Raw genomic sequence first — 72,089 nt, 5'->3', positions numbered from 1 at the left:
TGGTTGCAGTTCCTATGGCTTCCACTAGATGTCAACAGTCTTTAGATATTGGTTGATGCTTATCCTTTGAGAAATGAAGAAGTACGGCTATTCAGAATGCTTATTTCCCTCATTAAAATGCAAATCAATTTATAACATTTTTGACATGCGTTTTTCTGGATCTTTTTGTTGTTAGTCTGTCTCTCACTATTCAAATAAACCTACCATTAAATGATAGACTGATCATTTCTTTGTCAGTGGGCAATCATACAAAATCAGCAGGGGATCAAATACTTTTCTCCCTCACTGTAGGCACGCAGGTCAATGTCATCCATCCTTTTCCAGTTGTATTTATGGAAACACTCGAAATTTGTCATCTCCCGGATGATTTTTTCAATGGCTGGTGTGATGAACATGTAAAATATGGAGGTGATGTCCTGGGCATGGGCAACTGCATGTCTTGTGGGCCCGGGGGTCATCCTTATGACATTTTGTGCTGTCATCCTGTCCTGGTTGTCATATGGTGACAAGGACCATGTTATTTTGCTATTCTTTGACAAAAATGTCTCTCTTTCAGCGTGGGGGATTTCTTCTTCATCTAAAGATGATGCATCGTGCTCTGGGTTGTATTCTTCCCCATCTTCTTCTTCAGATACCTCCTCGTCTTCTAAATAATTCTTCTCTTGTTCCTCCTGGACATCTGAAAAAATCTGATCTACAACCTGTTGGGCACTGAAACGTGCACTCATGGCTTCAGCAAAGAGAGAACTGGGATGACTGTCATCTGCAGCACCTTTATAGCCTCTGACTGCGTTCCCCATTAGTAAGCAATGCTTTCAAGAAATGTTTATTTTGAGTCATATGTGGGGTCATGGAGGGGAGATGCTGCACATGCACAAGAGAGTTTTAGTTTTGTCTTGAGTTCAATCAGTAGCACACACAATATCAATTTCTCATGTGTGTGTGTGTGTGTGTGTGTGTGTGTGTGTGTGTGTGTGTGTGTGTGTGTGTGTGTGTGTGTGTGTGTCTTTGGGGTTTTTGTGGTGTGTAAATGATTTTATAACTGCCGGGTCAAAAATGACCCTTAGACAATCTTTGTACCCTGGTGGTGTACAGCTTTCATGGAAATATGAACAAAAGCAATGTTTCACTTTTTCAAATGTTGAGGTCACTCTAGGAAAAGTAATCAAATTTCAAGTTGAAAAAATATATTTTACATTTACATTTAAGTCATTTAGCAGACGCTCTTATCCAGAGCGACTTACAAATTGGTGCATTCACCTTATGATATCCAGTGGAACAACCACTTTACAATTGTGCATCTAAATCTTTTAGGGGGGGTTAGAAGGATTACTTTATCCTATCCTAGGTATTCCTTAAAGAGGTGGGGTTTCAGGTGTCTCCGGAAGGTGGTGATTGACTCCGCTGTCCTGGCGTCGTGAGGGAGCTTGTTCCACCATAGGGGTGCCAGAGCAGCGAACAGTTTTGACTGGGCTACGCGGGAACTGTGCTTCCTCAGAGGTAGGGGGGTCAGCAGGCCCGAGGTGGATGAGCGCAGTGCCCTCGTTTGGGTGTAGGGACTGATCAGAGCCTGAAGGTACGGAGGTGCCGTTCCCCTCACAGCTCCGTAGGCAAGCACCATGGTCTTGTAGCGGATGCGAGCTTCAACTGGAAGCCAGTGGAGAGAGCGGAGGAGCGGGGTGACGTGAGAGAACTTGGGAAGGTTGAACACCAGACGGGCTGCGGCGTTCTGGATGAGTTGTAGGGGTTTAATGGCATAGGCAGGGAGCCCAGCCAACAGCGAGTTGCAGTAATCCAGACGGGAGATGACAAGTGCCTGGATTAGGACCTGCGCCGATAGTCCCCGGTTTGAATCCAGGCTGCATCACATCAGGCCGTGACTAGGAGTCAGTCCCATAGGGCGGCGCAAAATTGGCCCAGCGTCGTCCGGGTTTGGCCGTCATTGTAAATAAAAATGTTATTTTATTTATTTAACCTTTATTTAACTAAGTCAGCCTGTTGTTAACTGACTTGCTACACCGCTCGTTGCAAAATACATTTATACTTACATTTTAGTCATTTAGCAGACACTCTTATCCAGAGCGACTTACAGTAGTGAATGCATCGATTTCATTTCATGCATTTTTTTCATTTATTTATTTATTTTTTGTACTGGCCCCCCGTGGGAAACGAACCCACAACCCTGGCGTTGCACACACCATGCTGGTCCTGCAAACACCATGCTCTACCAACTGAGCCACAGGGAAGCTATCTGGAAATCTATATTATTTAATTATCGTACCCACACTGCTCGCGCGCTCCAACAAGCATCTGCGCTGACTACACCGCTCATGTCGCAAAATAAATTTACAAATCTATATTATTCAATTATTGCGCCCACACTGCTCGTGCGCGTCTTCGTTGCCAAGGGCTAAAATAGAAGTCAGTTCTATTTCTGACGCAGATCACGCTGCAAGTCCTGCCTCTCCCATCTCCTCATTGGTTATAACCACGTGGGTGACTGAAAGACGAACGAGGTCAGTAATGCACCTAATTTATGAAAGTTGCCAATCGCAATATAAAGTCAAGAGAAGAAAAAGCCTGGAAGGAGGAGTGATGACTAGAAACGATTCGGTTGACAATTTTATGTGTGGATTAATTGGCGGAGTAGAGGACCTAGTGCATTTCAGGTAAAATAACAACCCAATGTTTATATCCCAGGACTAATTAGCTAGCAAATTAGCTAGGTGGTTTTCTCCGCTGTTTAACATAGTGGCTGGTCATTTTTTACCCTTAAGACAACACAAGGGTGAAGTATCAAAAGTACATGTAATTGCTAAAATATACTTAAGTATAGTAAAAGTATAAATAGTAAAAGTATAAAAAAATGTCAAATTCCTTATATTAACCTGTTTAGGATAGGGGGCAGTATTTTCACGGCCGGATAAAAAAACGTACCCGATTTAATCTGGTTATTACTCCTGCCCAGAAACTAGAATATGCATATAATTATTTTATTTGGATAGAAAACACCCTAAAGTTTCTAAAACTGTTTGAATTGTGTCTGTGAGTACAACAGAACTCATATGGCCGGCCAAAACCTGAGAAGATTCCATACAGGAAGTGCCCTGTCTGACCATTTCTTGTCCTTCTATAGCCTCTTTATCGAAAATAGAGGATCTCTGCTGTAACGTGACATTTTCTAAGGCTCCCATAGGCTCTCAGAAGGCGCCAGAACGGGGAATGATGACTCTGCAGTCCCTGGGCGAAAAATAGTAGGGCTTTTGGAAAGTGGTCGTTCTGAGAACAATGACACGGGTGCGTGCGTGCATGTGAAGACTCCATTTTCTATTTTCAGTGTTTGAACGAAAACAAGGTCTCCCGGTCGGAATATTATCACTATTTTACGAGAAAATCGCATAAAAATTGATTTTAAACAGCGTTTGACATGCTTCGAAGTACGGTAATGGAATAGTTTAAATTTTTTTGGTCACGATATGCACCGGCGCGTCACCCTTCGGATAGTGTCTTGAACGCAAGAACAAAACGCAGCTATTTGGATATAACTATGGATTATTTGGAACCAAAACAACATTGGGTGTTGAAGTAGAAGTCCTGGGAGTGTATTCTGACGAAGAACAGCAAAGGTAATCCAATTTTTCTTATAGTAAATCTGAGTTTGGTGAGTGCCAAACTTGGTGGGTGTCAAAATAGCTAGCCATGATGGCCGGGCTATCTACTCAGAATATTGCAAAATGTGCTTTCACCGAAAAGCTATTTTAAAATCGGACACCGCGATTGCATAAAGGAGTTCTGTATCTATAATTCTTAAAATAATTGTTATGTTTTTTGTGAACGTTTATCGTGAGTAATTTAGTAAATTCACCGGAAGTTTTCGGTGGGTATGCTAGTTCTGAACGTCACATGCTAATGTAAAAAGCTGTTTTTTGATATAAATATGAACTTGATTGAACAAAACACGCATGTATTGTATAACATAATGTCCTAGGAGTGTCATCTGATGAAGATAATAAAATGTTAGTGCTGCATTTAGCTGTGGTTTTGGTTTTTGTGACATTATATGCTAGCTTGAAAAATGGGTGTGTGATTATTTCTGGCTGGGTACTCTCCTGACATAATCTAATGTTTTGCTTTCGTTGTAAAGCCTTTTTTGAAATCGGACAATGTGGTTAGATAAAGGAGAGTCTTGTCTTTAAAATGGTGTAAAATAGTCATATGTTTGAAAAATGGAAGTTTTGGGAATTTTGAGGAGTTTGTAATTCGCGCCACGCTCTATCATTGGATATTGGCGAGGCGTTCCGCTAGCGGCACATCTAGATGTAAGATTAAGCAAACCAGATGGCACCATTTTATTTAAAAAAATGTATTTACGGATGCTGTAACCCTCAGACATAATTTACAAACGAAGCATGTATTTAGTGCGTCATCAGATCAGAGGAAGTTGGGATGACCAGTGATGTTCTCTTGATAATTGTGTGAAATAGACTATTTTCCTGTCCTGCTAAGCATTCAAAATGTAGAGTACTTTTGGGTGTCAGGGAAAATATATGGAGTAAAAAGTACAGAATTTTCTTTAGGAATGTAGTGAAGTCAAAGTCTGAAGTTGTCAACAATATAAATAGTAAAGTACAGATACCCCCCAAAAACTACTTAAGTCATACTTTCAAGTATTTTTACTTACATACTTTACATCACTGCTGAATTCTTATGTAAATGTGATATTTACGTTTTTAATTTTTTATATATTTGCTAACATTTCTAAACCTGTTTTTGCTTTGTCATTATGGGATATTGTGTGTAGATTGATGAGGGAAAAAAACGATGTAATACATTTTAGAATAAGGCTGTAACGCATTCTCTTCCCGAGTGATAAGAGAGTTATCTAATAAGGGTAAATGAATCAATAATCCATCATTAATTAGTAGTTATGTAGCATGGATAATTAATAATTAATGCACTGAACGTTAGTCTCATAAAGGTCTAGTAGAGGCTGGAAAGGGAGAGAAATGTGTGTGTGTATTTAGAGATACCGGGAGTAGCCTTCAAGGTTCTCCTAATCTATGGGGAAAGGAACAGGCAGTGCTGGAACAGTGGTAGCAGGTCAAGGAAGAGATACTGTTCACCTACTGTCTGTGCGTATGTGTGTGCATAGGTTATCTACTTTTGGGTGTGGATGTGTGTGCGTAAGCGGAGATAGGATAAAATGAACATCTTTGTCATTTGGACCTCGGAACTTCTCTGAATAAACTGAACAGACCTTTTGCAGAAAGCTGAGTCCTTGCCTAATTATGATCCCAGTGTCTTACAAACCCTGGGGATTAGTCAAGGCTTATTGATTGTTAATAATTCATTAGGATAGAAAATTCCTTTGACACCGAGACCCTGAACCCATGGAGGTATGGGCCACACACCTCTCCGCGGCAGAGCAGCATCGCCAGAGACAGCTGGGTCTCTGTCCCTGTTGCGGCCAGGAGGGGCACCAGCTTCAGGGGTGTCTGGTGTGTTCCAACCCAGAGTTCACTAGGGCAGAGGGGATTGCCTCGTTATCTTCCGTCTCCCAGGGTAGGCGTGAGTATTCCATCATAATCGTTTTCCACCAAACCCTTTCTGGTTCCCATTTTACTGGTTGGCTGTCCCTCAGGTGTTGTCTCTACAGCTCTAATGGACTCCAGGGCCGCAGGGAACTTTATTGACCAGGCCCTCGCTTCCTCCCTGATCATAACTTCGCACCCGCTCTCCTTTCCTTTCCCACCATCTCCTGGTCGAGGATGAAAATCACTGCCTGGGTACCAGGATGCCGGACAACCTTCTTTCCCGTAACATGTGGTTCCACACTGGTTGAGAGGCCTGAAAGTGCCCTCCAGCCCATCCGGTCTTCCCGTATCATTGGCCCTGTGTTTTGGGACGTTGATGTGGACATCTGCCAGGCGCTGGAGAGGGAACCCGCTCCTGCTACCTGCACTCCGGAACGCATCTAGGTCCCCATGGGGGTAAGAGATCGGTTGTTGACCTGGGCACACTCATTCCTCACCGCTGGACACCAAGGTATAACCAGTGCTTTCCAATCCCTCTCTGATAAGTACTGGTGGCCCACCTTGGCTCAGGACATCACCTGCTATGTCAACTCCTGCTCCATATGTGCCCAAATCACGCCAGCATGCTCCAGCAGGGAAACTACTTCCCCTTCCTGTGCCTCAGTTGCCTTTGTCCCATCTGTCCGTAGACTTCATTACTGATGTCCCACGTCTGATGGTTTCACAACTGTTATGGTTGTTGTGAACAGATTCTCCAAATCCTGCTGTTTTATCCCTCTCTCTGGTCTCCCTACCGCTCTCCAGGTCGCTGAGGCACTGTTCCAGCAGGTCTTCTGGCACTATGGCTTTTCGGAGGACATCATCTCCGACCGTGATCCCCAGTTCAGATAGCAGGTATGGAAAGCCTTCATGGAGAAGCTGGAGCCACGGCCAATCTCACATCCGGGTACGGGCCTCAGTCCAATGGGCAGGTGGAAAGGACCAACCAGGAGCTGGGGAGGTTCCTAGGGAGTCACTGCCAGGACCGACAGGGGAAGTTGGCCCGGTTCTTTCCCTAGGTTGAGTACAGCCAGAACTCACTTCGTCACTCCTACACCGGGCTGACTCCCTTCCAGTGCATCCTGGGAAATCAGTTGACCCTGGCTCCGTGGACTCCGAGGCAGACCGAGGCCCATGCAGCATACGTGTGGTTCCGGCACGCAGTCCGACGTCAGAAGAATCAGGCAGAACGCCACCCCAGTGTGGCTCCTGTGTTCCAACCTGGTGATCACATCTGGCTCTCCAAAAGGAACTTGCCGGAAGCTGAGCCCCCAGTTTGTGGAGCCCTTCACGGTCCTCCGGAGGGTCAATGTGGTAACTTAGCATTTTCAACTCCCCACCAACTACCAGATCTCACCCTTTTGTCATGTTTCCCTCCTCAGGTCGGTGGTTCCTGGTTCGAAGAGCCGACATCCTGGACCTCAACATTGTCCAGGATTTCCATCTCCACCGTCCGGACCGGCCCGCTCTTCATCCTGGGGCCGTCCTCCTGGCCGGCATCATTGGGAGGGGGTACTGTCACACCTACTCCCGCTCCCTCTCTCCAACGCTCAAATTTGCCGGTTTACTAACCACTGGCCCTGGCAACCATTATTACGCACACCTGCTCCCCATCATTACACACACCTGCTCCCCATCATTACGCACACCTGGACTTCATCATCACCTTTATTACCTTCCCTTTATTTAGCCCTCAGTAGCCTCAGTCATTAGGCAGTATTGATTTGTTTTCATGTTCAGTATGCATCCCCTATTTTGTTCATTTGCCTTGCAACGTTGTTATTAAACTCTCCTTCTGCACCTGCTTCCTGACTCCCTGCATATACATGACCGTATGTAAATGTTATGTTTACAGTTTACCGGAACTATTCGTTTGCCATAGCTAATATCTAGGTTTATTGTTAGTTAAAAAATTATAACGATGCTTCAAATGGGGGAAAGGGTCTTAGAACATAGAAAGCCCTTGAAGTGTGTGCTCTGCTCTCTGTTGCTTTGACCAACTCTTAGATTGAGCCCAACTTTATAACCTAATGTTTTCATTATAAGTGCAAACAAAGTTTTGGAGACAATGAGACGAAGCCCCTTCAGACTTTTGGGAGTGACAGTCTTACTGTATGCTTAAACCGGTGTTGCAAAAGGCCTGTGACATACCTAGCATTCCTTTTCTTTGTGATAAGTGACATCACTTTTTGACTAAATGATGTGTCATGCTTAGTTTGTTGTTGTTGTTTTAAACCAAAGCATATAGGCCTAGCTATAAATCCTTACCCTGACAGTAGACCTAGTCTATGGGTCAGGAGAGATTCCATGGTTCAGATCAGGAGAATTGACATTTTGAGTCATTTTCATAGCATCAAAAAAGGACAAATGTTCCTGTAATTGCTTTCATCTCAACTGTTGCTAGTCAGCAGCAACCCTAATGAACTGTTGTTAGCCAGCAGCAATCCTTATGAACTGTTAGTCAGCAGCAACCCTTATGAACTGTTGTTAGTCAGCTGCAACACTTATGAACTGTTAGTCAGCAGCAACCCTTATGAACTGTTGTTAGTCAGCTGCAACCCTTATGAACTGTTGCTAGTCAGCAGCAACCCTTATGAACTGTTAGTCAGCAGCAACCCTTATGAACTGTTGCTAGTCAGCAGCAACCCTTATGAACTGTTGCTAGTCAGCTGCAACCCTCACTCATTCAAAGTGACCTTGTTTAAGCAGAAGGGCCAACTTCAGGAGTAAACGTTATTCATAATAAGGCTTACACACATAGAGAAAATCGGACATCTCTGAAATGAAAATGGATGTCACTACCTTCAGCAATTTATTTTTTACCTAAACCTTCCCTGAACTCTTGAGAAAAAACAAGTGACACTCCCATATACCCCCCAAAAATTATTAAAACAAAGTGTATACAGAGAACATCCTTACAGTTTACCCTCACCTCTTGGAGACACCAGAGCCTTAGATATGTCGTTTTAGAAACTGTTCTTCATCCTGTCAGCATTACATGGCAACGCATAAATTATGATAGCGTACAGGGCTGCGGGCCAGAAGTTTGTGTGTTCACAGACCCCCATGGACAAGAGTAAGGGTGGAAAGATCTCATTTATAGTAAAGGCATTGCATGAATCTATCAACATATTTGCAGGCCCGAGAAAAATGTGCCTCTATAAACATTTCATGCAAATATTTTTTAATACTACACAAATTGCTCAAATTACAGGCTAAGAATGGACATAGAGATAGGCCTATGTGTTCATCCTATCCAATGACGACCTGTCATTCAGGGCAGCTTTGTTAATCATGTTTAGCATTTATTTGAGCCTCACCTGTTTTGCATGCTATTTTGGCATTAATACGTGTCACATATCAGTTTGCAAACAATGTACAAAAAAATTACTAAATGAGTTAATAAAGACGCATACAACATGGTCTCTTTTTTGCTTTCTTGAGTAAGACAGCTCCAAAATGCAGGTGTTTCAGCTTAGTTCAGTGGTTTCTGTGGTGGTGGTGGGGCAGCCAGAAAATACAGAGCGTAGGGGTTGGTAATGTTCTCTACTTGCGCCATGATTGGCTCAGTGTTCTGTCACTCATGGGGACACTACGTCACAGCAAAACGTCATACTTTCAAAATAGTTAGCAAGCTAGCAGTCATCATCATGAATCAAGATGACAATCTACTGGCAAATCCTTTTTAATCCTTGTCATATGAAGGAAATTGTGAAAAAAATTATAGATAAAACGTATCGGTGCTCATCGGCCATTGGACAAAAACATTACATACCAAATTGGTAATCAGTGGCTAACTGCAAGCATTGCAAAGCAATCACTAGCCTACTATTCAGTGGAGTTGGTGTGTGGTCCAAGTCGGGGTTTAAGGGTCTCTTTTCCAAGCTTAAAAGGATACACATTCAACATTGGTCATGCCATTGGCCGAGTTCAAAACAACTGGAAACATGGAACTGGGAAAACTCAAACTTCAGTGAGTTCAAGACAACTGGGAACTCAGAAAAAACTTGCTCTGACTGGGAAAATACGTTTTGAATGGATATACATCTCGGAATTACAAGTTGGGAACTCAGGCTTCTTTCTAGGGCTCCTACCTGAAGATCACTGACTTCATGATTTAACCTTGTTTTTATTGTAGTTCCCAGTTTTCTTGAAAGCACCATAAATCCAGAGAATGCCAGACTTTGATGACAAAGTTTGATGACAAAATGTGCCCATGAAGGACTGCCGCGCCACCTTCCTGTTCATGTGAGCACAGCACAAACAGGTGAGTTCAGAAAGGCCTTGTATGCTGCTGCATGAATTATGTAATACGCCAGGGTGATATACATACTGTAGCTAAGAAAGTAATACCAAGTGTATGTTGTGTAGGAAGCTGTTAGTAGCCCATGCCCTTTACCCTAATAATTGGGTCCTTTTCCCCCTCATAACTTAGCCTACTGTTCTGAGCTTTCATTGTCAGCTTATATGCCCCCTTTATTTATCCTATGGTTCTAACTTGGTGCACAGGGAGAATATTGAACAAATAGTTATATCGACTATGTTCGTCCTACCTCGCACATTGTCTTAATCAAAATTACGGATTGCCTCTTATCCGCTCGAAGTCCCCTTATGCCATAATTTGTACTTCTCAATTGTCAGTAGAAACCACATTTGTTTAAGCAAGTCAGCCATATCAGCAATGTGTTATTTTAAAGGCAGCAATTCAGGCTGAATGAACTGTATCACTTCCAGGTGTAGCAGTTGTAAGGTGTTGGGACTGCTGTTGGAACAGCTTTATGTAGATGGCTACTCTTCTTTAACAACAGAAGGTCACAAGGGTTTCCCAAAAAGCTGTATGGGTTTAACATATTTTGTACAGAAAGTGAATAGCTTAATTTTTTTATTTATTTTTTTATTTCACCTTTATTTAACCAGGTAGGCAAGTTGAGAACAAGTTCTCATTTACCTGGCCAAGATAAAGCAAAGCAGTTCGACAACATACAAAAACACAGAGTTACACATGGAGTAAAACAACATACAATCAGTGATACAGTAGAAAGAAATAAGACTATATACAATGTGAGCAAATGATGTGAGATAAGGGAGGTAAAGGCAAAAAAGGCCATGGTGGCAGAGTAAATAAAGTATAGCAAGTAAAACACTGGAATGGTAGATTTGTTATGAAGAAAGTTCAAAGTTAAAATATAAATAATATGGTGCAAAGGAGCAAAATAAATTAAATAAATAAATAAAGTAGGGGAAGAGGTAGTAGTTTGGGCTAAATTATAGATGGGCTATGTACAGGTGCAGTGATCTGGGAGCTGCTCTGATAGCTGGTGCTTAAAGCTAGTGAGGGAGATAAGTGTTTCCAGTTTCAGAGATTTTTGTAGTTCGTTCCAGTCATTGGCAGCAGAGAACTGGAAGGAGAGACGACCAAAGGAGGAGTTGGCTTTAGGGGTGACCAGAGAGATATACCTGCTGGAGCGCGTGCTACAGGTGGGTGCTGCTATGGTGACCAGTGAGCGGAGATAAGGGGGGACTTTACGTAGCAGGGTCTTGTAGATGACCTGGAGCCAATGTATTTGGCGACGATTATGAAGCGAAGGCCAGCCAACGAGAGCGTACAGGTCGCAGTGGTGGGTAGTATATGGGGCTTTGTTGACAAAACGGATGGCACTGTGATAGAATGCATCCAGCTTGTTGAGTAGGGTATTGGAGGCTATTTTGTAAATGACATCGCCGAAGTCGAGGATTGGTAGGATGGTCAGTTTTACGAGGGTTAGTTTGGCAGCATGAGTGAAGGATGCTTTGTTGCGAAATAGGAAGCCAATTCTAGATTTAACTTTGGATTGGAGATGATTGATGTGAGTCTGGAAGGAGAGTTTACAGTCTAACCAGACACCTAGGTATTTGTAGTTGTCCACAAATTCTAAGTCAGAACCGTCCAGAGAAGTGATGCTGGACAGGCGGGCAGGTGCAGGCAGCGATCGGTTGAAGAGCATGCATTTAGTTTTACTTGTATTTAGGAGCAGTTGGAGACTACGGAAGGAGAGTTGTATGGCATTGAAGCTCATCTGGAGGGTTGTTAACACAGTGTCCAAAGAAGGGCCAGAAGTATACAGAATGGTGTCATCTGCGTAGAGGTGGATCAGAGATTCACCAGCAGCAAGAGCGACATCATTGATGTATACAGAGAAAAGAGTTGGCCCAAGAATTGAACCCTGTGGTACCCCCATAGAGACTGCCAGAGGTCCGGACAGCAGGCCCTCCGATTTGACACACTGAACTCCATCAGAGAAGTAGTTGGTGAACCAGGCGACGCAATCGTTTGAGAAACCAAGGCTACTGAGTCTGCCGATGAGGATGTGGTGATTAACAGAGTCAAAAGCTTTGGCCAGGTCAATGAATACGGCAGCACAGTATTGTTTCTTATCGATGGCGGTTACGATGTCGTTTAGGACCTTGAGCGTGGCTGAGGTGCACCCATGACCAGCTCTGAAACCAGATTGCGTAGCAGAGAGGGTGCGGTGGGATTCGAAATGGCCGGTAATCTGTTTGTTGACTTGGCTTTCGAAGACCTTAGAAAGGCAGGGTGGATGGATATAGGTCTGTAGCAATTTGGGTCAAGAGTGTCACCTCCTTTGAAGAGGGGGATGACAGCAGCTGCTTTCCATTCTATGGGAATCTCAGACGACACGAAAGAGAGGTTGAACAGGCTAGTAATAGGGATTGCAATAATTTCGGCAGATAATTTTAGAAAGAAAGGGTCCAGATTGTCAAGCCCAGCTGATTTGTAGTGGTCCAGATTTTGCAGCTCTTTCAGAACATCAGCTGAATGGATTTGGGAGAAGGAGAAATGGGGGAGGCTTGGGCGAGTAGCTGTGGGTGGTGCAGTGCTGTTGAATGCAGTAGGGGTAGTTAGGTGGAAAGCATGGCCAGCCGTAGAAAAATGCTTATTGAAATTCTCAATTATAGTGGGCTTATCGGTGGTGACAGAGTTTCCTATCCTCAGTGCAGTGAGCAGCTGGGAGGAGGTGATCTTATTCTCCATGGACTTTACAATGTCCCAGAACTTTTTAGAGTTTGAGTTGCAGGAAGCAAATTTCTGTTTGAAAAAGCTAGCCTTGGCGTTTCTAACTGCCTGTGTGTATTGGTTTCTAACTTCCCTGAAAAGTTGCATATCGCGGGGGCAGTTCGATGCTAATGCAGAACGCCACAGGATATTTTTGTGTTGGTTAAGGGCAGTCAGGTCTGGGGAGAACCAAGGGCTATATCTGTTCCTGGTTCTAAATTTCTTGAAAGGGTCATGCTTATTTAAGATGGTGAGGAAGGCATTTAAAAAATATATATACATAATAATAATAATTATAATCAATTGAAAGTGACAGAATTAGATTACTTCCCAAGCAAATTCCATGTTTTGCCTCCTCCGCTATAGAAGATTGTAGCTCAGACTCTGAACGTCAAAGAAACTAAACAATGCCATTCCCATATGCATCGAAGTCTTGTCTTTCCAGGGTATTTTCAGATTGTTTCTAGCATAAAGCATAATGAATCAAAGTGCTGTTATCACTTAATTTAATCAGATCTGTTTTATTTTATTCCAAATCTTAAGATAACAATGTGTTGTCCTGTGCTTTTTGCCATTTTCTTAAATAAAAGGTAGGCCTATGGCATAACCTCTCATACCCCCTCAATTCCATTGCTGGCTTTAACTTAACAGCCCTTCAATGACATGGAGGGAGGCTATTTAAAGAGTGCATGGTGAGTGGAGGAATTGAATGACAAATCTATGGATATAGCAGCCTATAGCCTAATTCTGTCTGTCAAACAGGAAGAGCCACCTCTTGTTTCTTAAATAGGAAGAAATAGGCTCCAACACAAAGCCCTCTTGGTGTTAGTAAAGTCTAATTAAAATGAAGACGGTTTAAATTAATTATTCCTACTCCTATTTTCAGCACCATCAGCTGTCCATTTCCAATTGATTGTGCCGTGACTGCTGCTTCAAGTTTCAGCACCACAATGTAAGTAACTAAAATCTGGCTTATTGTGAGGTCAATAACTTGGATAAATACATCATGGGCAAGAAACATATTGTTTTTCTTAAAATCAATTATAGTACTAGCAAGATATCAAAGTTGACCTCTGGTCCTCAAATGCTCTCCTTCTAAAACTGAACAGAACATAGGCTATAGGCTATAGGCTAGTCTACGTGCAAGATACTGCATTTTTTGGACTCTCCTGAACTGCCACTGTAGGCCTACACAGCACAGGATTGGTTAGCCTGCACATAAAACGGTTTTGATCAGCAAGGGCAGAGCAGGCCTCAGGGTTGGAATATCCATTGCGGTGTGTAATGCAGTCTAGTTTTATTTACACAATCCCAGCAGCTATCTTAGAAATATAACTTTACTCTGTGCTTCTCTGAGCATGCACTTCGTAGCCTATAGCCTACAGGCTATGAATCATTTGATTGAGACCAAGCTAAATAGCCTATAGGCACACTTCATATTGCATTTCCAGCAGAGAACAGGGTGGAATCGGGCATACATCGATATATAGCCTAATAAGCAACAAATTCTAAAACACTGAGAAATATTGACATTTCTTTCATTACAAACTACATGACCCTCCCCTGGACTAGATTTTAAAAATACTAAACCCTCCCCTTGACTGAAATTGAAAAGTCATGACCCTCCCCCATTTTGCTCCAGGTACCCACCCTGTACATTTTTATCCATCTCTTAGCATTACAATTTTATGGTAAAAACTAAGAATGTTCTTAAGTTAAAGTTATAAACAGAAGTGATAGTAACACTGTAAATGATTAACCATTACAGAACTCTTTCGTTTGAAGGTCTGAAGGGTGACACAGCGTTTTTAGTCTGTACTCTTTCCCCCTCCCCCCTCTATTCTTATTTCCCTCTCTCCTTCCCAGTCCTCCTGTCATAACCTCCTGTTGGTTCTACTACAGTATGTAATGACGCAGACTATGCCCTGGCTGTATTTCTGCCTTGTCATTGTGACTCAGCATTCTGGAGTCTCAAGCAGAGACGGAAGAGGAAGCGAGATGTTCCACTCCCTCAGAGGTTCTGTTTCAATGGCAGTCAAGGACTAAGCAGACAGCTATCGCATTGGTGTCTATGGAGAACACACCCCCCCCCCTTCAGCAGACAGTGGTAAATGGCCTGAGTGAACTACCTTCATTTATCCACCATCTTTGGCCTGAAGGCCATTCTTTTCCGCTATCACCGTGACAATGGTGGAAGGAGACTGGGTCTCATGACTGTGGAAACAGAGTTGAGCGGTGGTGAGTGGGTGAAAACGTGCTGAGACTAGGGGAAAAAAGGGAAGAAGGAGAGAACAGCAGTAACACATACTATGTAACTTACTAAGGCATTTTTAAACAAATAACTGTAATATGGTTGTTTCTGATGAATGTTGGAGTGAAAATACACCAACAACTTTCCTGATCATTTGGCCAATATACCCCAATCACAACTCAAATAACAATATTTTTCAATATTACTTTAAACTGTTGGTCTAACTAACAGTTTAGAAAATCATCACCAAACCCCTTGGTTTTTCACACTCAATAGTTTTCCGTGTGTATCAAGAATGGTCCACCTCCCATAGGGACATCCAGCCAATTTAACACAACTGTGGGAAGCATTGGAGTCAACATGGGCCAGCATCCCTGTAGAAGGCTGTTCTGAGGGAAAAAGGGGCGTTTGCAATTCAATATTAGGAAATTGTTATTAATGTTTTATACACTCAGTGTATATATACAGTGCCGTAAAAAAGTATTTCCCCCTTTCTCATTTTCTCTATTTTTGTTATCAGATCTTCAACCAAAAACGAATATTGGATAAAGGGAACATAGGTTTACAAATAACAAAAAAATTATAGTTATTTTATTTATTTAATTAACCAAGTTACACAACACCTAATTCCACTGTGTGAAAAGTATTTTCCCCCTTACGCTCAATAACTGGTATTGCCACCTTTAGCTGCAAGGACTACAACCAGATGCCAAATACCATATCGGTCCAAATTATCAGGCAGGTGTGTAATTTAGCAATAAGCATGATAACCTGTATTATGGGGTTGCATGGGGTTGCCCATCTACATTTACCCCAGTGTGCTAATCATTAGCTAGATCACTGGTTCTCAATCCTGGTCCTGGGGACCCAAAGGGGTGCACATTTTTGTTTTTTCCCAAGCATTACACAGCTGATACAAATCATCAAAGCCTTTTCATGAGTTGATCATTTGAATCAGCTGTGTACTGCTAGGGCAAAAAACAAAAATGTGCACCCCTTTGCGTCCCCAGGACCAGGTTTGAGAACCAGTGAGCTAGATCATAAACTCAAAACATTATCTTGTTGCTAGCAACATAGACTATTGCTGACTTGACTGTCCCAAACTTCCACTGGTACTCAGCCAAGGATGTATAAACACTGAATAATGTAGGCCTATCTGTTACAACGGACTCCTGTTACTGCCTACCATGCTATGTTGTTGTCTTAGGTCTCTCTTTTTGAAGTGTTGTGTTGTCTCTCGTCATGAAAGGCCTTTTGCCTTTTGGTAGGCCGTCATTGTAAATAAGAATTTGTTGTTAACTGACTTGCCTAGTTAAATAAAGATTAAAAATAAATGAAGCACTTCTCTGCAGCTTTTAAAATTATTGATCATAATCTGCTGCTGGCAAAAGCGTAAGTGTTATGGCTTTACATCCCCTGCTATATTGTAGATCTAGAGTTACCTGTCTAACAGAACACAGAGGGTGTTCTTTAATGGAATCCTCTCCAACATAATCTCGGAAGATTCAGGCATTCCCCAGAGCAGCTGTCTAGGCCCCTTACTTTTTCTATCTTTACTAATGACTTGCCACTGGTGCTGAGTGAAGCCTGTGTGTCTATGTATGCTGATGACTCAACACTATACACATCAGCTACCACAGCAGGTGAAATCACTGCAACACTTAAGAGCTGCAGTCAGTTTCAGAATGAGTGGCAAGAAATAAGTTAGTCCTAAATACATGAATTTGAAAAACTAAAGGAATTGTATTTGGGACATAAAATTAAAACACTAAACCTCAACTAAATCTTGTAATGGATAATGTGGAAATGTAACAAGTTGAGAATAAACTTCTGTCATGGTAAAAACATATTGATACAACAGTAGCTAAGATGGGGATAGATCTGTCCATAATAAAGCTCTGCTCTGCCTTAACAACACTATCAACAAGGTAGATTCTACAGGCCCTTGTTTTGTCGCACCTGGACTAATGTGCAGTCGTGTGGTCAGGTGCCACAAAAAAGGACTTATGAAAATTACGATTGGTCCAGAACTGGGCAGCACGGCTCACCCTTAAATGTACACAAAAGGCTAACATTAATATTATGAATGTCAATCTCTCATGGCTCAGAGTAGAGGAGAGATTGACTACATCACTTCTTGTATTTCTGAGAAGTATTGACATGTTGAACGCACCGAGCTGTCAGTTTAAACTACTAGCACACAACTCAGATACCAATGCATACCCCACAAGACATGCCACCAGGTCTCTTCACAGTCCCCAAGTCCAGAACAGACTATGGGAGGTGCACAGCACTACAGAGAGCCATGACATGGCTACTATTCTACATCAAGTAACTCATGCAAGCAGTAAAATCAGATTTAAAAACATAAAAACACAACACACACACATGGATTTTGTGTTGTAGATATGGGGTAGTAGAGTAGTGGCCTGAGAGAAAACCCTTAATGTGTTGTGAAATCTGTTTAGTAATGTAATGTTAGTTTTATTGTATAGAACTGCCTTTAATTTGCTGGACCCCATGAAGAGTAACTGGTGCCTTGACAGCAGCTAATAGGGATCCATAACAAATACAAATTTTGGTAAATTATGGAATTTGCAATTTAATCAGATGCCATCTAGTGGCCTTTTTGGGTACATCAGATTACAAATCTCTGGCCCTCTGTAAAAAATATTTTCCAAAAAAATGACAAAGCTGCGAAACTTTATCCTACATTTAAAGCAACTTAGTGAATACCATACAAATGTACCTCATTATTTTACCATGTCAATACTTTTGGTTGTAAATGTTGGTGGCAGTTGTGAAAAGAAAATAGTTGCAGAGTACTTGAAAATGCCATTGCTGATTAGACAGTTCTCATTAGGCTATTATCCCCTTTAACCAAGTGGTCTCTCCACTAGAAACTCATGTACTATATGGACACATTGAAATTGTCAATATTTATTTAAAGTATTAAGTTTGCCTTTTAATTACCAAAATTAAAGTCTTCAGTAAATTACCAGTAGCTTTGCAACCATATGACAGCTCCAATAAGCCCCTTATGGTGAACTAGAGGCTTGTAGAATCACTACTATTTTGAGAATTCAGTTCATAATATGCTTTAGGGGAACTTCTGGGCATTCCCAAATGAAATAAACATTAGTCAAATTTTGTCAGTAAGAGCCGTACTTCATCACTAGAGAAATGAGCCATAACACCTGGCTAACGGTTTTGATTGACCTCTATACCAACCTCTATGGGCTAGGTGGGACGCTAGCGTGCCACCCGTGGTGCACTCCATCAACAGCAGGTGCATTTCAAGAGCGGCAAATTTGAATCCAAATAAATGTCAAAATTCAAATTTTTCAAACATACAACTATTTTACACCCTTTGAAAGATAAACATCTCCTTAATCTAACCACGTTTTACGATTTCAAAAAGGTTTTACGGCGAAAGCATAAATTTAGAGTATGTTAGGACAGTACATTTACAAGAGTTGTGTGTAATGTTTTGTCAATTCAAAGACAGGGTCACCAAAACCATAAAACCAGCTAAAATGATGCACTAACCTTTTACAATCTCCATCAGATGACACTCCTAGGACATTATGTTAGACAATGCATGCATTTTTAGTTCTATCAAGTTCATATTTATATCCAAAAACAGCGTTTTACTATGGCATTGATGTTGAGGAAATCGTTTCCCTCCAATAACCGGCAGTCAAGTCAGCGTCACAAATTAAATAATTAAAATTAGAAAACATTGGTAAAATATTATATTGTCATTTAAAGAATTATAGATTTACATCTCTTGAACGCAATCAACTTGCCAGATTTAAAAATAACCTTACTGGGAAATCACACTTTGCAATAATCTGAGCACTGCGCCCAGAAAAATACGCGTTGCGATACAGACTAGACGTCATGTTGGGGAGATCTAAAATCGAAAATACTATGTAAATAATCCATTACCTTTGATTCTCTTCATCAGATGTCACTTCCAGGTATCACAGGTCCATAACGAATGTAGTTTTGTTCAAAAAAGCTCATCATTTATGTCCAAAAATCTCCGTCTTGTTAGCACATGATCTAAGCCAGCCGGACTTCTCGTCATGAACGAGGGGAAAAAAATATATTTACGTTCGTTCAAACATGTCAAACGTTGTATAGCATAAATCATTAGGGCCTTTTTTAACCAGAACATGAATAATATTCAAGGTGGACGAATGCATACTCTTTTATAACGTATTGGAACGAGGGTACCCAACATGAACTCGCGCGCCAGGTGTCAAATGGGACATCATCGTTCCATGGCTCTTGTTCGGTCAGATCTCCCTCCAGAAGACTCAAAACACTTTGTAAAGGCTGGTGACATCTAGTGGAAGCAATAGGAAGTGCCAAAATAATCCTCAGCCCCTGTGTTTTTCAATGGGATAGGTTTAAAGGCAATACAACACATCAGGTATCCACTTCCTGTCAGAAAATGTCTCAGGGTTTTGCCTGCCAAATGAGTTCTGTTATACTCACAGACACCATTCAAACAGTTTTAGAAAATGTAGGGTGTTTTCTATCCATATGTAATAAGTATATGCATATTCTAGTTACTGGGTAGGAGTGGTAACCAGATTAAATCGGGTATGTTTTTTTATCCAGCCGTGTCAATACTGCCCCCTAGCTTAAGATACTTGTGATGGGCAGAGTAAAGGTCTACATAATATGTAGTTAGCAATTTTACTCCTATGGAGCGAGTTGACAGTTTGTCCCTTAATTACATCTGGACGTTCCGCTAGCGGAACACCTGCTCCAATATCCAATGATAGGCGTGGCGCGAATTACAAATACCTCAAAAATCCCAAAACTTCAATTTTTCAAACATATGACTATTTTACACCATTTTAAAGACAAGACTCTCCTTTATCTAACCACATTGTCCGATTTCAAAAAGGCTTTACAACGAAAGCAAAACATTAGATTATGTCAGGAGAGTACCCAGCCAGAAATAATCACACACCCATTTTTCAAGCTAGCATATGTCACAAAAACCAAAACCACAGCTAAATGCAGCACTAACATTTGATGATCTTCATCAGATGACACTCCTAGGACATTATGTTATACAATGCATGCGTGTTTTGTTCAATCAAGTTCATATTTATATCAAAAAACAGCTTTTTACATTAGCATGTGACGTTCAGAACTAGCATACCCACCGAAACCTTCCGGTGAAGTTACTAAATTACTCACGATAAACGTTCACAAAAACATAACAATTATTTTAAGAATTATAGATAGAGAACTCCTTTATGCAATCGCGGTGTCCGATTTTAAAATAGCTTTTCGGTGAAAGCACATTTTGCAATATTCTGAGTAGATAGCCCGGCCATCATGGCTAGCTATTTTGACACCCACCAAGTTTGGCACTCACCAAACTCAGATTTACTATAAGAAAAATTGGATTACCTTTGCTGTTCTTCGTCAGAATGCACTCCCAGGACTTCTACTTCAACACCCAATGTTGTTTCGGTTCCAAATAATCCAATTATATCCAAATAGCTGCGTTTTGTTCTTGCATTCAAGACACTATCCGAAGGGTGACGAAGGGTTACGCGCCCGACGCGTTTCGTGACAAAAAAATTCTAAATATTCCATTACCGTACTTCGAAGCATGTCAACCACTGTTTAAAATCAATTTTTATGCAATTTCTCGTAAAAAAGCGATAATATTCCGACCGGGAGTCGTTGTTTTCATTCAAAAACGAAAGAATAAAAACATGGAGTCGCCTCGTGCACGCGCCTCCAGTCTCTGATCGACCACTAAATGCGCTAGTGTTTTTCAGCCAGGGCCTGCAAAGCCACCATTCAGCTTTTTGCCGCCTTCTGAGAGCCTATGGGAGCCGTAGGAAGTGTCACGTTACAGCAGAGATCCCCTGTTTTGGATAGAGATGATCAAGAAGGCCAAGAAATGGTCAGACAGGGTACTTCCTGTACAGAATCTTCTCAGGTTTTGGCCTGCCAAATGAGTTCTGTTATACTGACAGACACCATTCAAACAGTTTTACAAACTTGAGTGTTTTCTACCCGAAGCTAATAATTATATGCATATTCTAGTTTCTGGGCAGGAGTAATAATCAGATTAAATCGGGTACGTTTTTTATCCGGCCGTGAAAATACTGCCCCCTAGCCATAACAGGTTAATTGACATGGCACTACTACAAGATACAGTAAAGGACACTATTGTCAGAGGTAATTTCCTTTATAAACCGCATGTTAAACTTACCCTATTGTTATGACCCTCAGTCACTAGTAGGTCTACAATTGTCAGTATTTATCACTAGGAAATTGAGATGCTCAGTAAGACTGATCAAAGAACCTGAATAGACTGTTACAACATCCATTACTACAGGTCAACACTTAGGAAAGAAAAACGGGTGATGTTTTTTTATTGTTTTACAAGATGCCTTGCCTCCAATACAAAAATGTTGTCAACAAAAACACCTCAATGTTACAGCTGTGTTGCACTGCACCAGTTTAACACGCTCCTCCCTATAAAACGCAAAGCCAGTAGGATCTATCAGAGAAGCCAGGAGTCCTGGTCTGAGGCTGGATGCCGTAGCCTGGGGATGGAAGTGGTTTAGCTCTGGCCTCCCAGGGTGTGCTTGTCAAACAGGTACTCTGCCATCTTGTTTTTGACAGCATCCATCTTGGTGAGGTTGGTGATGTGGTCACCCAGCTTCTTAATGGCCTCCACCTGCTCATTCAGGTAATGGGTCTCCAGGAAGTCACACAGCTAAAGAGGGAAAACACAGGTCAGACAAGAGAATAACTACAGAATATTGTAGATACAGTAATATACAAGAGCCTGGTGGTAATTGCATAAGTGCAGATAATGTGTTTACAGCTTTTTAACTAGGCAAGTCAGTTATGAACAAATTCTTATTTACAATGAGATCCTAACGTGGAACAGTGGGTTAACTGCCTTGTTCAGGGGCAGAACATATGTTTACCTTGTCAGCTAGGAGATTCAATCCAGCAACCTTTGTTACTGGACCAACGCTCTAACCACTAGACAACCTGCCGCCCTTTATGCAAACTTAAGCATTAGCTGCATTGTGTGTCTAGTGTGCATCAGTGGACCATTGTGTGCGTGTGAAGCAGGTCACACAATCTTGTGTCATTAGTTAGAGCTACAACCACCTGCTCATCTCCTGGGACAGAACCTGTATGCTATGTGATATACATGTGATGTGCAGATCCAGTTTAACTTACATGGGGGTCAACCTTGTCAGAGGCAATCTTGTGCAGGTCCAGCAGGGCCTGGTTCACATTCTTCTCCAGCTGCAGAGCACACTGCATGGCCTCCAGCCCATTGCCCCACTCATCACGTTCTGGCTTCTACACAGGACAGAGTGAACACAGAAGTGTTAGGGACTACTAGCAGACATTAAGGTTAGGATAAAGTGAACAGAGTTACACCCCTCACACTGTCAGTTCAGTGGTTAGAGGCAGTATGTTCAGGACAACTCCAGGTTCTCTAGATCAACTTAATGCTGTAGACACTCTCCTCCATGGAGTAAAGACATTTCTATCAGTCTACGAGCCCTGGAGTAAAATGCGTCCACCTCTCTTGTTCTGGAAGGAGAGTAGCTTGTCGGCGTGCTCCCGCTCCTCGTCGCTGTTCTCCTTGAAGAAATGCGCGAAGCCAGGCAGAGCCACATCGTCACGGGAGAAATAGAAAGCCTGGGTGGATAAATATAAAACTGTGTTTAGAAGAAAAAAAACATAACAGCATTCTGTTCTTGTTGTGGCAACTAAACGTGATGACAAAGGCATGAATCAGTCTAGTCTGTAGTCTACTTGGTAACCTGACAAGTAACCCGCCAAGGAGTTGTTACGCGCTCTGTCCAAGGTAGGATAGATTCCCGGCTTCATTTGAATGCTATATCTACCTGAAAGCTCTTAACAAAGTAAAACTCATGAACTTCTGGGTGTTCATTTTCTTGGCTTTTTAATTGTCTAGGCCTGTAGAAAAGACAGGTGAAAAATGGCATTTAGGCCCAGGAATAATAATACACAGGTAGATCAACAAAACGGTAATCTTGGTAGACTCCTTACCATTGAAGTGTAGGTGTAGGAGGCAAACATCTCCATGTTGATCATCCGGTTGATGGCAGCTTCGCAATCGTGGTGATAGTTCTGGCGGATCTGAGACTCCATCTTGGCGGATTTTCTTTTATATCAAAATAAAGTGTAGAAAAATAAAGTTCCTCCGACTATTCTGCTATTACAGTTAAAGTAAGTGTTACGTTATCAATCCGGAATGTTCTATAGTGCGGGACGAAGGCAGAGGAGTTCCGTTCAATCACTGTTGAAGCAAGAACTTCTTCATGCGTCTTCTCAGACTTGTGAACTGGAAGGAGCCTTGTTCCGTCTATTTATTGTTCCGAACGGAACGCGTCAGTGAAATCCACCCTCACAGAGCGTAGCCAATCACCTTTAGAATTTCAACAGGAACTAGGCGGATCATTTGACGACGTGCCCACTCATACACCTCATGACCTAAAGCAATGATTATTTATTATATTAACAAGAGAGACGAGTGACAACTCTAACAATGGAAATACATGTGCTCAACGATTGAAGACAGGCAAGATTCTAACCAATTAGAGGGCAGGTACGCGTGTAAATAACACGCACAACTAAACATCGTTTTTCTCAAAGTTGCCGGAGTACAACGTGCATCAACATATAATATATGTGTCGGCGTTTGTAAAAGCTTTTGTAAAAGCTTAACCATTACGAAATTTCAATTCGATCAAGATCCTTAAGTAATTTGACACTCTGTTATATACCTCCACACATAAATGGCCTTATCTCACGCGGACAGATTTTGGGCAGAGTAAATGCTCTCGCCTTGACCTCTTCATCTCGGTCTGTTATTTTTTTTAAACATGTTGTTACGGTCACGACCGGGTCAATCATGTGACCAGCTGCAAAAAGTTATAAACAGTAAGTAATACTGTAAATGGTTAACCATTACATAACTCTTTCTATTGAAGTTCTGAAGGGTGACACAGCGTTTTTAGTCTGTACTCTTACCCCCTCCCCCTCTCTCCCTATTGCTCCCTCCCACTATTATTACCAGGGGCGCAACTTTGGTTTTAGATGTGGGGGGACATATATAGTTATATTTTTTGAACCTCCTGAGACAGGCCGCAGTCCGGAACCTCCTGAGACGGGCCGCAGTCCGGAACCTCCAGCGACGGCCGCTTTCCGGACCCTCCAGCGACAGCCCGTAGTCAAGAGTCTTCAGCGGCGGCCCGCAGTCCAGAACCTCCAGCGGCGGTACATCATGGGCGAGAAACATATTGTTTTTCTTAAAATCAATTATAGTAGTAGCAAGCTATCAAAGTTGACCTCCGGTCCTCAAATGCTCTCCTTCTCAAACTGAACAGAATATAGGCTATAGGCTAGTCTACGTGCAAGATACTGCATTTTTTGGACTCGCCTAATAAAAAGAATTTTCTGAAGAATTCTTTGACTCTCCTCCTGAACTGCGACTGTAGTCCTACACAGCACAGGATTGGTTAGGCAGCACAAAAAAAGGTTTTGATCAGCAAGGGCAGAACAGGCCTTAGGGTTGGAATATCCATTACAGTGTGTAATGCAGTCTAGTTTTATTTACGCGATCCCAGCAGCTATCTTAGAAATATAACTTTACTCTGTGCTTCTCTGAACATGCACTTCATAGCCTATAGCCTATAGGCTATGAATCATTTGATTGAGACCATGCTAAATAGCCTATAGGCACACTTCATATTGCATTTCTAGCAGAGAACCGGGTGGAATCGGACATACATCGATATATAGCCTAATAAGCAACGAATTCTAAAACACTGAGAAATATTGAAATTTCTTTAATTACAAATTACATGACCCTCCCCTGGACTAGATTGAAAAAATTCTGAACTATCCTCTTGACTGAAATTGAAAAGCATGACCCTCCCCCATTTTCCTCCAGGTACCCACCCTGTACATTTTTATCCATCTCTTAGCATTACAGTTTTACTGTAAAAACTAAGAATGTTCTTGTTAAAGTTATAAACAGAAGTGATAGTAACACTGTAAATGATTAACCGTTACAGAACTCTTTCTTTTGAAGTTCTGAAGGGTGACACAGCGTTTTTAGTCTGTACTCTTTCCCCCTCCCCCTCTATTCTTATTTCCCTCCCTCCTTCCCAGTCCTCCTGTCATAACCTCCTGTTGGTTCTACTACAGTATGGAATGACTCAGGCTCTGCCCTGGCTGTATTTCTGCCTTGTCATTGTGACTCAGCATTCTGGAGTCTCAAGCAGAGACAGAAGAGGAAGCGAGATGTTCCACTCCCTCAATGGTTCTGTTTTAATGGAAGTCAAGGACTAAGCAGACCGCTATCGCATTGATGTCTATGGAGAACCCCGCCCCCCTTAATTATACAATGGTAAAAGGCCTGAGTGAACTGCCTTCAATTACCCACCATCTTTGGCCTGAAGGCCATTCTTTTCTGCTATCACCGTGACAATGGTGGAAGGAGTCTGGGTCTCATGACTGTGTAAACAGACTTGAGCGTGGTGAGTGGGCGAAAATGTGCTGAGACCAGGGAAAAAAAGGGAAGAATGAGAAAACAGCAGTATCATATACTATGTAACTTACTAAGGCATTTTTAAACAAATAACTGTAATATGGTTGTTTCTGATGAATGTTGGAGGTAAAATACACCAACAACTTTCCTGATCATTTGGCCAATATACCCCAATCACAACTCAAATAACAATATTTTTCAATATTACTTTAAACTGTTGGTCTAACTAACAGTTTAGAAAATCACCACCAAAACCCTTGGTTTTTCACACTCAATAGTTTCCCGTGTGTATCAAGAATGGTCCACCTCCCATAGGGACATCCAGCCAATTTAACACAACTGTGGGAAGCATTGGAGTCAACATGGGCCAGCATCCCTGTAGAAGGCTGCTCTGAGGGAAAAAGGGACGTTTGCAATTCAATATTAGGAAGTTGTTCTTAATGTTTTATACACTCAGTGTTTATATAAAAAAAAGTATTTCCCCTTTTCTGATTCTCTCTATTTTTCAACGTTTTTGTAACTGAATGTTATCAGATCTTCAACCAAAACATAATATTAGATAAAGGGAACATGAGTTTACAAATAACAAAAGAATGGATACTTAATTTTATCTATTTAATTAACCAAGTTACGCAACACCATATTCCCCTGTGTTAAAAAGTTATTGCCCCCTTACACTCAATAATTGGTATTGCCACCTTTAGCTGCAACGACTGCAACCAAATGCTTCCTGTAGTTGATGATCAGTCTCTCACATTGCTGTGGAGGAATTTTGTCCCACTCAATGCTTGCATTCAGAACTGCTTTAATTCAGCGTAATTTGTGGGTTTTCAAGCATGAACTGCTCATTTCAAGTCCTGCCACTACATCTAAATTGGGATTAGGTCTGGACTTTGACTAGGCCATTCCAAATCAAATTTCATGTACAGTCGTGGCCAAAAGTTTTGAGAATGACACAAATATTAATTTTCACAAAGTCTGCTGCCTCAGATTGTATGATGGCAATTTGCATATACTGTACTCCAGAATGTTATGAAGAGTGATCAGATGAATTGCAATTCATTGCAAAGTCCCTCTTTGCCATGCAAATGAACTGAATCCCAAATAAACATTTCCACTGCATTTCAGCCCTGCCACAAAAGAACCAGCTGACATCATGTCAGTGATTCTCTCATTAACACAGATATGAGTGTTGACGAGGACAAGGCTCGAGATCACTTTGTCATGCTGATTGAGTTCGAATAACAGACTGGAAGCTTCGAAATGAGGGTGGTGCTTGGAATCATTGTTCTTCCTCTGTCACCCATGGTTACCTGCAAGGAAACACGTGCCGTCATCATTGCTTTGCACAAAAAAGGGCTTCACAGGCAAGGATATTGCTGCCAGTAAGATTGCACCTAAATCAACCATTTATTGGATCATCAAGAACTTCAAGGAGAGCGGTTCAATTGTTATGAAGAAGGCTTCGGGCGCCCAAGAAAGTCAAGCGCCAGGACCATCTCCTAAAGTTGATTCAGCTGCGTGATCTGGGCACCACCAGTACAGATCTTGCTCAGGAATGGCAGCAGGCAGGTGTGAGTGCATCTGCACGCACAGTGAGGCGAAGACTTTTGGAGGATGGCCTGGTGTCAAGAAGGGCAGCAAAGAAGCCACTTCTCTCCAGGAAAAACATCAGGGACAGACTGATATTCTGCAAAAGGTACAGGGATTGGATTGCTGAGGACTGGGGTAAAGTCATTTTCTCTGATGAATCCCCTTTCCGATTGTTTGGGGCATCTGGAGAAAAGCTTCTCCGGAGAAGACAAGGTGAGCGCTACCATCAGTCCTGTGTCATGCCAACAGTAAAGCATCCTGAGACCATTCATGTGTGTGGTTGCTTCTCAGCCAAGTGAGTGGGCTCACTCACAATTTTGTTGAAGAACACAGCCATGAATAAAGAATGGTACCAACACATCCTCCGAGAGCAACTTCTCCCAACCATCCAGGAACAGTTTGGTGACGAACAATGCCTTTTCCAGCATGATGGAGCACCTTGCCATAAGGCAAAAGTGATAACTAAGTGGCTCGGGGAACAAAACATCAATATTTTGGGTCCATGGCCAGGAAACTCCCCAGACCTTAATCCCATTGAGAACTTGTGGTCAATCCTCAAGAGGCGGGTGGACAAACAAAAACCCACAAACTCCAAGCATTGATTATGCAAGAATGGGCTGCCATCAGTCAGGATGTGGCTCAGAAGTTAATTGACAGCATGCCAGGGCAGATTACAGATGTCTTGAAAAAGAAGGGTTAACACTGCAAATATTGACTCTTTGCATCAACTTCATGTAATTGCCAATAAAAGCCTTTGACACTTATGAAATGCTCGTAATTATACTTCAGTATTCCATAGTAACATCTGACAAAAATATCTAAAGACACTGAAGCAGCAAACTTGGTGGAAATTAATATTTGTGTCATTCTCAAAACTTTTGGCCATGACTGTAGACTTGATTTTGTGTTTTGGATCATTGTCTTGCTGCATGACCTAGCTGCGCTTCAGCTTCAGCTCACAGACGGATGGCCTGACATTCTGCTGTAGAATTCTCTGATACAGAGCAGATTTCATGGTTCCTTCTATTAAGGCAAATCATCAAGGTCCTGAGGCAGCAAAGCATCCCCAAACCATCACACTACCAGCACCATGCTTGACCGTTGGTATGAGGTTCTTACTGTGGAATGCAGTGTTTGGTTTTCGCCAGACATAATGGGACCCATCCCTTGTATAGGAATTCATGTCCAGTCCTAATAGGCTGAAGATTCTATTATGAATAAAAGTATTGTGTTGGTCTACCTGGAAACAGAGAGGCTAATTACTTTGGACTTTTCAGACTGATTTTATTACTCCAAAATGAATGAAAATAAAATTATGCTGACACGATCTAAAATATAATTTTCCCTTCTAGAAATGAGCCCAACACCATATCGGTCCATATTATCAGAAAGGTGTGTTATTTAGCAATAAGCATGATAACCTGTAGCATGGGGTGCCCATCTTCATTTACCCCAGTGAGCTAATCATTAGCTAGATCATGAACTCAAAACATTATCTTGTTGCTGGCAACATAGGCTATTGCTGACTTGACTGTCCCAAACGTTCCACTGGTACTTAGCCAAGGATGTATAAACACTGAATAATGTAGGCCTATCTGTTACAACAGAATTCTGTTACTGCCTACCATGCTATGTTGTTGTCTTAGGTCTCTCTTTATGTAGTGTTGTGTTGTCTCTCTTGTCGTGATGTGTGTTTTGTCATATATTTTTATGTAATTTAGCCTCCGTCCCTTTTTCCTTTTGGTAGGCCGTCATTGTAAATAAGAATTTGTTCTTAACTGACTTGCCTAGTCAAATAACGGTTAAATAAAAAATACAAATAAAATAAAATACATTTAGCCCTCTGGCGGTGATTACCATTTTCAATTGGTTGTTCAGCACAGTACCGTGTCCGTTGAATTCAATGCTGCCCATTGTTCCGTCTTACAGAACGAAACCATGAAGTTTATGCTAATACTCGGCAATATCATGGCGCGATTGACCAATAGAAGTTCACTATAGTTTCCAACATGTTCTGGATTGGCTATTGATACCTAGCCTACTGTCAGCTTGCTAACAACCACTTGGCAAGCCACTCTGGACGATGCTAGAATGGCTAAGCGTTGCATTGCTGTATACATATATCTCCTGTAATGCCTAAACCAAGCTGTTTCTAAAAACTCATGTTTTAAAATGGTGCAGTTCACATATTTTTAAGAGCAGAAATAAATGTAGTAGTAATGGAAAGTTAGGATCTCCCTCTTAACAGTGGCCATGAAAGCTGCTTTCAAAGTGTGTTTCTCCCCGGATTGCATTAAGAAATGTTGTGAAATGACTGTGCACAAGGGCCTCAGGGGAAATTTGTAGGATTTGGGATGTCAATTTGTATCCCTCCATTTAGTATGATACAGTGCATTTGGAAATAATTTAGACCCTTTGACTTTTTCCACATTTTGTTATGTTACAACCTTATTCGAAAATGGATACAATACATATTTCCCCTCATAAATCTACACCTAATACGACATAATGACAAAGTGAAAACAAGTTTTCAGACATTTTTGCCAAAACGAGAAATATCTTATTTACATAAATATACAGTCCCTTTGCAATGAGACTCGTAATTGAGCTCAGATGCATCCTGTTTCCATTGATATATGGAGAAGACAGGAGAATTACACCAGCCCTCCTGCACATAGACTATTGCAGAATGCACAGCACCAATCAAAAGTTTGGACACACCTACTCATTCAAGGGATTTTCTTTATTGTTTACTATTTTTCACACTGTAGAATAATAGAGAAGACATCAAAACTATGAAATAACACATATGGAATCATGTAGTAACTAAAAAAAGTGCTAAACAAATCAAAATATATTTTAGATTTTAGATTCTTCAAAGTAGCCATGCTTTGCCTTGATGACATCTTTGCACACTCTTGGCATTCTCTCAACCAGCTTCACCTGGAATGCTTTTCCAACAGTCTTGAAGGAGTTCCCACATATGCTGAGCACCTGTTGGCTGCTTTTCTTTCACTCTGCGGTCCAACTCATCCCAAACCATCTCATTTTGGAATTTGGTATTTTATTACGATGCCCATTAGCTGTTGCAAAAGCAGCAGCTACTCTTCCTGGGGTCCACATACAGAACATCAACAGACAAGAGCGGCTGATAATTTTTTTTTAAAGGCACACGTAACCTACATATCAATGCATACACACAAACTATCTAGGTCAAATATGGGAGAGGCGTTGTGCCGTGAGGTGTTGCTTTATCTGTTTTTTGGGTTGAGGTTGGGTGATTGTGGAGGCCAGGTCATCTGATGCAGCACTCCATCACTCTCCTTCTTGGTCAGTAGCCCTTACACAGCCTGGAGGTGTGTTGGGTCATTGTCCTGTTGAAAAACAAATGATAGTCCCACTAAGTGCAAACAAGATGTGATGGTGTATCGCTGTGGTAGCCATGCTGGTTAACGGTGCCTTGAATTTAAAATTAATCACAGACAGTGTCACCAGCAAAGTACACCCACACCATCACACCTCCTCCTTGATGCTTCACTGTGGGAATTATACGTGAGGAGATCATCCGTTCACCTACTATGCGTCTCACAAAGATATGGCGGTTGGAACCAAAAGTCTCAAATTTGGACTCATCAGACCAAAGGACAGACTTCCAACGGCCTAATGTTCATTTCTCTTGTTTCTTGGCCTAAGCAAGTCTCTTCTTCTTATTGGTGTCCTTAAGTAGTGGTTTCTTTGCAGCAATTCAACCATGAACGTCTGATTCACTCATTCTCCTCTGAACAGTTGATGTTGAGATGTGTCTGTTACTTGAACTCTGTGAAGCATTTATTTGGGCTGCAATCTGAGGTGCAGTTAATTGCCTATTTCTGAGGCTGGTAACTCTAATGAACTTATCTTCTGCAGCAGAGGTAACTCTGGGTCTTCCTTTCCTGTGGTGGTCCTCATGAGAGCCAGATTCATCATAGCGCTTGATGGTCATCAAGAACTCTTCGGCTGGGAAGCATGCAGGCGCTTTTAAGTGGAATGACATCACAGTTTTGGCTTCCCCTGCACTCAAATGGGGCCTGGGGGAATCCTGGAGAGCCCTGGTAATTCAAGCAGTGCATGATCACTGGGGTGTTAAGCTGTCATGGTGTGTTTACGGGTGTGAAGTGTGTGAGAATTGTCCACAATGTTCAGGTTGAAGACATCTACAAGTGGGTGTTGAAGAGCAGTGCCTCCTTGGACTTGGTGAAAATGAGAGTTGGTGTGTGAGTGAGATTCAGCGGTCTCACTGTCGCCTGTACTCTGTCTGGTCTTTGGAAAATGCTGAGTCTGCATTGTGGTTTTACACAAACCTTGTCAACAGGAACTATTTTGGTGTGTTTAGCCTGCTTGGCTGTGCAGCACTAGTGAGGAAATAAAGCCTTGTTTCAACATTTCAATTCTATAATAGTCTCTGTTATTTTTAACTAGGTGATCACATTTTGGCCTATTTAAGGAAAGTAGGTGTCTTGGAGGATCACTTTTAACTGAAACTAAAATAATCTGTCTGTTGTCCATGCTGGTTGAAGGCCAGGCCTCAGGCCTTAATGGCCATTTTCCTCACAGTAAGCAGCCATTGTGACCTGGAAGTAGGTTTTAATGGCTTATAAGTCAGTATGTGAGTAGAGCAGAGCGAGGAGCGGAGCGTGCCTAGGAGCGCTCTCTTCACCAGCTCAGGGCATGTCCGCCCCAGCATGCATTTGTAGTCTACTTGTGTGCTACTATAGCCCCTTGCTTTAGCTACTGTCATGGAGTTAAATATTTTCATAAAGAAACTAATAAAGCACACAAGTGCTAAATCAAGGTGACTTACAAAGATGAGTACCAAGAGAGGGAGTGCGGTGATTGTAGTGTCCACAACTAAAGAATCATTGTGGAATCTGAAGACACATATCCCAAAAGCAAGATGGTGTACTTATTGTGTGCACATGCTAAAATAAAGGAATGTGGTGGGTAGATAACTGTATCATTGTAGAAAAGTATTTGTAAACTAAAAATCAGATCTCTTAAATGTTTACTTCATTTCCGTTGTATTATTTATACAATAAGCCATAATTGATTTTGGCCTAATAGGCCTGGGATATTCCCACATTCAAGGAGCTTTCTGTTTTGATTGGGGCCAGTACAAAAAAAAATGCATGAAATGTATGCATTCACTACTGTAAGTCGCTCTGGATAAGAGCGTCTGCTAAATGACTAAAATATAAATATATATAAAATATATATATATATATATATATATATAAATATATATATAAATATAATATATAATATAATATGGTTTTTGCGACTGCACTTGATGAAACTTTCAAAGTTCTTGAAATTTTCCGGATTGACTGAACGTCATGTCTTAAAGTAATGACGGACTGTTGTTTCTCATTGCTTCTTTGGACTGTTCTTGCCATAATATGGACTTAGTCTTTTACCACATAGGGCTATCTCCTGTATACCACCCCTACCTTAATGCTCAAATGCATTAAGAAGGAAAGAAAGAGAAGGCACACCTGTTCTTTGAAATGCATTCCAGGTGACTACCTCATGAAGCTAGTTGAGAGAATACCAAGAGTGTGCAAAGCTCTCATCAAGGCATCTCAAAAATAAAATATATTTTGATTTGTTTAACACTTTTTTGGTTACTACATGTTTCCATATGTGTTATTTCATAGTTTTGATGTCTTCACTATTATTCTACAATGTAAAATAAAGAAAAACCCTTGAATGAGTAGCTGTGTCCAAACTTTTGACTGGTATTATTTTCTGGAGACTGAGACAGGGGTGGTCGGGGGTAATTTCCTCACTAACAATCACCTCTTTCAGTTGTCAGGTGTTGAGAGCCGCCATGTTCCCACAGATTAATTGTGAATGGACAGAATATGCCAGCTGCTGGAGCGAAATAGACCTGCTATTGTTCCTTGTTAGACAGTGAACGTCCCACACCTGAATGTGATGTTGAAAATTATTTGAAAATAAGTCTGTTAATTCACAGATATTTTGCAAAATAAAGCCATGTTTCAATGCATGTCACCGGAAATGGAAGTGAGACACCTAGCTGCCCTGATTCTTTCTATGTGTTAATAGTAGAGGTGTCATAATACCTATAAAACCTAGCCGTCAAACAGGGTGATGGTTCCAATCATTTTTCCACCATTCATTTTTCCCATAGAGGATTTCAGAAACACTTAAAATAAGGGCTGTGTTTCGTGTTGGCCTACCTTGGCGTGAGGTTTTGATAACCATGTAAATCTCTCTCGGACGAGGTGACTTTTATCAATAGACTCACTGAATAAATGTGTTTGGCACAGGATAAAGATGAAACGATCTCTTGCTGCTATCCAAAGCCAAGGGATACTGAATTTCCTGAAAAGGTTTGTCAGACAGTTTGTTAGTCCAGTAATGTTTGTTGGCATCTTATTTTATTTCCAATTCTGGTGGTTATTTACAAATGTTTGTGGTGCAAATTTCACTGTCTTAAAAAGGAAAAAGAAATAAACACGTTTGTCCAACCATAACACATGTATGGCTAATGCAGAAAGAATGAATTGATGGATTCTAGCTAACACAACCAGAACTTTCACATATACAGAGACAGGCAGCTATCATGGCATCAGTCTTTTTCGACTAGCTAGTGCATAGTGACACCTACTGATATGAACTGGTAAAGCAAGTTTGGTTAGAATAGTTAATCAAACACAAGAGTATGTTGTCCATTGAAGTTGTTGTCTCTGGCTCTTTTGGTATCAGATTCAGAATGAGTAATAGCAAGGTTTGTGGTAGTTTGAAAGAGTTTGATCCACCTTAGCCCAGGAGTGTTTCCAATCCACATAACCTGACAAGAAAACCCTCAGTCCTATAGTCATAGCACAGACGAAAAGGGAAGCTACCTAAAACAATAATATTTTGTCATGGCCTACGAATAGGACCCAGAGTTAAACCTGACCAGGTCATGAGATCAGGAAACACTCTAGGCCCCAGAAAAGACACTTACACATTTTGCCACACCACCTTGGACCCTGTGGTGTCAACCTCTGGCAAATGACATGCAGTTCAAGAACGATTCATTCTTTTGGAACAACTTTTTACTGACTCAATAGTCATGACTCATGATTTGTTTTTTTTCTGAGTGAATTATATTAGTTCGTTTGTTTGTTAGTTTAGTTAGTTTGACCTACTGGCCGCAATGAATTATACAGCAAGATTAATATGCAATCCATTGGTGATGTGCTGCGACCAACAACTGTCTGTCATATGGTCGTAGGCAAAATAGATCATGCTACAGGCAGCATCGAGAAGAAAAATATATTGAATGCAATTAATTGATTGTTGTATGTTATTATGGACACAGCTTTGTAGAACCAAAACATAAACAGCCTCTGCTCAACAAACTCGAGAATGGGTGGTGCACAATTGGCCCAGTGTAGGCCGTCATTGTAAATAATAAGTTGTTTGTAACCGACTTGCCTCGTTAAATAAAGGTTAAATAAATTATTAGCGTTTGACGTTATTGATCATAATCTGCTGCTGGAAAAAGCGTAAGTATTATGGCTTTACATTCCCTGCTTAATTGTGGATCTAGAGTTACCTGTCTAACAGAACACAGAGGGTGTTCTTTAATGGAATCCACTCCAACATAATCTAGGTAGAGTCAGGCATTCCCCAGAGCAGCTGTTTAGGCCCCTTACTTTTTCTATCTTTACTAATGACCTGCCACTGGCGCTGAGTGAAGCCTGTGTGTCTATGTACACTGATGACTCAACACTATATACATCAGCTACCACAGCAGGTGTAATCACTGCCAGTGGCGGTTCTACACCATTTCAACTGGGGCCAGTTGTACTGTTAGAGGGGCCAGTTACATTAGACGTTATTGTTGTCATATCGTTTTCTTCACTGCATTGCAGGCATTAGCAGGCAAAAGACCATGTTAATAATCATCATCCTTGCCACTTTCTAATAACAGATGTAAAAAAAGAACGATAGCAAAAATTTGTTATGTAAAAATCATTTCATTCTGCACATTTAGGGGGGCAGCTGTCTAGGCCCCTTACTTTTTCAATCTTTACTAATGACTTGCCACTGGTGCTAAGTGAAGCCTGTGTGTCTATGTATGCTGATGACTCAACACTATACACATCAGCTACCACAGCAGGTGAAATCACTGCAACACTTAACTTCTTACATCTAGACGTTCCGCTAGCGGAACACCGCTCCAATATCCAATGATAGGGCGTGGCGCGAAATACAAACTCCTCGAAAATCCGAAAACTTCCATTTTTCAAACATATTACTATTTGCTCCTTTATCTAACCACACAGTCTGATTTCAAAAAGGCTTTACAACGAAAGCAAAACATTAGATTATGTCAGGAGAGTACCCAGCCAGAAATAATCAGACACCCATTTTTCAAGCTAGCATATAATGTCACAAAAACCAAAACCACAGCTAAATGCAGCACTAACGTTTGATGATCTTCATCAGATGACACTCCTAGGACATTATGTTATACAATACATGCATGTTTTGTTCAATCAAGTTCATATTTATATCAAAAACCAGCTTTTTACATTAGCATGTGACGTTCAGAACTAGCATTCCCACCGAACACTTCTGGTGAATTTACTAAATTACAAAAAACATAACAATTATTTTAAGAATTATAGATACAGAACTCCTTTATGCAATCGCGGTGTCCGATTTTAAAATAGCTTTTCGGTGAAAGCACATGTTGCAATATTCTGAGTAGATAGCCCGGCCATCACAGGCTAGCTATTTTGACACCCACCAAGTTTGGTACTCACCAAACTCAGATTTGCTATAAGAAAAATTGGATTACCTTCTACTTCAACAACAAATGTTGGTTTGGTTCCAAATAATCCATAGTTATATCCAAATAGCGGCGTTTTGTTCGTGCGTTCAAGACACTATCCGAAGGGTAACGAAGGGTGACGCACCGGCGCATATCGTGACAAAAAAATTCAAAATATTCCATTACCGTACTTCGAAGCATGTCAAACGCTGTTTAAAATCAATTTTTATGCGATTTTTCTCGTAAAATAGCGATAATATTCCAACCGGGAGTCGTTGTTTTCATTCAAAGACTCAAAATGTAAAATGGACTCTTCACGTGCACGCGACCACCCGTCTCATTGTTCTCAGATCGACCACTATCCAAATGCGCTACTGTTTTTCAGCCATGGACTGCAAAGTCATCATTCAACGTTCTGGCGCCTTCTGAGAGCCTATGGGAGCGTTAGAAAGTGTCACGTTACAGCAGAGATCCTCAGTTTTCAATAAAGACATTATAGAAGGCCAAGAAATGGTCAGAGAGGGCACTTCCTGTTTGGAATCTTCTCAGTTTTTGGCCTGCCATATGAGTTCTGTTATACTCACAGACACCATTCAAACAGTTTTAGAAACTTTAGGGTGTTTTCTATCCAAATCAAACAATTATATGCATATTCTAGTTTCTGGGCAGGAGTAATAAACAGATTAAATCGGGTACGTTTTTTATCCGGCCGTGAAAATACTGCCCCCTATCCATAACAGGTTAAGAGCTGCAGTCAGTTCCAGAATGAGTGGCAAGAAATAAGTTAGTCCTAAATACATGAATTTCAAAAACTAAAGGCATTGTATTTGGGACCTAAAATTAAAACACTAAACCTCAACTAAATCTTGTTCTGAATAATCTGGAAATGTAACAAGTTGAGACTAAACTTATTGGAGTTGCCCTGGATTGTAAACGGTCATGGTCAAAACATATTGATTCAACAGTAACTAAGATGGGTAGAGGTCTGTCCATAATAAAGCACTGCTCTGCCTTTCTAACACAATCAACAAGGTAGGTCCTACAGGCCTTAGTTTTGTCTCACCTGGACTACTGTCCAGTCGTGTGGTCAGGTGCCACAAAGAGGGACTTAGGAAAATTACAATTGGCCCAGAACTGGACAGCACGGCTCACCCTTAAATGTACACAGAGCTAACAATATGCATGTCAATCTCTCATGGCTCAAAGTAGAGATTTACTTAATCACTACTTGTATTTGTGAGAAGTATTGACATGCTGAATGCCCCGAGCTGTCAGTTTAAACTACTAGCACACAACTCAGACACCAATGCATACCCCACAAGACATGCCACCAGGTCTCTTCATAGTCCCCAAATCCAGAACAGACTATGGGAGGTGCACAGTACTACATAGAGCCATGACATGGCTACTATTCCACATCAAGTAACTCATTCAAGCAGTAAAATCATATTTTAAGAAATAGATAAAAATACACCTTATGGGACAGCAGGGACTGTGAAGAGACACATAGGCACAGAAACGATAACATATGCACCAGACACACACACATGTTGTAGATATGTGGTAGTAGAATAGTGGCCTGAGGGCAAACCCTTAATGTGTTGTGAAATCTGTTTAGTAATGTAATGTTAGTTTTATTGTATAGAACTGCCTTTATTTTGCTGGACCCCATGAAGAGTAACTGCTGCCTTGACAGCAGCTAATAGGGATCCATAAATGTTGGTCAATTAAGGAATATGTAATTTAGTCAGCTGCCATCTAGTGGCCTTTTTGGGTACTTCAGATCTCAAATCTCTGGCCCTCTGTGTGGCCTTAGCACGTCATTCTATTTTAAAGTATATTTTACAAAGCCACACAACATTACCCTAAATATAAACCAACTTACATACCATTACCTTTATTTAATAAAAATGTAAATGTTACCATGTCAAGTTACTTTCCCCTTCAATCATCTGGTCTATCAACCAGAAACCCATGCACTATGGACACATGAAAAATAGCAATATTTTCAGTTAAAGTATGAGTTAAAGTTGGCTTGCCTGTTCATGACAGAAGACTTTATTAATTTTGGGTAATTACCAGTAGCTTTGCAACCATATGACAGCTCCAATAAGCCCCTTCTGGTGAACTAAAGGCTTGTAGAATCACTACTATTTAGAGAATTCAGTTCATAGTATGCTGTAGGGAACACTACTGGGTATTACCAACTGAAATAAAATGATTAAAGTTTTAATATTGTGTCAGTAAGAGCCAAACTTCCCATCAGAGAAATACGCCATATGGATTTACCAAGCAGGACGCAAGGGTTTGATTTACCTCTAGGCCGTCTAATGACGACCTTTTGAGATACACAGAGTAAAGGTCCACATTGACTGTAGTTAACTCTACCCCTAAAAGTGAAATGGGTAACAGTTGGGCCCTTATTTGACATGATGTCTTTAACATATCTTGTAATAGTGACCTCTGTGGTCAAAGGTAATGTCCTCTAAACCTCATGTTAAACTTCTCCTATTGTTATGACCCTCGGTCACTAGTAGGTCCAAAATTGTCAGTATTTATCACTAGGAAATTGAGATGCTCAGTAAGACGGAGCAAAGAACCGGAATAGACTGTTACAACATCCATTACTACAGGTCAACACTTAATTTCAGTGATTTTTAATTGTTTTACAAGATGCCTTGCCTCCAAAATACAAGTGTTGTCAACAAAAACACCTCAATGTTACAGCTGTGTTGCACTGCACCAGTTTAACACTCCACCCTCCCTATAAATGCAAAGCCAGTAGGATCTATCAGAGAAGCCAGGAGTCCTGGTTTGAGGCTGGATGCTGTAGCCTGGGGATGGAAGTGGTTTAGCTCTGGCCTCCCAGGGTGTGCTTGTCAAACAGGTACTCTGCCATCTTGTTTTTGACAGCATCCATCTTGGTGAGGTTGGTGATGTGGTCACCCAGCTTCTTAATGGCCTCCACCTGCTCGTTCAGGTAATGGGTCTCCAGGAAGTCACACAGCTAAAGAGGGAAAACACAGGTCAGACAAGAGAATAACTACAGACTATTGTAGATACAGTAACACAAGAGCCTGGTGGTAATGGCATAAGGGCAGATAATGAGGTGTTTGCAGCTGTAACTCCTGCATGAGCTGCATTGTGTGTTAGTTATCAGAGCTACAACAACCTGATCATCTCCTGGGACAGTACCTGTATTCTATGTGATATATACATGTGATGTGCAGATCCACCATAACTTACATGGGGGTCAACCTTGTCCAAGCCAATCTTGTGCAGGTCCAGCAGGGCCTGGTTCACATTCTTCTCCAGCTGCAGAGCACACTGCATGGCCTCCAGCCCATTGCCCCACTCATCACGTTCTGGCTTCTACACAGGACAGAGTGAACACAGGAGGGTTAGGGACTACTAACAGATGTTTAGACAATTAAAAGTCAATTAAATTAGTATATCTGACAAACTGGAACCAACGCAGAAAGACCAAGATGGAGTCACTTTAACAGTGACTATGAACAACCACATAAGCTAGAGTTTATGAAGCACATATCATGGGTCCGGTGTGGCTCAGTGGATAGAGCAAGGCGCTTGCAACCCCAAAGGTTTCCAGAACACAACTCGATCATTCTCACGGATGGGCTATTGCAGCAGACGACCACACCGGGTTACACTCCTTTCAGCTAAAAACAAGTGACTCCAGTGGGCAATTGAGTGGAAAAATATTGCCTGGAACAGCGAGTTCAGTTTACTGCACAGTCCCAAGACCTCAAACCAATAGAGCATCTTTGGAACGGGCAGTTCACAGCATGACTACGTCGCCGTAAAATCTGCAGCAACTGCCTGATTTCAGCGTGTGAACATGGACCAACATCCCTGTGGATTGTTTCAGACACCTTCTGAACATCCCCCCAAAAATTCAGGCTGTTCTGGAGGCAAACAGGGGTCTGAGTAGATGTGTATAAACCACTTATTTCACACTCACTAGGCCATACCCCCAGACACTACATAAGCCTACATGCATATTGACACCAGTCACATATCCTGATTGCCTAGTCACTCTTCACCTTACCTACATACTGTATTCCTTCAACAACCTTGTACCCCTGCACATGGTCTCAGTACTTGTATAAAGCCTTGCTATTCTTTGTTTTACCATTTCCTTTTTTATTTAGCAAATATTTACATTTAACTCTGCATTGTTGGGAATGGGCTCGTAAGTACGCATGTCACTGTAAAGTCTAATTTGTAAGTCGATCTGGATAAGAGCATCTGCTAAATGACTTAAATGTAAATGTACACCTGTTGTAGTCGGTGCACGTGACCAATAGTGAGCATGTATTATATTAACATTGGGAGAGTTTGGATAGAGTGGATGGAGTTACACCCCTCATGCTCTCAGTTCAGTGGTTATGAAGGAGTGGAGGCAGTGTGTTCAGGCCTAAGCAGTCAGGACATTTTCTCCTCTGGCCACCTTGCTCTAATACCAGGGCAGCCACATAGGGCGTGCCTTACAATGAACTGTATTAACATGAATGACTACTCATCCAAAACTTGAAGTTCACAGTATTAAAGAAAAGGCTCTAGATTGACTATAAAGGGTCCTTTAGACTTCTTGCCATAGAGTCTAGATCAACCACTTGTTTCCAGGTAGAACCTTTTCAACTGAGACAAGAACCATTGCTACCAGAGAAGCCTCCTCTATGAAGAAATGTACGATCTTTTTGTTGCGCAGTATACAATGTAAATGTGGTTTTAGCTGCTCAGGGGCTCACCTTGATGTCCTGGAGTAAAATGCGTCCACCTCTCTTGTTCTGGAAGGAGAGTAGCTTGTCGGCGTGCTCCCGCTCCTCGTCGCTGTTCTCCTTGAAGAAATGCGCGAAGCCAGGCAGAGCCACATCGTCACGGGAGAAATAGAAAGCCTGGGTGGACAGACAAGTGTTTAGAAACATGTCAAACATGACTCATTCTATTATTGAGGGATCTATGCATGATTGACACAGCAATATGATCCAGAAACTCAGCCTACTTAGTAACCTGCCAAGAAGATAAATATATCCTTGGACAGAGCCAATCAGCTTCATTTGAATGATAGATCTACCCCAAGGATGTTAATTGCCTAGGTGTACAGAAAAATATTTAGGCCCAGGCATAATAATACACAGGTAGATCAACAAAACGGTCATCTTGGTAGACTCCTTACCATTGAAGTGTAGGTGTAGGAGGCAAACATCTCCATGTTGATCATCCGGTTGATGGCAGCTTCGCAATCGTGGTGATAGTTCTGGCGGATCTGAGACTCCATCTTGGCAGATTTTCTTTTATATCAAAATGAAATGTACAAAAATAAATTTCCGTCGACTATTTTGCTATTACAGTTCAAGTAAGTCTTACGTTATCAATCCGGAATGTTCTATAATGCGGGACGAAGGCAGAGGAGTTCCGTTCAATCACTGTTGAAGCAAGAACTTCTTCATGCGTCTTCTCAGACTTGTGAAGTGGAAGGAGCCTTGTTCCCTCTATTTATTGTTCCGAACGGAACGCGTCAGTGAAATCCACCCTCACAGAGCGTAGCCAATCACCTTTAGAATTTCAACAGGAACTAGGCGGATCATTTGACGACGAGCCCACTCATACACCTCATGACCTAAAGCTAAGATTATTATATTAACAAGAGAGACGAGTGACAACTCTAACAATGGAAATACAGGTGTTCAGCGATTGAAGACAGGCAAGATTCTAACCAATGAGAGGGCAGGTACGCGAGTAAACAACACGCACAACTAAACGTCTTTTTTCTCAAAGTTGCCGGAATGCCACGTGCATCAACATATAATATGTCGGCGTTTGTAAAAGCTTTTGTAAAATCTTAAACATTACGAAACTTGTATTCGATCAAAATCCTTAAGTAATTTGACACTCTGTTATATACCTCCACACATAAATGTCATTATCTCACGCGGACAGATTTTGGGCGGAGTAAATACTCTCGCCTTGACCTCTTCATCTCGGTCTGTTATTTTTTATTTTTTTACTTTGTTTATTAGAAAGTAACATTTTATTGGAAACAACTAAAGCAGTGGTATCAGCCAAAAGCAATGCTACAGTGCAGGTCTAACTACAGCGCTTATTGTTGAAAAAGGTGTGTGTGTTATATCCTTAGATGAAAATAGGAAGAATTTGAACACATTCTAATATTGGGCTAATTGAGAAATAGTCTATGTCTACATTTGATTTAGGATATAAAAGGAATCGAACGTTGAGACGCAGTTCTGTAAACTTCTGTTTCATTCTCTAAGAGCACATGTTTCAATAGCACATTTAGCTTAATTATGTACCTTTTCCAGAATGCAGCCAAAAGAAAAACTGTAGGGTTTATCACACTTTTTTCATATCAATTCAATTTTCAGTATGAGGTATGGCAATACAGTAGTGGACAGAGAAAGAAAGGCTGGCTTTTGTAGAAATGGTATTTGATGATAGACCTTTCGATTTCAAATGACATATTGTAGTTGACAAATGGTATATCAAAGTTGATTACATTATCCTAGAAATAACTACACAAAATCAGTAGCTACATACATCTAACAATACATGGGTTATTAAGCTAAAACTGTGAAGTGAAAAACTTTTTACAGCTAATGAAAATCAAAGACCACAGTAATAAAGTAACCTTCCTAAGAACTTCAGTTCACATGACCTGATGTTCCACAACTGTTGACAGGGTGCTTTCAGGGTGCTGGGTTATTGTTCAGTACATCCATGTAGTTGCAACATCACTGGTATTCATACGAACTAGAGCTGTGTTCGAATACTCATACTAACTGCACTACCCATACTATTTGTGATGTAAGTGGAGTATGTAGTATGGTTATTGGTCATAGTATGGATATAGTTAGTATGCCAGAAGTTCCCGGATGTCGTACTAAATTAGCCAAAATGGACATTATTTCCGTGCTTTCATGGCCCATAATGCATTCTTCAGAAAACGGGCGTGGCCTCCCAATGGTTTCAGATTTTAAGAAAATGGCGGAAAATATGCAGCCGAAGTCCGACGAGAGTGGATACAATTGCATTGCTTTAACTAGCTATGACAAATGTTAAGAAAATGTTCAGCGATGTAATTAATTTTCAAATAAGTTATGTTACAATCCTTTAACAACGCTATACTTATGAACCGCATAGCATATCGTTACAGTAGTATGTACCGTTATGTTAGCTGGCTACCTAACATACATTTAGTTGGCTATTAAGAGATCAGGCTTAGCTAAGTGGCATAGTCATTGTTCGTTCTCAATGGACATAGTTAATTTGCTCTGGCTATCTACTCCGATTTCAGAGCACTCTCATCTGAGTGTGCCAAAGCGCAGATTAATTGATGAATTTACAAACGTAACACCCATTGAATATAACTGGTGTCAGTAAATGTCTGCAAAAAAAGAGTAATTAAATTGTTGCCAGCACCACAGTTACAGTCACCAATGCTCTGGATAACATGAAAGAAGCCTAACCAGCTCTGCTAGGGTGAGTAAAATGGTCAGAGTGAAGTGTTCTCTCATTTGTGTCTGGAAGTAGCTAGCAAGCTAGCCAAAGTTAGCCAGTTAGCTTGGGTGCTTGACTGCCGTTGTGAAGTCAGAACGCTTGGATGAACCCTACTCCTCGGCCAGAGCGTCCAGTGTGGGCTCTGAATGCTCAGAGAGCAAAACACTTTGAATTTATGAACGGACAATCTGACAACGCTCTGAATTTACAAATGCCCAGAGCGTACTCTGGCACTCCAGATTGAATTTACAAACACATCCGAAATGGTATGATGTCTAGCTAGTAATTTGTTATGCTAACAAGCTAGCAAGAGGTTGCATATCAACAGCATCAGCTTCCGGTAGACAGTCTAAGTGCTAGTAAGCTCAACTAAAAGTTTACAGTTCTTTTACAGTATACTCAAATGTAACCTTTATATAAACTAGGCAAGTCAGTTAAGAACAAATTCTTATTTTCAATGACGGCCTACTCCAGTCAAACCCGGACGACGCTGGAGAACAGGACCTGTTTGAGAACAGGACCCCCTTTTTCCTTAAATGTAAGCCAAACCAGGCTCTATCTATCAGGTTGTCATAGCTACTATCTAGGTTTATTGTTTCTTGAAAAATGATGAGACTGCTTCAAATGGGGGTAAGGGTCTTCTTCAACATAGATAATCCTTGAAGTATGTGCCCTGCTCTGTGTTACTTTGATCAACTGTTTTAGACTGAACCTCACTTTATAGCGTAATGTTTTCATTATGAGAGCAAACAAAGAATAGGAGACAATGAGTCAAGCCTCTTCAGACTGTTGGGAGTGACATTAGACTTATGCTTAAACCGGTGTTACAAAAAGGGCTGTGACATACTTGGCATTCCTTTTTTTTGGCGAAAAGGGACATCACTTTTTGACTAAATTATGTGGCATGCTTAAAGGATAAGTTTGGGTGAGCATATAAGGCGAACGTCTAGCATCCCAAAAATTGCTTGTAACTCATCACGGACAACATCAGCTGTTTTGCTAATTAGCAACTTTGCAACTATTTACTACTTTTTAGATACTTTGCAACGACTTAGCATGTTAGCTAACCCTTCCCATAACCCTAACCGCAACCCTGTAACCTAACTCCAAACCTTAACCTTAGACGTAACCTTAACCCTTAACTTCTATGGGCTAGGTGGGACGCTAGTGAAATATCAGGGCGGAAAATAAAAAAAATAAAAAAATGTCATAATTCAACTTTCTCAAACATCCAACTATTTTACACCATTTTAAAGATAAACTTCTCGTTGGTCTAACCACATTGTCCGATTTCAAAAAGGCTTTACACCGAAAGCAAAACATTAGATTATGTAAGGAGAGTACATAGACAAAAATAATCACACAGCCATTTTCCAAGCAAGGACATGTGTCAATAAAACCCATAACACAGCTAAATGAAGCACTAACCTTTGACGATCTTCATCAGATGACACTCCTAGGACATTATGTTACACAATACATGTATGTTTTGTTCGATAAAGTTCATATTTATATCCAAAAACAGCATTTTACATTGACGCGTAATGTTAGGAAAATGTATTCCCACCAAAACGTCCGGTGAATGTGCACATCATTTTACAAAAATACTCATCATAAACATTGACAAAATATATAACAATTATTTAAAGAATTATAGATTGACTTCCCATGTATGCAACCGCTGTGTCAGATTTTAAAATAGCTTTACGGAGAAAGCACATTTGTCAATATTCTGAGTACATAGCTCAGCCATCACGGTGAGCTATTCAGACACCCGCCAAGTTCGGGGCAACCTAAACTCAGAATTAGTATTAGAAATATTCTCTTACTTTTGCTGATCTTTGTCAGAATGCACTCCCAGGACTGCTACTTCCACAAGAAATGTTGTTTTTGTTCGAAATAATCCATATTTATGTACAAATACCTCCGTTTTGTTCGTGCGTACAGATCACTTATCCAAAGGCATAACGCGCAAGCGCGGAACGAGAGACGAAAAGTCAAAATGTTCCATTACCGTACTTAGAAGCATGTCAAACGCTGTTTAAAATCAATCTTTATGGTATTTTTTACGTAAAATTGCGATAATATTCCAACCGGACAATAGCATATTCATTCAAGAAGAAAAAGAAGGAACGGCGTGCTCGCGTGACTGCGCATATCCAATCCCTTTGTTGCCAGGCGGACCTCTCAGTAACTGAGCTCCTATTATCTGCCCAGTGACAGGAGAATGCTCAAATCACTTTCTGAAGGCTTTAGACAGCCAATGAAAGCCTTAGGAAGTGCAACGTCACCCCACAGACACTGTAGCTTCGATAGAGAATCAAAAGAAGAACTACAATTCTCAGACTTTTCACTTCCTGCTTGGATTTTTTTCAGGTTTTTGCCTGCCATATGAGTTCTGTTATAATCACAGACACCATTCAAAGAGTTTTAGGAACTTCAGAATGTTTTCTATCCAAACCTACTAATAATATGCATATTCTAGTTTCTGGGCCAGAGTAGTAATCTGTTGAAATTGGGTACGTTTTTCATCCGGCCGTGAAAATACTGCCCCATAGCCCAGACAGGTTAACCCCTAGCCTAACTAACTTTAGCCACCTAGCTAACGTTTGCACCTAGCCACCGAGCTAAAGTTGGCCACAACAAATTGGAATTCGTAACATATCATATGTTTAGCAAATCGTAACATATTGTACAAATTGCAATTCGTAACATATTGTACAAATTGCAATTCGTAACATATTGTACAAATTACAATTCGTAAAATATAATACGAAATTGATGATGGACATCCACAAATTAATACATACCATACAAAACATATCATACTAATTGGAGTATCCCAAATTTACTTTTACTATGTTACGTCTACCCCTGAGTCCAGGTTGTGACCTTATTTTTGCAGAAGGGCAAACATAGCATTAAAATTAAAATTGGCAAAGAATTGTCTTAATTTTTTTATGGAATTCTTTTCTGTAATGTTCAACCCCGAGAACCTGTGTTAAGTCACAACCGGGTCCATCATGTGACCACAAAGTTATAAACAGTAATACTGTAAATGGTTAACCGTTACATAACTCTTTCTATTGAAGTTCTGGAGGGTGACACAGTGTTTTTAGTCTGTACTCTTTGCCCCTCCCACTATTATAACCAGGGACGCAACTTTGGTTTTAGATGTGGGGGACACATATATATATATATATATATATTATTATTATTTTTGGGGGGGGGTCGAATAAACACTGCAAACATCCTACCCGACTGCTCGGAGGGATCCGCATGGTCCTAAAGCACACCTTTGCCTTATTCAGTAACACATTCCAATGATAAAACTGGGGGGGACAAAAATGCATGTCCCCCCTGTCCCCAGTGAAATTTGTTCCCCTGATTTTTCCTGTCATAACCTCCTGTTGGTTCTTCTACAGTATGGAATGACTTAGGATCTGCCCTGGCTGTATTTCTGCCTTTTCGTTGTGACTCAGCATTCTGGAGTCTCAAGCAGAGATGGAAGAGGAAGCGAGACAGCCCACTCCTTCATTTTTTCAACCAAAGAAAGTCAATTAACTAAGCAGACCACTATCGTATTGTTGTCGGCTTAAGGAGCCACCCCCTTAAGCAGACAGTGGTCAACGGCCTGAGTGAACTATCTTCATTTATCCACCATCGTTGGTCTCGAGGTAGTTCTGTTCTGTTATCACAGTGACAATGGTGGAAGGAGGCGCAGTTTTGTGACTGCAGAAACAGACATGAGGGGTGATGAAAGGGCGAAGACCAGCTGATACCAGATTAGAAGAAAAGGAAAAAGGGAAGAAGGAGAGAACAGCAGGAACATATACTATACTATGCAACTTACATATACTGTGTAACTTACTAAAGCATTTTAAAACAAATAGCTGTGAATGGTTGTTTCTGGTGAATTTAGGGGAAAATTCAACAACTTTCCTGAAAATGTTGTCAATTTAGTCAATCAGAACTCAAATACCAGCATTTTTCTGTATTACTTTAAACTGTTGGTCTAACTATAACAGTTCAGAAAGTCACCACCAATGTCAAAATCCCATTATTCTATTTATGAACCCTTCACCATGTTTGGGTAGTACATGGTCTTTAAATTACTAATTTCTTTATATATATTAGTATTTTCTCTTTCTTTATTGAGATATCAAGTTATGAATGAGAGGGGGGTGACAGAAAGGTAGAGGAATACAGATATGAAGGCGTAGGCAGGGTTTGAATCCATGCTGCAAAGGGCCATGTGCAGCATTACCACTAGATCAGACTATGGCACCAAATTAATGTCTAATACTCAATTAACTTAAAAGGAGTCGATGCACTCAAAGTCAAGAAACTGCTGACATGATTACACAATTTAATCGCAGTATCAATTCATTAAAAAGTATACATACATACATACATACATACATACATACATACATACATACATACATACATACATTGGTTGTAAAGGAAATCATGTTCAGTCCTAATAAGCTGAAGATTCTATCATGAATAAAATTAAACAAGTATTGTGTTAGTCTACCTGAAAACAGAGAGGCTGATTACTTTGTTGTAGTGAAAGTGAACTGGGATAGAAATACATTATCAATCCAATTAAAGTGAGTTTCGCAATGCCAAGTTTGGACCAACTACCTTATGTGTAAAGGCTTGGATAGGCCTATGGCTCAGAATATGGAATAGAATGTTAATGGTGGGCTACTCTCTCAAGTATTAATTCAATTATGCAGTAACCTATAGGTTGTGGGCGGAAGCCTAAAAACGTGAAGTTGATCGATCCCCATCGAGGGAGGAGCAGATTTTTTGTATATGACAGTAAAACATTATTTTAATAACTATAAGATTTGTTGGCACTTTCAATTTTTGCACATTTTCTCATAAAAAGTATAGTTTAACACTGCTTCTATCTAGGATGTAAACACAGCCTCAAGTGAGGTCTGAAAACTCAAACTGCTTGCTGTATGTGTTTGATGAACTCCCAAAGACTGAAATAAGATAAACATCTGTTTTTGATTGCACTTTGAAAAATGCAGCATGCAATACAAATTGTTCCATTAAGAGGTAACTCTGTTCACCATTTAGCCATTTTTTTTTAAAGCTAGCCAATGTTAATTTGACTAGCCTAGCCTGCTACTGGAAATGTAAAATTGCCTGCTCATCATGCTAGTGTTTTATTAGCTATCTGTCAGTGACATTTTTTGTTGTTGTCATGTTTTGGTCTTATTATATGTCTCTTTTCAATTAACTAGCTGCAGGCTTAAAGAAACATTCAATCATATACTTTTATTAGAAAGCCAAATAAAAGCATATAGATAGAAAGATGTGTGTGTCATGTATGCTAGAATGGAGGTTTAAAAACTAAGCTGCATATGCAAATTATCCAACACAGAATATCCTACACATATACTGTAGAATACCTTGTAATACAATGTTCTCTAAAAAAACAACTGGGGAAAATGTAGACAATTTGGTCTGAAATAAGAGAACCAGAGTTTGATTTCTAAACCAGAGAACAACAGAATTCTATTCACTGCATGTTACAATAGTAAAACAATCTCTTTGTCACCTCGTCACACTGATTCTATATTGAATTTAATCTTCGAGATGGTCTAGAGTGCATGTTTATCTGTGGTTGGTGCTCTTCAACTCTAAAATGCACTATACCACTCAAACTCAACTCTGGACCTAGAAGCCAGTTCCACTGCTTTTTAAAATTGTTCCCCTCTAATCAGGGACTGATTTATACCTGGGACAACAGGTGTGAAATTGTTTTAAATAATTTGTTTTAATTTCACCTTTATTTAACCAGGTTGGCTAGTTGAGAACAAGTTCTCATTAACAACTGCGACCTGGCCAACATAAAGCAAAGCAGTGCGACACAAACAACAACACAGAGTTACACATGGAATAAACAAACATACAGTAAATAACACAATAGAAAAAAGTCTATATACAGTGTGTGCAAATGAGGTAGGAAAAGGGAGGTAAGGCAATAAATAGGCCATAGTGGCGAAATAATTACAATTTAGCAATTAAACACTGGGGTGATAGATGTGCAGAAGATGAATGTGCAAGTAGAGATACTGGGGTGTAAAGGAAAAAAAGAACAGTATGGGGATGAGGTAGTTGGATGAGCTATTTACAGATGGGCTATGTACATGTGCAGTGATCTGTGAGCTGCTCTGACAACTGGTGCTTAACGTTAGTGAGGGAGATATGAGTCTCCAGCTTCAGTGATTTTTGCAATTCGTTCCAGTCATTGGCAGCAGAGAACCTGAAGGAAAGGTGGCCAAAGGAGGAATTGGCTTTGTGTGTGACCAGTGAAATATGCCTGCTGGAGAGCGTGCTATGGGTGGGTGCTGCTATGGTGACCAGTGAGCTGAGATAAGGCGGGGCTTTACCTAGCAAAGACTTATAGATGACCTGGAGCCAGTGGGTTTGGTGACGAATATGAAGTGAGGGACAGCCAACGAGAGCATACAGGTCGCAGTGGTGGGTAGTATATGGGGCTTTGGTGACAAAACAGATGGCACTGTGATGGACTGCATCCAATTTGCTGAGTAGAGTGTTGGAGGTTATTTTGTAAATGACATCGCCGAAGTCAAGGATCGGCAGGATAGTCAGTTTTACGAGGGTATGTTTGGCAGCATGAGTGAAGGATGCTTTGTTGTGAAATTGGAAGCCGATTCTAGATTTAATTTTGGATTGGAGATGCTTAATGTGAGTCTGGAAGGAGAGTTTACAGTCTAACCAGACACCAAGGTATTTGTAGTTGTCCACATATTCTAAGTCAGATCTGTCCAGAGTAGTGATGTTGGACGGGCGGGCAGGTGCGGGCAGTGATCGGTTGAAGAGCATGCATTTAGTTTAACTTGCATTTAAGAGCAGTTGGAGGCCACGGAAGGAGAGTTGTATGGCATTGAAGCTCGTCTAGAGGTTAGTTAATAACACAGTGTCCAAAGAAGGGCAAGAAGTATACAGAATGGCGTCGTCTGCTTAAAGGTCGATCAGAGAATCACCAGCAGCAAGAGCGACATCACTGATGTATACAGAGAAAAGAGTCGGGCCGAGAATTGAACCCTGTGGCACCCCCATAGAGACTGGCAGAGGTCCGGACAACAGGTCCTCCGATTTGACAAACTGAACTCTGTCTGAGAAGTAGTTGGTGAACCAGGCGAGGCAATCATTTGAGAAACCAAGGCTGTTGAGTCTGCCGATAAGAATGTGGTGATTGACAGAGTCGAAAGCCTTGGCCAGGTCGATGAATACAGCTGCACAGTATTGTCTTTTATCGATAGCGGTTATGATATCGTTTAGGACCTTGAGCATGGCTGAGGTGCACCCATGACCAGCTCAGAAACCAGATTGCATAGCGGAGAAGGTACGGTGGGATTCGAATTAGTCGGTGATCTGTTGAGGCTCGGGGGCAGTATTGAGAAATTTTGAAAAAAATATGTGCCCATTTTTAACTGCCTCCTACACCAACTCAGAAGCTAGGATATGCATATTATTAACACATTCGGATAGAAAACACTCTGAATTTTCTAAAACAGTTTGAATGGTGTCTGTAAGTATAACAAAACTCATATTGCAGGCAAAAACCTGTGAAAAATAGATTAAAAAAAATTTGAATTTTGTGACTGTACTATTTAGTGTCATTGTTTTATAGATACCATAGTGAGAAAGGATTCATTTCGCAACTCCTACGGCTTCCACTAGATGTCAACGATCTTTATAAAGTTGTTTGAAGTGTCTATGATGAACAGAGACCGGATGGCAATGAAGAGAAGTTGACCTCCCTGGGATGTCGTCACTTCATTATTGGCTGCACCTGCGCAATCATGTGATGCGATACATTTTTCAAAGACGTTTTTCAAGACACAGGAGAGGTCGGGTTGAAACATTACTGATGTTTCACGTTAAAAATGGCTCTAAAGATTGATGCTAAACAACGTTTGACATGTTTGAACAATGTAAATAGATTATTTTTTTACTTTTCGCCGTGACTCCCCCCCGCGCTACTTTTTAGTAGCCTACCGAAGCGCTAACAACATGGAACAACTTGGAGTTATTTGGACATCAATTATGAACTTTGTCAAAAGAAACCACATTTGTAGTGGACCTGGCATTTCTAGAAGTGCCAATGGATGAAGATAATCAAAGGTAAGGGAATATTGACAATAGTAATTTTGATATTACATGGTTACATATGGTGCTAACCTGTATAGCCTAGCCTATTGTTCTTAGCACAGCACCCGGTTTATTGCAAATTGTGATTTCCCAGTAAAGTTATTTTGAAATCTGGCATTGCAGTAGCATTTACGAAATGTTAAACTATGAATATTTGAATGACAATAATATAATTTACCAATGTTATCGAATAGTAATTTTGTGATTTGTAACGTTGTTCACCGGAAGCATTTGAGAGAAAAAAAATCTGATTTTCACCGCTTCGGTAAAATGCTGTTTTTGGATATAAATATCAACTTGATGGAACAAAAAATGCATGTATTGTGTAACATAATGTCTTAGGAGTGTCATCTGAGGAAGATTGTCAAAGGTTGGTGTATAATTCTAGCTGGTTATCCGCTTATGGTGACGCCTGTGTTTGAATTGACAAAACATTACACACAGCTATTTTCAATGTACTCTCCTAACATAACCTAACTTTATGCTTTCGCCGTAAAGCCTCTTTGAAATCGGACAATGTGGTTGGATTTAGGAGATGTTTATCTTTCAAATTGTGAGAAATAGTTGATTGTTTGAGAAATTGAAATTATTAGATTCTTGCAGTTTTTGAATTTCCCGCCGTGGTCTCTTGACAATGAATCCCGATATCGGGATAAGATCCCCAACAGGCTAACTTGGTTTTCGAAGACCTTAGAAAGGCAGGGTAGGATAGATTTTGGTCTGTAGCAGTTTGGGTCTAGAGTGTCTCCCCCTTTGAAGTGGGGATGACCGCGGCAGCTTTCCCAATCTTTGAGGATCTCAGACGATTCAAAAGAGAGGTTGAATAGGCTAGTAGTAGGGGTTGCAACAATTTCGGCGGATAATTTTAGAAAGAGAGGGTCCAGATTGTCTAGCCCTGCTGATATGTAGGGGTCCAGATTTTGCAGCTCTTTCAGAACACCAGCTATCGGGATTTGGGTGAAGGAGAAATGGGGGAGGCTTGGGCAAGTTGCTGTGGGGGGTGCAGGCAGGGGCGGAAATCCCGGGGGGACGGGGGACACACGACCCCCCCCCATCCTGGGAAAAATATGATTTCTCCCCCCCAATATATCACTGAAACATAACTATGTAATTTAAATAATATTAATAATACGCAATGAAAGCAATTGTGCTGATTATAGACACTTAATAGCGCGTTTTTAAGTTTCAAAAGATTGCGACCCCCCCACCCTTTGCCACACAATGGTTTGATCCACTGCCAGTTCCTTAGTTGGCAAGGTAACAGAGGTGTCGTGTCTACTGTCTGAAAGGCACTCAATGAACGTAACTGACGTAAGGTTAATCCAGTCAATCGCGCACACACACTAGCTGAATATGCAGAGCTAGCGCGCAAATATTAACTATTAAGCTAGCTAGTACCTATTCCATTTATGTGGCGTCGTCAAAGATGGAATCTTTGCTATCGTCAATTTATTCCAAGATCAGCATGCAGATGATGTAAGTTAGTGCTTCAAAGTCCCTGTGATAAGGTTAGCGATAAACTGAAGTCCAAACTGAATAGAACTACACTCTCTTCTACCATATATATTTAATGGTCTCGTTGCAAAAGCTAAATTGTCGCAAGGGAACTTTTATTTATTTATTTTATTTCACCTTTATTTAACCCGGGTAGCAAAGATTATAGCAAACACCACTGAAACTGAATTGGTGCTTGCTAGCTTTGCAAATTCAGCTATTGTTGGAAGCCAGCCAATATGAAACAAACTATTAAAATTACAAAAGGTTGCAGCATATGTTGTGTAAATGGTGAACTTATACAGCTGTCAACTCTTGTCATTTTAATCCGTTTCACATTTGCTAGCTACCTTTTAGATCGAAGCCCAAATAGAATGATAGAAGATGATAGAAGCCCATCTCCTACTGTAAATAACCTACACACTGTGTGTGTGTGTGTGTAGCCAGCCAGCCAGCCAGGTAGAAAAATTGCAGAAAAATAAAAGACGGACATCAGAGTATTTTTAAGTACACCAAAACGCAAAGTAAGAACCCTAGTAGCCTAATATCTCAGACTAGTTGATAAAATGTTCATAAGAAAGAAATGAAATTCTAATGGAAATGTTTCACAATGATGTCATTAGGCAGAGCAGGCAACAGATGGCACACAGACAGCAGAGTTGGGGACAGCTATGCAGGGACAGACTGGCAGAGACAGGGAGTCTCAGGTAAGTTTGTTGAGTCTTTGTTTGGCAACATTATGAAAGGTTCTCAATTTTTTGGACTTGTAAAATAGGAACATAATTGGAAAATGCCATGGATACCCCCACTCTCAACTTAAACTGGTGACTGAACTAAGATTTGATAAAGGCAATGGTATTGCTGTTGTGATTAGTTGTGTAGTTTTGGGTACCGGTAGTTAGGAGTACGGCAAACACCTTATTTCTTTGGTTCCTCACTATACATTTACCATATTACAATGTAGGCTATGTGTTACAGCACTACTTTTGGTGTCCCCCTCAGGAATTGCTCTTGAGAAAATTTCATGTAATTGTCCCCTCCAAAGTTGATATCAGATTTTCGCCCCTGGGTGCAGGGCTGTTGATCAGGGTAGGGGTGGCCAGGTGGAAAGCATGGACAGCCGTAAAAAAATGCTTGTTGAAATTCTCAATTATTGGGGATTAATTGGTGGTGACAGTGTCTCCTAGCCTCAGTGCAGTGGGCAGCTGGGAGGAGGTGCTTTTATTCTCCATGGACTTTACAGTGTCCCAGAACTTTTTGGAGTTTGTGCTGCAGGATGCAAATTTCTGTTTGAATAAGCTAGCCTTTGCTTTCCTAACGGCCTGTGTATATTGGCGCCTAACTTCCCTGAAAAGTGCGTATCGCGGGGGCTTTTCAATGCTTATGCCATACGCCACAGGATGTTTTTGTGCTGGTCAAGGGCAGTCAGGTCTGGAGTGAACCACGGGCTGTATCTGTTCCTGGTTCAAATTTTTTTTAATGGGGCATGCTTATTTAAGATTGTGAGGAAAGCACTTTTAAAGAATAACCAGGCATCTTCTACTGACAGAATGAGGTCAACATCCTTCCAGGATACCCCGGTCAGGTCGATTAGAAAGGCATGCTCATTGAAGTGTTTTAAGGAGCGTTTGACAGTGATGAGGGGTGGTCGTTTGACCGCAGACCCATTACGGACACAAGCAATGAAGCAGTGATCACTGACATCCTGGTTGAAGACAGCAAAGGTGTATTTGGAGGGCAGATTGGTTAGGATGATATCTATGAGGGTGCCTGTGTTTACGGATTTGGGGTTGTACCAGGTAGGTTCATTGATCATTTGTGTGAGATTGAGGGCATCAAGCTTATATTGTTGGATGCCCGGGGTGTTAAGCATGTTCCAGTTTAGGTCACCTAACAGCGCAAGCTCTGAAGATAGATGCGGGGCAATCAATTCACATATGGTGTCCAGGGCACCGCTGAGGGCAGAAGGTGGTCTATAGCAAGTGGCAACGGTGAGAGACTTGTTTCTGGAAAGGTGGATTTTTAAAAGGAGAAGCTCAAATGGTTTGGGCACAGACCTGGATAGTATGACAGAACTCTGCAGGCTATTTCTGCTGTAGATTACAACTCCGCCCCCTTTGGCAGTTCTATCTTGTCAGAAAATGTTATTGTTAGGGATTGAAATGTCAGGGTTTTTGGTGGCCGATTCAGACACGGCTAGGACATCTGGGTTGGCAGAGTGTGCTAAAGCAGTGAATAAAACAAACTTACAGAGGAGGCTTCTAATGTTAACATGCATGAAACCAAGGCTTTTTCGGTTACAGGAGTCAACAAATGAGAGCGCCTGGGGAATGGGAGTGGACCTAGGCACTGCAGGGCCTGGATTAACACTCTACATCACTAGAGGAGCAGAGGAGGAATAGGATAAGGGTACGGCTAAGGGCTATAAGAACTGGTCGTCTAGTACGTTTGGAACAGAGAGTAAAAGGAGCAGGTTTCTGGGCGCGGTAGAATAGATTCAATGCATAATGTACAGACAAAGGTATGGTAGGATGTGAATACCGTGGAGGTAAACCTAGGCATTGAGTGACGATGAGAGAGGTATTGTCTCTAGAGACATCAATTAAACCAGGTGAGGTCACCTCATGTTTGGGAGGTGGGACAAGAGGGTTAGCTGAGGCATATTGAGCAGGGCTGGAGGCTGTACAGTGAAATAAGACAATGATCACTAACCAAAACAGCAATGGACAAGGCATATTGACATTAGGGAGAGGCATGCATAGCCGAGTGATCGTAGGGTCCAATGAGTAGCTGGACGGGCTGGAGACATGGCGATTCAGACAGCTAGCGGCCCGGGGCTAGCAGGCCAACAGAAGGGCCTTAGAGGGACATCGCGACGGAAGAAGTCTGTTGTCGCCCGCTCATGCGGTTACGTCGGCAAACCAGTTGTGATTTATCAGCAGGGGTCTGTGTAGTAAAAGGATCCATGCCAATTGTTAAAATAGGTATAGTAGCCTAAGAAATTGACTGATGGACCACTTCAGCTACCAAACCGGTATGCTCTAGACAGCTAACGGGCCGAGATTAGCAGATGGGCATTCAGGGGATGTCGCGACGGAGAAGCCTGTTGAAAAACACCGGGCGGATTACATCGGTAGTCCAGTCGTGATGGATCGGCGGGGCTCCGTATCGACAATAAAAGGGGTCCAGGCCAATTGGCAAAATAGGTATTGTAGCCCAAGGAGTGGCTGATGGACCTCTTCAGCTAGCCGGGAGATGGGCCTAGCATAGGCTAGCTCCAGGCTAATTGGTGCTTGCTTCGGGAGAGGGACGTTAGCCAGGAGAAGCCAATCAGGACAGCAGCTAGCTAGCTGCGATGATCCAGGTGAAGAGGTTCAGAGCTTGCGGTAGGATTCCGGAGATATGGAGAAAAAGGAGTCTGATAAGCTCTGGGTTGAATCATGCTGTGCAGACTGGCAGGAGTTGTCCGGGCTAAAGGTTAGCTGATGACCGCTAGCAGTGGCTAGCTGACTACTAGCTAGTAGCTAGTTAGCTGGCTAGCTTCTGTTGGGGGTTCCGGTTCTAAAGTAAAGAAAATAGTAGATCCATACCACATTGGGAGAGGCGGGTTGCAGGAAAGTATGTTGAAGTTGGGGTTAAGAAAAATATAAAAAAATATATGTGAAGAAAAAAAGATTTAAAAAATGTATATAAATATATATACACGGGACATGACAAGACGAAGACAAAAGATGCCTGACTGCTACGCCATCTTGGAGAAAACAATAAAAAATAAATTATCATGGATTACCACAGATAACACTGCTACTCCTACTGCTCTCTCCTCGTCTGCCCACGTGTTCTCGCATACCCCTAGAGCATCGAGCCAGCGGGGTGGTGGTACTGGAATCCTCATCTCTCCCAAGTGGACATTCTCTCTTTCTCCCCTGACCCATCTGTCTATCTCCTCATTTGAATTCCATGCTGTCACAGTTACCAGCCCTTTCAAGCTTAACATCCTTATCATTTATCGCCCTCCAGGTTCCCTTGGAGAGTTCATCAATGAGCTTGACGCCTTGATAAGTTCCTTTCCTGAGGATGGCTCACCTCTCACAGTTCTGGGTGACTTTAACCTCCCCACGTCTACCTTTGACTCATTCCTCTCTGCCTCCTTCTTTCCACTCCTCTCCTCTTTTGACCTCACCCTCTCACCTTCCCCCCCCCTACTCACAAGGCAGGCAATACGCTTGACCTCATCTTTAGTTGATGCTGTTCTTCCACTAATCTCATTGCAACTCCCCTCCAAGTCTCTGACCACTACCTTGTATCCTTTTCCCTCTCGCTCTCATCCAACACTTCTCACTCTGCCCCTACTCGGATGGTATTGCGCCGTCCCAACCTTCGCTCTCTCTCTCCCGCTACTCTCTCCTCTTCCATCCTATCATCTCTTCCCTCTGCTCAAACCTTCTCCAACCTATCTCCTGATTCTGCCTCCTCAACCCTCCTCTCCTCCCTCTCTGCATCCTTTGATTTTCTCTGTCCCCTATCCTCCAGGCCGGCTCGGTCCTCCCCTCCTGCTCCGTGGCTCGACGACTCACTGCGAGCTCACAGAACAGGGCTCCGGGCAGCCGAGCGAAAATGGAGGAAAACTCGCCTCCCTGCGGACCTGGCATCCTTTCACTCCCTCCTCTCTACATTTTCCTCTTCTGTCTCTGCTGCTAAAGCCACCTTCTACCACTCTAAATTCCAAGCATCTGCCTCTAACCCTAGGAAGCTCTTTGCTACCTTCTCCTCCCTCCTGAATCCTCCCCCCCCTCCTCCCTCTCTGCGGATGACTTCGTCAACCATTTTGAAAAGAAGGTTAATGACATCCGATCCTCGTTTGCTAAGTCAAAAGACACTGCTGGTCCTGCTCACACTGCCCTACCCTGTGCTTTGACCTCTTTCTCCCCTCTCTCTCCAGATGAAATCTCGCGTCTTGTGACGGCCGGCCGCCCAACAACCTGCCCACTTGACCCTATCCCCTCCTCTCTTCTCCAGACCATTTCCGGAGACCTTCTCCCCTACCTCACCTCGCTCATCAACTCATCCTTGACCGCTGGCTATGTCCCTTCCGTCTTCAAGAGAGCGAGAGTTGCACCCCTTCTGAAAAAACCTACACTCGATCCCTCCGATGTCAACAACTACAGACCAGTATCCCTTCTTTCTTTTCTCTCCAAAACTCTTGAACGTGCCGTCCTTGGCCAGCTCTCTTGCTATCTCTCTCAGAATGACCTTCTTGATCCTAATCAGTCAGGTTTCAAGACTGGGCATTCAACTGAGACTGCTCTTCTCTGTGTCACGGAGGCTCTCCGCACTGCTAAAGCTAACACTCTCTCCTCTGCTCTCATCCTTCTAGACCTATCTGCTGCCTTTGATACTGTGAACCATCAGATCCTCCTCTCCACCCTCTCCGAGCTGGGCATCTCCGGCGCGGCCCACGCTTTGATTGCGTCCTACCTGACAGGTCGCTCCTACCAGGTGGCGTGGCGAGAATCTGTCTCCGCACCACGTGCTCTCACCACTGGTGTCCCCCAGGGCTCTGTTCTAGGCCCTCTCCTATTCTCGCTATACACCAAGTCTCTTGGCTCTGTCATATCCTCACATGGTCTCTCCTATCATTGCTATGCAGACGACACACAATTAATCTTCTCCTTTCTCCCTTCTGACAACCAGGTGGCGAATCGCATCTCTGCATGTCTGGCAGACATATCAGTGTGGATGACGGATCACCACCTCAAGCTGAACCTCGGCAAGACGGAGCTGCTCTTCCTCCCGGGGAAGGACTGCCCGTTCCATGATCTCGCCATCACGGTTGACAACTCCCTTGTGTCCTCCTCCCAGAGTGCTAAGAACCTTGGAGTGACCCTGGACAACACCCTGTCGTTCTCCACTAACATCAAGGCGGTGACCCGATCCTGTAGGTTCATGTTCTACAACATTCGCAGAGTACGACCCTGCCTCACACAGGAAGCGGCGCAGGTCCTAATCCAGGCACTTGTCATCTCCCGCCTGGATTACTGCAACTCGTTGTTGGCTGGGCTCCCTGCCTGTCCCATTAAACCCCTACAACTCATCCAGAACGTCGCAGCCCGTCTGGTGTTCAACCTTCCCAAGTTCTCTCACGTCACCCCGCTCCTCCGCTCTCTCCACTGGCTTCTAGTTGAAGCTCGCATCCGCTACAAGACCATGGTGCTTGCCTACGGAGCTGTGAGGGGAACGGCACCTCCGTACCTTCAGGCTCTGATCAGGCCCTACACCCAAACAAGGGCACTGCATTCATCCACCTCTGGCCTGCTCGCCTCCATACCTCTGAGGAAGCACAGCTCCCGCTCAGCCCAGTCAAAACTGTTCGCTGCTCTGGCACCCCAATGGTGGAACAAGCTCCCTCACGACGCCAGGACAGCGGAGTCAATCACCACCTTCCGGAGACACCTGAAACCCCACCTCTTCAAGGAATACCTGGGATAGGATAAAGTTATCCTTCTAACCCCCCCCCCCCCCCCAAAAGATTTAGATGCACTATTGTAAGTGGTTGTTCCACTGGATATTATAAGGTGAATGCACCAATTTGTAAGTCGCTCTGGATAAGAGCGTCTGCTAAATGACTTAAATGTAAATGTAAATCAGGTAGAACAGAAAACCAGCAGGCTCCAGGCCTCATTGGGTAAGAGTTGAATACTCCTGCACTAAAATGTATAAGGCAACAAAGAAAAGGCAACAGGCAAATGCACAAACACTAGAGCAAATTCAGAAATATATTTTTATTTGCTATCTATCTACGTTTTCTCTGGTACTTCTAGAACCACCTGCAACTGGACAAGGAAATGTATACGATATCTGGTTTCCAGAATTGGGAATGAAGAGAGTACTGCCAATACCAGGTTAGTTGTAGAATCTACTGCAGTGTTTTGATTAGGCAAACCTGTAATGTCCAGAAATGCTGGATAACAACAATCTTTGGTTATATCATATCTAGTGTAGCTACAATCAATATAATTTTTTGCCATGGGTCAGATACAAAAATGTTGCTGTTTTAGAGCTCAGGGAATCTTAACAGATTGGACAATCAACTTTATTGTACAAATATTTGTCTTAATATTAACAAAATGTGAAGTTTATATTTTGACAGACCAAAGTATCAGCTATTAACACCATGTAAAGGAACAACCTCCTATTTGTTCATTAAATGCAACTAAGTGGATTTATGTCAACTCCGTCAGACACCATAAAAGGCGGTACATTTGTACAATTATAGTCAAACAAGTGTTTAAAGGCCTTGATTGTTTAATGCTAACATTTAGATGATTCATAAATGTGTAATACAAAATCTCCAAACATATTTTTGTTTTCTTTTATAGCCATATTAAATGCTCCAGAGCTAATTTAGTTAGCAATCGGGCATGGTTTTCTAGATTTTGAACATAAAAGAACAATTATGAAGCTAACATTATCCCTTAGGTCTAGCACAGCAAATACATTAATTGTTGAAGCATATGTTGCAGAACAGAGATTACAATATTTGTTCAGAATATTAACAACAACAACAAAAAATCTATCTTATTAAGGGGGTTAGTTCCTCTGTAGAGATGGGAGAACCTTCCAGAAGGACAACCATCTCTGCATCAGCAATCAGGCCTTTATGGTAGAGTGGCCAGACAGAAGCAATTTCTCAGTAAAAGGCACATGACAGCCCATTTGGAGTTTGCCAAAAGGCACCTAAAGGACTCTTAGTATAAGGGCACAGGGCGAGACCCAGATGCAGACACGAGAGGCAGATGGTTTGAGTCTCTGATATTTATTAGTATCCAAGGGGCAGGCAAGAGAATGGTCGTGGACAGGCAAAAAGATCATAACAAGGTCAGAGTCCAGGAGGTACAGAGTGGCAGGCAGTCTCGAGGTCAGGCAGGTTCAGAGTCAGGGCAGGCAAGGGTCAAATCCAGGAGGACAGGCAAAAAAGAGATAAGAAAAAGCAGGGCATGAGAAAAACACGCTGGTTGACTTGATATTACGAACTGGCATAGAGAGACAGGAAACACAGGGATAAATACACCAGGGAAAGTAATTGACACCTGGAGGGGGTGGAGAAAATCACAAGAACAGGTGAAACAGATCAGGGCGTGACACTTAGACCATGAGAAATAAGATTCTCTGGTCTGATGAAACCAAGACTGAACTCGTTGGCCTGAACGCAGGGTGTCACGTCTGGAGGAAACCTGGCACCATCCCTACGGTGAATCATGGTGATGGCAGCATCATACTGTGGGAATGTTTTTCAGCGGCAGGGACTGGGAGACTAGTAAGGATCGAGGGAAAGATGAAGAAAGAAAAGTACAGAGAGATCCTTGATGAAAACCTGCTCCAGATCATTCAGGACCTCAGACTGGGGGCAAAGGTACACCTTCCAACAGGACAACGACCCTAAGCACCATGCCAAGACAACGCAGGAGTGGCTTCAGGACAAGTCTCTGAATGTCCTTGAGTGGCCCAGCCAGAGCCCGGACATGAACCCGATCGAACATCTCTGGAGAGAACTGAAAATAGGTGTGTAGCGACTCTCTCCATCCAACCTGACAGAGCTGAGAGCTTGAGAGGATCTGCAGAGAAGAATGGGAGAAACACCCCAAATACAGGTGTGCCAAGCGTGTAATGTCATACCCAAGAACAATCCAGGCTGTAATCGCTGCTAAAGGTTCTTCAACAAAGTACTGAGTAAAGGGTCTGAATACATAAGTAAATGTGATATTTCCGTATTTATTTATTTTTATAAAGATTTGCAAAAATGTCTGAAAACCTGTTTTTGCTGCGCCAATATGGGGTATTGTGTGTATACTGATGAGGAGGGAAAAACAATTATGCAGTTTTAGAATAAGGCTTTAAAGTCACAAAATGTGGAAAAAGTCAAGGGGTTTGAATACTTTCTGAATGCACTGTATAAGGCCATTAAGGCCAGATGGTTCTTCAAGATGTTCAGACGTTCATAGGTGACTAGCAGCGGCAATTAATAATCACAGTGGTTATAGAGGACGCAACAGGTCAGCACCTCAGGAGTAAATGTCAGTTGGCTTGTCATAGCCGAGCATTCAAAGGTTGAGAGGTCGATAGAGACAGAGGAGAAACGAAACAGCAGGTCCCGGGATAAGGTAACATGTCAGGTGAACAGGTAAGAGTTCCATAGCTGCAGGCAGAACAGCAGAAACTGGAGAAGCAGCACAACCAGGTGGACTGGGGAGTCTTCAGGCCAGGTAGTTCTGAGGCATGGTCATAGGGCTCAGGTCCTCTGGTGTGTGGAGCATACAGAGCATACAGATAAGACAGGATCATTTTCTTTATTTTTACAATTTTCCACAATGTATAATAATAGTGAAGACATCAAAACTATGAAAACACTTTTGATTCTTCAGAGTTGCCACGCTTTGCCTTGATGACAACTTTGCACACTCTTGGCATTCTCTCAACCAGCTTAACCTGGAATGCTTTTCCAACAGTCTTGAAGAAGTTCCCACATATGCTGAGCACCTGTTGGCTGCTTTTCCTTCATTCTGCAGTCCAACTCATCCTAAAGCATCACAATTTGGTAATTGGTATTTTATTAGGATCCCCATTAGCTGTTGCGATAGCAGCAGATACTCTTCCTGGGGTCCACACGAAACATAACAATACAGAACATCAATAGACAGGAGCAGCTCAAGGACAGAACTACATGAAAAAAATTCAAGGCACACGTATCCTACATATCAATGCATACACACAAACTATCTAGGTCAAATAAGGGAGAGGCTTTGTGCCGTGAGGTGTTGCTTTATCTGTTTTTTGGGTTGAGGTTGGGTGAATGTGTTGACTGACCATCATGTCTTAAAGTAATGATGGACTGTCGTTTCTCTGCTTTTTGGGCTGCTCTTCCCATAATATAGACTTGGTCTTTTACCACATAGGGCTATATTCTGTATACCACCCCTACCTTAATGTACAAATGCAATAAGAAGGAAAGAAATTCCACAAATTAACATTTACGATGGCACACCTGTTATTTGAAATGCATTCCAGATATTTTGCAAAATAAAGCCATGTTTCAATGCATGTCACGGGAACCGGAAGTGAGACGTGTAGGCTTACCTTGGTGTGAGGTTTTGATAACCATGTAAATCTCTCTCGGACAAGGTGACTTTTATCAATAGACTCACTGAATAAATGTGTTTGGCACTTTATAAAGATGAAACGATCTCCTGCTGCTACCCGAAGCCAAGGTATATTGAAGTTCCTGAGAAGGTTAGTCCAGTAATGTTTGTTGGTATTTTATTCCCACCTCTGGTGGTTATTTACAAATGTTTGTCGTGCAAATTTCACTGTCTTAAAAAGGAAAAAGAAATCAACACGTTTGTCCAACCATAACACATGAATGGCTAATTCAGAAAGAATGAATTGATGGATTCCAGCTAACACAACCAGAACTTTCACATATACAGAGACAGGCAGCTATCATGGCATCAGTCTTTTTTGACTAGCTAGTGTATAGTGACACCTATTGATATGAACTGGTAATGCATGTTTGGTTAGAATAGTGCAATAGAATGAATGACATTCAATAAAATCTACTTCATGAAAAGGGGATATTATTTTCAATGAAAATGTTGAAAGAAGTTGATTTAATGATTGAATAATTGGATTTGATAAGAAATCAGTTCCTATAGTGAGCCCTAGTAAACAAACCTCTGGTGGACCAGATGGAGACCAGGACAACAATAGGTTAGTGCTTTTATGACTTGAGCATTAAAAAAAGTGATTACAACGTGTACTGAGCACTGTAATCAGATGAATAAATAATAGGTATTATGTCATAAAATTTAAACCTGTCTGTCCATTGCTTAACATTGTGCATAGAGGGAAATATATATTTAAAGACATTGTAACTTTTCTTTGCATAACGCTCATCCCTGCTATAGAAGTTAATTAAACACAAGAGTATTCTGAAGTATAGTCTCTGGCTCTTTTGGTATCAGATTCATAATGAGTAACAGCAAGGTTTATGGGAGTTTGAAAGAGTTTGATCCACCTTAGGCCAGGAGTGTTTCCAATCCACATAACCTGACAAGAAAACCCTCAGTCCTATAGTCATAGCACAGATGAAAGGGGAAGCTATCGAAAACAATAATATTTTGTCATGGCCTGCGAATAGGACCCAGAGTTAAACCTGACCAGGTCATGAGATCAGGAAACACTATACACATCAGCTACCACAGCAGGTAGCTGTGTTGCAGCAATCACTGCAACACTTAAGAGCTGCAGTCAGTTTCAGAATGGGTGGCAAGAAATAAGTTAAAGGCATTATATTTGGGACATAAAATTAAAACACTAAACCCTTTTAATGAATAATGTGGAAATGTATCAAGTTGAGACTAAACTTCTGTCATGGTAAAAACATATTGATACAACAGTAGCTAAGATGGGGATAGGTCTGTCCATGATAAAGCACTGCTCTGCCTTCTTAACAACGCTATCAACAAGGTAGGTTCTACAGGCCCTTGTTTTGTCGCACCTGGACTACTGTCAAGTCGTGTGGTCAGGTGCCACAAAGAGGGACTTAGGAAAATTACAATTGGCCCAGAACTGGGCAGCACGGCTCACCCTTAAATGTACACAGAGAGCTAACATTAATATTATGAATGTCAATCTCTCATGGCTCAAAGTAGAGGAGAGATTGACTTCATCACTACACAACTCAGACACCAATGCATACCCCACAAGACATGCCACCAGGCCTCTTCACAGTCCCCAAGTCCAGAACAGACTATGGGAGGTGCACAGTACTACATAGAGCCATGACCTGGCTACTATTCTACATCAAGTAACTCATGCAAGCAGTAAAATCATATTTTAAAAAATAGATAAAAATACACCTTATGGTACAGCAGGGACTGTGAAGAGACACATAGGCACAGAAACGATAACATATGCACCAGACACACACACATGGATTTTGTGTTGTAGATATGTGGTAGTAGAGTAGTGGCCTGAGGGCAAACCCTTAATGTGTTGTGAAATCTGTTTAGTAATGTAATGTTAGTTTTATTGTATAGAACTGCCTTTAATTTGCTGGACTCCATGAAGAGTTACTGCTGCCTTGACAGCAGCTAATAGGGATCCATAACAAATACAAATGTTGGTAAATTATGGAATTTACAAATGAATCAGATGCCATCTAGTGGGCTTTTTGGATATGTCAGATTATCACAAATCTCTGGCCCTGTGTGGCCTCATCACATGTAAAATATATTTTCAAACATGACAAAGCTGCTAAACATTATCCTAAATATAAACCATCTTAGTGAATAACATACCCATCTTTTAATAAAATGTACTCAATTATTTTACCATGTCAATACTTCTTGATTGTAAATGTTGGCAGTTGTGAAATAAAATGGCAATTATTTAAAATGCCATTGCTGATTAGACGCTTTTCTCGTTAGGCTATTTTCCCCTTTAACCAAATGTTCTACCCACTAGAAACTAATTTACTATATGGACACATTACATGTCTAGCAATATCTTTTTCAGTTTTAGAATTTAAGTTCAGCTTGCCTGTTAAATACCAAAATGATAGTCTTCAGTAACTTACCAGTAGCTTTACAACCATATGACAGCTCCAATAAGCCCCTTATGATTAACTCGAGGCTTGTAGAATCATTACTATTTTATTATTCAGTTCATTGTTTGCTGTAAGGGAACTATGGACATTACCACCTGAAATAAACAAAATGAATGAACACGTATTTTGTGTCAGTAATAGTTGAACTTCCCATCACTAGAGAAAGACACCATAACAGCTGGCTAACTGATTTACCGAGCAGCACGCCGTCTAATATACCTGTGATGCGGATAAAAGTCTACATCGACTGTAGTTACCCATTTCACACTTAAGGACCTAGTTGACAGTTGTGCCCTTAATTGACATGGCACTATTACAAGTTATGGTAAAGGACCTCTGTGGAGGATGTAATGTCCTTTATAAACCTCATGTTAAACTTCTATTGTTATGACCTTCAGTAGGTCTACAAGTGTCAGTATTTATCACTGGGTATTGAGATGCTCAGTAAGACAGAGCAAAGAACCTGAATAGACTGTCACAACATCCATTACAAGTCAATGCTTTTTCTTTTTATTGTTTTACAAGACGCCTTGCCTCCAATACAATAGTGTTGTCAACAAAAACACCTCAATGTTAAAGCTGTGTTGCACTGCACCAGTTTAACACTCTCCCCTCCCTATATATGCAAAGCCAGTAGGATCTATCAGAGAAGCCAGGAGTCCTGGTCTGAGGCTGGAGGCCGTAGCCTGGGGATGGAAGTGGTTTAGCTCTGGCCTCCCAGGGTGTGCTTGTCAAACAGGTACTCTGCCATCTTGTTTTTGACAGCATCCATCTTGGTGAGGTTGGTGATGTGGTCACCCAGCTTCTTAATGGCCTCCACCTGTTCGTTCAGGTAATGGGTCTCCAGGAAGTCACACAGCTAAAGAGGGAAAACACAGGTCAGACAAGAGAATAACTACAGACTATTGTAGATACAGTAACACACAAGAGCCTGGTGGTAATGGCATAAGTGCAGAGTGTTTCCAGCTTTTTTAACTAGGCAAGTCAATTAAGAATAAATTCTTCTTGTAAATAACATTCTCATGTGGAACAGTGGGTTAACTGCCTTGTTCAGGGGCAGAACATGTTTCTACCTTGTCAGCCAATGGATTCAATCCAGCATCCTTTGTTACTGGCGCAATGGTCTAACCACTAGACAACCTGCCACCCTTCATGCAAACTTATGCATTAGCTGCATTGTGTGTGTATAGTGTGCATCTGTGGACTATTGTGTGCGTGTGAAGCAGGTCACACAATCTTGTGTCATTAGTTATCAGAGCTACAACAACCTGATCATCTCCTGGGACAGTACCTGTGTTCTATGTGATATATACATGTGATGTGCAGATCCACCATAACTTACATGGGGGTCATCCTTGTCAGTGGCAATCTTGTGCAGGTCCAGCAGGGCCTGGTTCACATTCTTCTCCAGCTGCAGAGCACACTGCATGGCCTCCAGCCCATTGCCCCACTCATCACGTTCTGGCTTCTACACAGGACAGAAAACACAGAAGTGTTAGGGACTACTAGCAGACATTAAGGTTAGGATAAAGTGAACAGAGTTACACCCCTCACACTGTCAGTTCAGTGGTTAGAGGCAGAATGTTCAGAACTACTCCAGGTTCTCTACATCAACTTAATGCTGTAGACACTCTCCTCCATGGAGTAAAGACATTTCTATCAGTCTATAATCTAAATGCGTCTTTCGATGCTCAGGGGCTCACCTTGATGTCCTGTAGTAAAATGCGTCCACCTCTCTTGTTCTGGAAGGAGAGTAGCTTGTCGGCGTGCTCCCGCTCCTCGTCGCTGTTCTCCTTGAAGAAATGCGCGAAGCCAGGCAGAGCCACATCGTCACGGGAGAAATAGAAAGCCTGGGTGGATAAACATAAAACAGTGTGTTTAGAAGAAAAAAAATATGACAGCATGCTGTTCTTGTTGTGGCAACTAAATTGATGACTAAGGCATGAATCAGTCTAGTCCGTAGTCTACTTGGTAACCTGACAAGTAACCCGTCAAGAAGTTGTTACGCGCTCTGTCCAAGGTAGGATAGATTCCCGGCTTCATTTGAATGCTGTATCTACCTGAAAGCTCTTAACAAAGTAATTGGTCATCTTGGTAGACTCCTTACCATTGAAGTGTAGGTGTAGGAGGCAAACATCTCCATGTTGATCATCCGGTTGATGGCAGATTCGCAATCGTGGTGATAGTTCTGGCGGATCTGAGACTCCATCTTGGCAGATTTTCTTTTATATCAAAATGAAATGTACAAAAATAAAGTTAAGTCGACTATTTTGCTATTACAGTTAAAGTAAGTGTTACGTTATCAATCCGGAATGTTCTATAATGCGGGACGAAGGCAGAGGAGTTCCGTTCAATCACTGTTGAAGCAAGAACTTCTTCATGCGTCTTCTCAGACTTGTGAAGTGGAAAGAGCCTTGTTCCCTCTATTTATTGTTCCGAACGGAACGCGTCAGTGAAATCCACCCTCACAGAGCGTAGCCAATCACCTTTAGAATTTCAACAGGAACTAGGCGGATCATTTGACGACGAGCCCACTCATACACCTCATGACCTAAAGCAATGATTATTTATTATATTAACAAGAGAGACGAGTGACCACTCTAACAATGGAAATACATGTGCTCAACGATTGAAGACAGGCAAGATTCTAACCAATGAGAGGGCAGGTACGCGTGTAAACAACACGCACAACTCAAAGTCGTTTTTCTCAAAGTTGCCGGAATGCCACGTGCATCAACATATAATTTATATGTCGGCGTTTGTAAAAGCTTTTGTAAAAGCTTAAACATTACGGAACTTCTATTCGATCAAAATCCTTAACTAATTTGACACTCTGTTATATACCTCCACTCATAAATGTCATTATCTCACGCGGACAGATTTTGGGCGGAGTAAATGCTCTCGTCTTGACCTCTTCATCTCGGTCTGTAATTTTATATATATATATATATATATATATATATATATATATATATATATATATATATATATTTTTTTTACTTTGTTTAATACAAAGTAACATTTTACTGGAAACAACTAAAGCAGTAGTATCAGCCAAAAGCAATGCTACAGTGCAGGTCTAACTACAGCGCTTATTGTTGAAAAAGGTGTGTGTGTTATATCCTTAGAAGAAAATAGGAAGAATTTGAACACTCATTCTAATATTGGGCTAATTGATAAATAGTCTATGTCTACATTTGATTTAGGATATAAAAGGAATCGAACGTTGAGACGCAGTTCTGTAAACTTCTGTTTCATTCTCTAAGAGCACATGTTTCAATAGCACATGTAGCTTAATTATGTACCTTTTCCAGAATGCAGTCAAAAGAAAAACTGTAGGGTTTATCACACTTTTTTAAAAATCAATTCAATTTTCAGTATGAGGTATGGGACTACAGTAGTGGACAGAGAAATAAATGCTGGCTTTTGTAGAAATGGTATTTGAGTCATTAGGTTTCGTTTTCAAATGACATATTGTAGTTGACAAATGGTCTATCAAAGTTGATTACATTAGCCTAGAAATAACTACACAGAATCAGTAGCTACATACATCTAACAATACATAGGTTATTAAGCTAAAACTGTGAAGTGGAAAACTTTTTACAGCTAATGAAAATCAAAGACTACAGTAATAAAGTAACCTTCCTAAGAACTTCAGTTCACATGACCTGATCTTCCACAACTGTTGACAGGGTGCTTTCAGGGTGCTGGGTTATTGTTCAGTACATCCATGTAGATGCAACATCACTGGTATTCATAAGAACTAGAGCTGTGTTCGAATACTCATACTTACCGCACTAACCATACTATTTGTGACGTAAGTGGAGTATGTAGTATGGTTATTGGCCATAGTATGGATATAGTTAGTATGCCAGAAGTTCCCGGATGTCGTACTAAATTAGCCAAAATACGACGTTTACAAGCAGTGGACATTATTTCCCTGCTTTCAGGGCCCATAATGCAATTCTTCAGAAAACGGGCGTGGCTTCACAACGTTTTCAGATTTACAATTTCATTGCTTTAACTAACTATGACAAATGTTAAGAAAATGTTCAGCGACGTAATTAATTTTCAAATAAATTACGTTACAATTCTTTAGCAACGCTATACTTACGAACCGCATAGCATATCATTACAGTAGTATGTACCGTTATGTTAACTAGCTACCTAACATACATTTAGTTGGCTATTAAGACATCAGGCTTAGCTAAGTGGCATAGTCATTCTCAATGGACATAGTTAATTTGCTCTGGCTATCTACTCCGATTTCAGAGCACTCTCATCTGAGTGTGCCAAAGCGCAGATGAATTGATGAATTTACAAACGTAACACCCATTGAATATAACGGGTGTCAGTAAATGTCTGCAAAAAAAGAGTAATTCAATTGTTGCCAGCACCACAGTTACAGTCACCAATGCTCTGGATAACATGAAAACAGCCTAACCAGCTCTGCTCGGTCGAGTAAAATGGTCAGAGTGAGGTATTCTCTCATTTGTGTCTGGAAGTAGCTAGCAAGCTAGCCAAAGTTAGCCAGTTAGCTTGGGTGCTTGACTGCCGTTGTGAGGTCAGAATGCTCGGATCATCCCTACTCCTCGGCCAGAGCGTCCAGTGTGGGCTCTGAATGCTCAGAGAGCAAAACACTTTGAATTTATGAACGGACAATCTGACAACGCTCTGAATTTACAAACGCCCAGAGCGTACTCTGGCACTCCAGATTGAATTTACAAACACATCTGAAATCGTATGATGTCTTGCTAGTAATTTTTTATGCTAACAAGCTGGCAAGAGGTTGCATATCAACAGCATCAGCTTCCGGTAGACAGTCGAAGTGCTAGTAAGCTCAACTTTAAAGTTTACAGTTCTTTTACAGTATACTCAAATGTAACCTTTATTTAAACTAGGCAAGTCAGTTAAGAACAAATTCTTATTTTCAATGACGGCCTACTCCAGCCAAACCCGGACGATGCTGGACCCAATCACAGCCCAGTTACAGCAGTACTATAGTGACGCCGCTTGCACTGAGTTACAGTGCCTTAGACCGCTGCGCCATTAGGGAACCCTATGAACTAATAGTAAAAAGTATGTAGTATACAGTATGTTAGTATGGGTATTCGAACACAGCTTAGGTCTTCTGGGGCAGTATGCATCAAGCCTCTTAGAGTAAGAGTGCGGATTTAGGATCAGTTTAGCCTTTTAGATGACATTGAATAACATTACATGGACGGGGAAGCTCCTCCCCCCAGCCTCCACTGATTTATACAGTCCCTGGTAACCCTGTAACCTAAAAATACAGGCATAACCCCGTAACCTAACTCCTAACCTTAACCCTTAACCCCTAGCCTAACTAACTTTAGCCACCTAGCTAACATTAGCACCTAGCCACCGACCTAAAGTTAGTCACAACAAATTGGAATTCGTATCATATGTTTAGCAAATTGTAACATATTGTACAAATTGCAATTCGTAACATATTGTACAAATTACAATTCATAAAATATAATACGAAATTGATGATGGACATCCACAAATTAATACATACCATACAAAACATATCATACTAATTGGAGTATCTCAAATTTACTTTTACTATGTTACGGCTACCCCTGAGTCCAGGTTGTGACCTTATTTTTGCAGAAGGGCAAACATAGCATTAAAATTGAAATTGGCAAAGAATTGTCTTAATTTTTTTATGCAAATCTTTTCTGTAATGTTCAACCCCGAGAACCTGTGTTAAGTCACAACCGGGTCCATCATGTGACCAGCCGCACAAAGTTATAAACAGCAATACTGTAAATGGTTAACCATTACATAACTCTTTCTATTTAAGTTCTGGAGGGTGACACAGTGTTTTTAATCTGTACTCTTTCCCTCTCCCTCTCTCTCCTTATTGCTCCCTCCCACTATTATAACCAGGGGCGCAACTTTGGTTTTAGATGTGGGGGGGACATACATATATATATATATTTTTTGGGGGGGTCGAATAAACACTGCAAACAGCCTACCCGACTGCTCAGAGGGATCCGCATGGTCCTAAAGCACACCTTTGCCTCGTTCTGTATCACATTCCAATGATAAAACTAGGGGGGGGGACATGTCCCCCCTGTCCCCAGTGAAATTTGTGCCCCTGATTTTTCCTGTCATAACCTCCTGTTGGTTCTACTACAGTATGGAATGACTTAGGCTCTGCCCTGGCTGTATTTCTGCCTTGTTGTTGTGACTCAGCATTCTGGAGTCTCAAGCAGAGAGAGAAGAGGAAGCTAGACAGCCCACTCCTTCATTTTCTCCCCCA

The 72,089-nt window shown here is 41.5% G+C and overlaps 3 protein-coding genes and 1 long non-coding RNA gene across 4 annotated transcripts; 1 reads left to right on the top strand and 3 right to left on the bottom strand.

The window, feature by feature from the left end:
* Positions 1-21,268: 21,268 nt before the first annotated feature.
* LOC106598109 (ferritin, middle subunit-like) lies at positions 21,269-23,299 on the bottom strand. The gene is made up of 5 exons (XM_045716047.1): positions 22,970-23,299; positions 22,452-22,594; positions 22,329-22,338; positions 22,124-22,249; positions 21,269-21,644 (listed from the first exon to the last, which is right to left on the bottom strand). Exons 1-5 carry the CDS (start codon positions 23,069-23,071, stop codon positions 21,489-21,491), a joined length of 537 nt encoding a protein of 178 aa, XP_045572003.1. The 5' UTR covers positions 23,072-23,299; the 3' UTR covers positions 21,269-21,488.
* Positions 23,300-38,539: 15,240 nt separating this feature from the next.
* On the bottom strand, positions 38,540-41,311 carry LOC123741667 (ferritin, middle subunit-like). The gene is made up of 5 exons (XM_045714929.1): positions 41,290-41,311; positions 41,099-41,213; positions 40,671-40,817; positions 39,145-39,270; positions 38,540-38,905 (listed from the first exon to the last, which is right to left on the bottom strand). Exons 2-5 carry the CDS (start codon positions 41,198-41,200, stop codon positions 38,750-38,752), a joined length of 531 nt encoding a protein of 176 aa, XP_045570885.1. The 5' UTR covers positions 41,201-41,213; positions 41,290-41,311; the 3' UTR covers positions 38,540-38,749.
* Positions 41,312-43,501: 2,190 nt separating this feature from the next.
* Positions 43,502-48,773, top strand: LOC123741666 (uncharacterized). Its single transcript, XR_006769158.1, has 2 exons — positions 43,502-43,975; positions 46,863-48,773. It is a non-coding gene; the product is annotated as an uncharacterized lncRNA (long non-coding RNA).
* Positions 48,774-66,287: 17,514 nt separating this feature from the next.
* LOC123741665 (ferritin, middle subunit-like) lies at positions 66,288-68,208 on the bottom strand. Its single transcript, XM_045714927.1, has 5 exons — positions 68,099-68,208; positions 67,908-68,022; positions 67,504-67,650; positions 67,143-67,268; positions 66,288-66,659 (listed from the first exon to the last, which is right to left on the bottom strand). Exons 2-5 carry the CDS (start codon positions 68,007-68,009, stop codon positions 66,504-66,506), a joined length of 531 nt encoding a protein of 176 aa, XP_045570883.1. The 5' UTR covers positions 68,010-68,022; positions 68,099-68,208; the 3' UTR covers positions 66,288-66,503.
* Positions 68,209-72,089: the final 3,881 nt, after the last annotated feature.

Source organism: Salmo salar, chromosome ssa03 (genome assembly GCF_905237065.1).
Source record: "Salmo salar chromosome ssa03, Ssal_v3.1, whole genome shotgun sequence".
Lineage (NCBI taxonomy): Eukaryota > Metazoa > Chordata > Actinopteri > Salmoniformes > Salmonidae > Salmo > Salmo salar.
This window is presented reverse-complemented; position numbering and strand designations above follow the sequence as displayed.

Bases quoted from the DNA above. Each gene is read 5' to 3' on its own strand.
- LOC106598109 (XM_045716047.1), bottom strand. From the start codon at position 23,071: ATGGAGTCTCAGATCCGCCAGAACTATCACCACGATTGCGAAGCTGCC. The intron at 22,595-22,969 runs GTAAGGAGTCTA...TTATCCACCCAG, and splicing joins CCTACACCTACACTTCAATG to GCTTTCTATTTCTCCCGTGA. The intron at 21,645-22,123 runs GTAAGTTAAACT...TTCCCTCTTTAG, and splicing joins CTGACAAGGTTGACCCCCAT to CTGTGTGACTTCCTGGAGAC.
- LOC123741667 (XM_045714929.1), bottom strand. From the start codon at position 41,200: ATGGAGTCTCAGATCCGCCAGAACTATCACCACGATTGCGAAGCTGCC. The intron at 40,818-41,098 runs GTAAGGAGTCTA...CTGTCCACCCAG, and splicing joins CCTACACCTACACTTCAATG to GCTTTCTATTTCTCCCGTGA. The intron at 39,271-40,670 runs GTGAGCCCCTGA...TGTCCTGTGTAG, and splicing joins TTTTACTCCAGGACATCAAG to AAGCCAGAACGTGATGAGTG.
- LOC123741665 (XM_045714927.1), bottom strand. From the start codon at position 68,009: ATGGAGTCTCAGATCCGCCAGAACTATCACCACGATTGCGAATCTGCC. The intron at 67,651-67,907 runs GTAAGGAGTCTA...TTATCCACCCAG, and splicing joins CCTACACCTACACTTCAATG to GCTTTCTATTTCTCCCGTGA. The intron at 66,660-67,142 runs GTAAGTTATGGT...TTCCCTCTTTAG, and splicing joins CTGACAAGGATGACCCCCAT to CTGTGTGACTTCCTGGAGAC.